At 55.4% G+C, this 70,536-nt stretch overlaps 5 protein-coding genes across 5 annotated transcripts in view; all 5 read right to left on the bottom strand.

Moving 5' to 3' along the window:
• Positions 1–700, bottom strand: part of LOC128679488 (uncharacterized) — a 2,184-nt gene extending 1,484 nt beyond the window's left edge. The window contains exon 1 of the mRNA XM_053761769.1: positions 1–700. This exon is cut by the window's left edge and continues 1,484 nt beyond it. Within this exon, the coding sequence (XP_053617744.1) occupies positions 1–700 (700 nt within the window).
• Positions 701–4,507: 3,807 nt separating this feature from the next.
• LOC135309938 (uncharacterized) lies at positions 4,508–11,021 on the bottom strand. Its single transcript, XM_064436669.1, has 3 exons — positions 10,359–11,021; positions 5,556–6,415; positions 4,508–5,507 (listed from the first exon to the last, which is right to left on the bottom strand). The coding sequence occupies exons 1-3, from the start codon at positions 11,019–11,021 to the stop codon at positions 4,508–4,510; spliced, it is 2,523 nt and encodes an 840-aa protein (XP_064292739.1).
• Positions 11,022–12,313: 1,292 nt separating this feature from the next.
• LOC128679487 (uncharacterized) lies at positions 12,314–14,329 on the bottom strand. Its single transcript, XM_053761767.1, has one exon. It carries the CDS (start codon positions 14,327–14,329, stop codon positions 12,314–12,316), a length of 2,016 nt encoding a protein of 671 aa, XP_053617742.1.
• A 13,683-nt stretch (positions 14,330–28,012) lies between these two features.
• Positions 28,013–30,590, bottom strand: LOC128679485 (uncharacterized). Its single transcript, XM_053761766.2, has 3 exons — positions 29,928–30,590; positions 28,772–29,423; positions 28,013–28,134 (listed from the first exon to the last, which is right to left on the bottom strand). The coding sequence occupies exons 1-3, from the start codon at positions 30,588–30,590 to the stop codon at positions 28,013–28,015; spliced, it is 1,437 nt and encodes a 478-aa protein (XP_053617741.2).
• Positions 30,591–47,509: 16,919 nt separating this feature from the next.
• Positions 47,510–49,105, bottom strand: LOC128679484 (rootletin-like). Its single transcript, XM_053761765.1, has one exon. It carries the CDS (start codon positions 49,103–49,105, stop codon positions 47,510–47,512), a length of 1,596 nt encoding a protein of 531 aa, XP_053617740.1.
• Positions 49,106–70,536: the final 21,431 nt, after the last annotated feature.

The raw sequence follows: 70,536 nt of genomic DNA, 5'->3' as shown, positions 1-70,536 counted from the left end.
TCTTCTGGGCGGTGCCCTTCAGGCCTTTGGACATCTTCCCAACCGCTCTTATTGCCGCAACAGAGTTGTTCAGCCTCTCCTCTATAGACCCGGCAGTTAGGTCTTCCGGCTCGAATTCCGCCTCAGACCGAGTGGAGGCGCGTGACGCTGCCCTCTCACTCCTGACCGCCACCTTTTTGGCGGCTTCAGCCAACTGACGATCCTCCTCACCGATGCGGACCTTCAGAAACTCGGCACGACGAGTAGCCTGAAGAGCCTCCCTTGCCTTCCCGAGGCCAATACATTCGCCGGTTGTCGGCGGTCTTCCTCTACCTCTCTTACCGCGCTGAGCGCGCGCCTGTGGAGGATTATCCTCATCCGTCGCAGAACTCAATTCCGGGCTCTCCGTGTTCCGCCGTTTCCTGAAGAAGCGGGACTGTCCGCAACCACTACTGGCACTCTTAACACTCATTTCAGAGTCCGAAACCTGTGCGACAACATCTCCCGCATTCTTTCCCACCACTTCGTCTCCCACCACTTCGTCTCCCACCACATCGTCTCCTACTACTGCATCAACAATTGCGTCCGAAGGCGCAAGGCGTAAATTGCCCCCCCCAGAATACGAGGGGCAGCCGGTGTCATTAGACACCGGGGTGGATTCTCCGACCGCGGTACGGCCGGTACCACCCTGGGGTAGATTTTCTTTATTCACGACTTGCATTTTTTGAACGTTCCTTTTTTTAATTCAGGTGTGCGGTCACCCTAGCATTGACCTAAGCTCAATTACCCGATCCCACCCCAAACGACTGATTTTTCGAGTGGTTTACTCCACCGGACAGACTGAGGAAGAAAGGAAGGAAAAGGGGGAAAGGATAGAGCGATCCGCATCGCCAGTCGACTCTCATTATGAGAGAAGTACCGGGAGCAGACCGACTCTTTAAGGATGGGATGAGGACAGAGGGAAAGGAGGGAAAGGATTGCAGGACATTGGCCAGCAACCAACAAGACCCCGTAGGGAGTTATTGATTGCCGTTTCCAGGGTGCACCGTCCTGAGCCCTTGTCAGCCCATTAAAGCTTTCAAGGGATCAGGCACTCGGGGAGGTTTCCTGCACTAGCACCCCAACCTAACCTAACCTAACCTAACCTAACCTAACCTAACCTAACCTAACCTAACCTAACCTAACCTAACCTAACCTTTTTTTTTTTTTTTTTTTTTTTTTTTTTTTTGTTTTCGCAGGGGGGAATGCATTTAGGCACCGGCCCCCGGGGACACTGTTCCCGGGGAGTGTGGGACTCCCAGGCCTAGCCCGGACTACCCACTAAACCCCCCTGCGGCGTTTCCGCACCGGCCGTTATTGGGGGCGCCATGGGATCGCGAACATTCTACCACGACGCCCCCCGGCGTTGCCTCACGGCACTATCCTAGCAGACGACGGGCATATTGTGCCCGCCGCCTGCCTCTTCGTCCTCGCCGATGGGGAGGGGCATGCGCTCGTGCCTCGCGCTCCCTTTCAGCAGCCTCCTTCTGCGACATTACCGTTTCGCAGAAGGAGTATACTGCATCCCAGCGTCCCTCGCCGCTCAACATCTTGCTGATGACGTTGTGCAGCGAGAGATCCAGGCCTCCTCCTCCTAGGGCCACTGCTAGGGCCACCCTCTCCTCGGTCCATTTCCCGTAGTCTGCCAGAGTGTGTTGGGCCGTGTCATCCGGCTCCCCACACTCATGACAGACCGGGGTTTCCTCCTTTCCTATTCTGTGCAGGTAATGACCGAAGCACCCGTGTCCGGTCATCACCTGCGTCATCCTGTACGTCAGTTGGCCGTACGTTCTTTCCATCCATTCCTCGAGCGATGGGAGGAGCGCCCCGATGGTTCGAACACCATACGGGGAGTTTTCCAGCTCTACTCGCCATCGCTCTTTCAACCTGTCTACGGCCAACTGACGGACAGTCCTTAATTCTCTTGGGGCGGGCCTTTCCCCCACAGCTCGCCTCCTTGCCCGCTCCCAATATACTTCCGCCTGAACCTTAGCGTCCATATCCCACGGTGGGGTGCCAGCCAGTGCACACGCCGCCGCCCATGCCACCGTTACGTAGGCCCGAGCTATGCGATTGGCCACCACTCTCTGTGGCCTCCGCAGCTGGGCCACGTTGGCTTTGGAGAGCCTATCTGCCCAGATTGGTGCCCCGTACAATGCCATGCTTCGGGTTACACCCGCATATAGCTTGCGGCACGGGGCACTGGGCCCTCCAACATTGGGCAGCAGCCGGCCCATGGCCGACGCAGCACCGACTATCCGGGGAGCCAGTCGTTTGAAGTGCTCCCGGAAGTTCCAGCGTGAGTCCAGGATGATACCTAGGTACTTGATATGCGGTTTCACCTGGACTCGTTCCCCACCGATGGATATGGACGCGCCCTCAGGCGGCTTCCATCCCCTGCTTCCGAAGGCGATGACCTCACACTTGTTGAGGGCCACCCTGAGCCCCAGCAGCCTGACGCGGGTGACCATCAGGTCTGCTGCGACTGCGGCTGCCCTGAGGGTGCTCTCCAGCTTCTCTCCCCAGATGGCCACCATCGTGTCATCTGCATAGCAGATGACAGTCATCCGGGGGAGCAGGGCCCCGCGGATGGCCCAGTCGAAGCCGATGTTCCATAGCAGAGGCCCTAGAACAGACCCCTGGGGAACACCGCAGGTCATCGCCTTGGATTTTACGCCTTCTCTGTCCTCGTAGAGCACCACCCTCTCAGTAAGGTAGTGCCCTACGAGGTTCCTGAGGTAGAGGGGCACCCCATGGTATTTGAGTGCCTCCTCTATTACCTCATATGGGAGGGAGCCGAAGGCATTCGCTATGTCCAGCGAGACACCCACGGCCCCTCCCTTCCGTTCCATTGCGTCCTCCGAGAATATTCGGAGGGCCCCTATCGCGTCAACGGTCGACCGCCCTTTTCTGAATCCGTACTGGCGGTGCGACACGTTGGGCCCGACATTTTCCAGATGCTGGATGATCCGGTTGGCCACAATGCGTTCTAGCATTTTCCCGGTTTCATCCAGCATCAGTAGGGGCCTCCACCCCGAGGGGGAGTCCTCGGGCCGGCTCTCCTTCCTGAGTAGGCAGAGCTTGCCCTCCTTCCACGGTTTGGGGAACCGTCCTGATGACAAACAGTCATCAAAGAGCTGTCTGAGACGGCTCCCCAGGTGTTTTAAGGCCACCGGTAGAACCAGACCAGGGACGCCATCTGGGCCAGGGGCCTTTTTGCAGGCCATTAGGCGCGCTACTCCCTGGTCAAATTCCTCAGTCGTCACCGGTGGCACTTCCGTCGTGATGGACTCCCGCTCAGGGGCCGACATTCTCGGAGGAACGAATGTTTGGGCCGTTGGGAATAGGCCTTCGAGAATCCTATTAAGGAGATCCGGCTCTAAGGAGGCTGTGGGGGGGGCGTGGCGCATCTTGTTGCGCACTACCCTATATGGCCTCCCCCACGGGTCCCTGTCGAGTGTGGCCAGAAACGCCTCGTGGGCTTCCTCCTTAGCCTTAGTGATTGCCATCGACAGGGATTTTTTAGCCTCCTGGAGGGCAGCATGGAGTCGCTCCTCCTCTCCAGCTACCCAGTTCCGTCGCCGCCTGCATCGGGTGTAGTTACGACGGGCGCGGTTACTGAGACGTCGGAGTTCAGCAATGTCCTCCGACCACCAGTGAACCCGCGCCTTTGCAGGCAACGGGCCGGACCTCCTCATGGATGCGTCACACACCTCAGTGAGTGACACGCGAAAGCCTATTGCCCTTTCCTCCACACCAAGGGACCGGCTTGGTGTGGGTTCTCTCCATTCGATAATCATGGCAGCCTCTTCAGCCAGGTCCCTGTCGAGACTTGCCATATTCCACCTGGGGAACCCTTGCCGCCCCCCCTCGTCCCGACCGGGCATTTGGGAACAGGGCATGTTGGAGACCGTCGTCCTTATATATAAATGGTCGGAGAGGGTCTCGACATCCTCCAGGACACGCCAATTCGCCACCCGCGCGGCAATGGCCGGGGTCGCAAACGTCACATCAACTATCGACTCCCCGTTCCGCCGCACGCAGGTAGCGGCGTTGCCCCGGTTTACGGGAGAACCCCATGCCGTGTGTTTCGCGTTGAGGTCTCCCATCAGCATGACAGGTGTCGGCGCTATGCTCCCGATCGTCCCACCCACTCTCTCAAGGAGGTCTTCGAAGTCACGAAGCGGCTCGTTGGGGGAGAAGTATGCAGCAATTATTGCGATAACTCCCCATCTCACCGCCACGTAACCTCTACCACTCACAATTTTCGAGAGAGGTGGGTGGTTTCCGATTTGGGGAGCAGTAACCGCCACCAGCCCCTCAGTGTCGCCAGCCCAGTTGGAAAGCGGGGGGACGTAATAGGGTTCCGACACTATGGCAGCGCCAATGCCCCACTCCGCCACGTGCTGGACTAGGAGGTCTTGGGCACGGGCGCAGTGGTTGACATTGGCCTGCAGAACTTCCAGGTGGTGGGAGGGTCGTGTTGGCATTAATGTTCCATTAGTCGACCCTCCGAGACCTCCCTCGTAGCCAGGGCCGTCTTACCCCTGGTGCGTGGGGGGTTGCAGGCCTTTCCCCCCATTACGTGCCCCGCCGGGAGCTTTGCGGCGTGGCACACGGCACACCATGGCTCCTTGGCGCTACATTCCACCGTCATGTGGCCCGTTTGGCCGCATCGGTGGCACACATTGGATCTGTCCACCGGAGACGGACAGAGGGCCCTAGTGTGGCCCAAGCCCATGCAGCGGAAGCATCGCATGGGCAGGGCCTCGAGCCCCTTGATTTTGGCGGCCGACCATCCGACCAGTAGGCGTCCGGCTTTGATCAAATTGTTGGCGGCTGCTACAGGGCAAGTTAGAATAGACGCCCCGGTCTGGTCAGGTGCCGTGCGAATAGCGCCAACCCTTATCTGTCCCGGTGGACAGTTTCCAGCTTCAGCTGCAGCTTCCTTTAGGGACTCCTGGGTCACTGACTCATCGAAGCCATAAATTTTTATTTGTGCCGTTTTATATGGCCGTGATATTTGGGCTTCATCGCCCACCATCTCCCTTAATTTTTCGGCCAGGGTGTCAGCGGAGACCGCACTGTGAGCTCCGGGGATCTCAATAATGCGAGCCCCGGTAGCAGTTCTCCTTACCGCCACGTGGTCCACCCCAATGGACGGTAGCTTAAGGGTGGTGACCCTGGCCATAACTGATTTGTAATCCATTTTGGATTCCGGCCGTAGGGTTACCACCACCGCCGACGACTTTGGTGGGGTGAACATTTTCTTAGGTGGCGGCTTCGCAGACACCCCGGGGGTTCGGACCTGGGCTTGGGTGGGTTTCAGCTTGTCAGGGGGGGAATTTTTTCCGTGCCCCTTGCCTTTTCCCCTCTTGCCTTTTTTCTTTTTCACCACAGTGGCCCATCCTTCCTTCTCCTGGTTGGTCAGAGGAGCTTCAGTTGTCTGAGAGGGGCCAGGCTGTGGCTCTTCCTCCTGCGGCTGTGGCCTGCGACGGGTTGTATTTCGCGCCGCTGGTCAAGGTCTTGCGGATGACATTAGTGTTGTTGGCCGTTCCTCTTCATGGTTTTGGCGTTCAACCTCATTTGGCCTCTTATCTGTCGTAAGGGGCGGGCGCATAATCGGCTCGGGAGCAAGAATGCCCCTTTTTTCAGCCTCCTTAAGCCGATCCGTAACCATGCCCCCCAATCTCAGAAACAGGTCCCTTTCTAAGGATTCCTTAAAGTCCGCAAGGACTTCTTGGATTTCGGTCCTTGTGATTCCCGTCCCTGAGGTTAAAGGCGCAGCCGCCTTTTCGGAGTAGGCCGTACGGAGCGCCTTTGTTTCCTTCTGTAGAAGTTCTAGCTGTTCCCTCATCCTTTTATTGTCCGCTGTGAGTATTCGAACTGCTTCCGATTCCACCTGTTGGGCCTCGATTTTCTCGGCAGCTTCCAATATTTGTTGGCAGGACTCTTTCATGGCCCGCCACACCGTCCCTTTGAGGTTTCCGGACTTATCGGCTTCTTCGAGCACCCTGTTAGCAGCAGCCCGGACCACCCCCAAGTGCTCGTCCACTACAGTGGCGCGTTTACGGCCTTCAGTTGCGCCTTGTGTGCGCCGCATACCTGGTGTGCGAGGCCGGCCCCTGATGGCGGTGTTGATTTTAGGACCTCGTTCCATAGCTCCTGATACTTCCGGTGCTTTCCTTTTCAGGGGAGCACTACCCCTGCCACTTCTGTTCTCCTCGTTCAGCAAAGCCTCTGGGAGACTAGAGTCGCTGTCGTTGTCAGAGTCCGTCTGGACTGATTGTTGAGAGGGACTTGCGTCCCTCTGGCGGTTGATGCCCCCCCCAGATACGGTGAGGCTGTCCACATCCGAAGATGCAGAGAGGGATTCTCCAGCGAAGCTGGTACCCTCCTGGGGTAAATAGTTTTTGTCACTCGCCATTTCATATTTTCCTTTTTTTGATCAGGGTGAGGTCCCTGACTCCTCCTACTCCTCCTACACTCATGTGAGCGCTCGGGACGGGGTTCCCCCCCCGCCATTCATCCCATCGGCACGCCAGACCTTGGGATTGGGGTTATTTTTGATGAGGTTTTCTTCCTCGCGGCGCTGGCTTTTAATAGCACAGCACCCTCGGCCCCAGTATTTGGGGTAACGAGTTGCCCGACACAGGTCCACGTCCAAGACCTGAACGCCGCGCAAGCCACATCTGCTGCTCACTGTCTGATTGTTCAGACAGGAGAGAGTGGCTGGTTAGCAGGATATTGGCCAACAACCAACAAGACCCCGCATAACGGAGAGTTGTTGGCTGCCGCCCAGGGTGCACCGTCCCAAATCCCTTGTCAGCCACCGCTCTAACCGAATCCAAGAGGATTAAGAGAGAGAGGTAAACGTTCAAGGGAATGGGCACTCGAGGAGGTTTCCCGCACTTAGCACCCCAACCTAACCTAACCTTTTTTTTTTTTTTTTTTTTTTTTTTTTTTTTTTTTTTTTTTTTTTTTTTTTTTTTTTTTTTTTTTTTTTTGTTTTCGCAGGGGAAAACCTAACCTAACCTAACCTAACCTAACCTAACCTTTTTTTTTTTTTTTTTTTTTTTTTTTTGTTTACCCAGGGGAATGCTTGTTACGCACTGAGTGTGGGACTCCTGGGCCGCTAGTCGGCCCAGCCTACCCACTAAACCCCTGGGGCGTTTTCACGCTGCCGTTATGGGGGACGTCACGGGGTCGCTAGGCATTCGACCGCGACGCCCCCCCGGCCGGCCTTTCGGCCCCGACCTGGGCGGGCAGCAAGCACAAGTGCTAACCACCCGCCCCTTACGCCACGCGAGCGTGGCGCGGACCATCAAGCCCACTCCGCACACCAGTCAGAAAGCTGACGGGGGGAGCGGGCATCACCGACCGCTGGTCCTGAAGGGACCAGCGATCACAACACACACAAAATCTTGGGTGCCACAGGGCACCCAAGTCTGCCTCTGTACGGGCGCAAGAGGTGATAGGCAGGTGACACCCACACATTGCACCCGATACAGAGGCAGCCACCCTTCGGCCGCAGAGGACAGGGGGATCGTCGAGAGACATACCGACTCTCCTCTTCCCCTGCGGCCCCACCACACCGTGTTCAGCGCCACGGCCGCGCTGTGGTCGCGGAGGACAAACCCCCGCGACCCCACCTCTGGTCCCCTCTAGTTTCCACATCCAAAGGCTGGTGGCGGGTCACCAGCCAATGGCAGTACTACTGAGGGGACCGTCCACCAGGCCCAGAGCACCCACCAAAGTCTCTGGGCCTTGGGTTCCTCTTGGTTCACCGGGGTGGCTGGTTGTGTCAGACCAGCCCCCCCGGTTACTAAGCCCCACCATCGCGACAAGATGGGAACCCGTCGGGGGGAAACCTAACCTAACCTAACCTAACCTAACCTAACCTAACCTTTTTTTTTTTTTTTGTTTTCGCAGGGGAATGCATTTACGCACTGAGTGTGGGACTCCTGGGCAGCTAATCGGCCCAGACTACCCACTAAACCCCTGCGGATGCCATCGGCCGCTTTACAAAGAGGCGCCTCGGATCTAACTAGCACAAGGCGCCTCAGCGACTGGCCGGTCTCTTTCACCAGAGACCGGACTCTCCACTCTCAGGGGCCCTCCGACATCTGGAGGACCCCTGCCGCCGGGTGGGACCTCTGTCCCACCGATTCAGGGGGGGCGCCCGCAGGCGCGCCCCCAACCACCAAGGCGAGCCGCACGCCATCCAGTCCGGAAGCAGACCGGAGGCAGCGGCTCTCCGTCTTATTCGGCCGCAGAGGATAGGGACAGCGGCGCACCGTAATACCGGCAGTCCTCCTCCTCTGCGGCCCCACCGACCACCATGCCTGCGCCATGGCCGCGCCTCATTCGGCCGCAGAGGATAGGGACAGCGGCGCACCGTAATACCGGCAGTCCTCCTCCTCTGCGGCCCCACCGACCACCATGTTTGCGCCATGGCCGCGCCTGGTCGCGGAGGATGGGGAGAGCGGCGCACCGTAATACCAACCCCTCCTCCTCCCCCGCGACCCCTACCACGGCTGTAAGAGTAGAGGGCTTAGCCCTCTTCTCTCACAGCCACTGAGCCAATTGGCTCTCCAACCTGGGTTACCCGACATGGGTAACCCACCACCAGTTGCCAGGACATTTGCCAACGGCTAACAAGACCCCTAAACGGGGAGTTATTAACCGTCGCCCAGGGTGCACCAGCCCAATAACTTGTCAGCCGCCGCTATCACCGAATCAAAGATCAAGTGACAGAAGCAAACCTTCAAATCATCGAGCCAACGTGGAGGTTTCCTGACAGTAGCACCCCAACCTAACCTAACCTAACCTAACCTAACCTAACCTAACCTAACCTTTTTTTTTTTTTTTTTTGTTTTCGCAGGGGAATGCATTTACGCACTGAGTGTGGGACTCCTGGGCCGCTATCCAGCCCAGACTACCCACTAAACCCCTGCGGGTGCCATCGGCCGCTTTACAGGGAGGCGCCTCGGATCTATCTAACACAAGACGCCTCAGCGACTGGCCGGTCTCTTTCGCCAGAGACCGGACTCACCATTCTCAGGGGCCCACCGACACCTGGTGGACCCCTGCCGTCGGGTGGGACTAGTCCCACCGATTTAGGGGGGCGCCTGCAGGCGCGCAAGGTAGCGCCTGCGTCGCGCCCCCGTCCGCCTTCTGCGGATCGGCTCCGCGAGGGGGTGGTCCTCGCGGTTCCTTTCCTCGGCCTCCCTCTGTGACATAACAGTCTCACAGAAGGAGGCCACTGCCGCCCAGGCTCCGTCACTCCCGAGCATCGCATTGACGACACTCGGGAGCGACAGATCCACTCCACCGAGCACTGCCACCAGATCGTGGCGCTGCCGACTCCACCTGGGACACTGCTCTAGAACATGTTGAGCAGTGTCCCGAGCCTCGCCACAATCGTGGCAGACCGGCTCGGTCTCCCGCTGGGCCACGCGGTGCAAGTACTCACCGAAGCAGCCATGCCCGGTGAGCACCTGCGTCATGCGGAAGGTGAGAGGCTTGCGCCGCCTCAACATCCATCTCTCCAGGACCTGGCGCAGGGCCTCCACTGTGCGTACACCGTACGTTGCCCGCGCCAGGTCTGCCTCCCACCTCCGCATGAGTTCCGCTTGCCCTCGCAAGCGGACCCGCCGGACCATCTCAGGCGAGGGGTGCTCGCCGATTTCCCTCCTGTTCGCCACAAAGTGGTAAACCTCGGCGAGCACCTCCGCCACCAACTCCCACGGCGGGTCGCCCGCGAGGGCTGTGGCCGCAGAGAACGCCACTGTACGGTACCCCCGTATCGCCCTTACCGCGATCACCTTCTGCGCCTGCCGGAGAAGGCGCTTATTCTCCGCGGCAAGGGCGTCCACCCAAACGGGGGCGCCGTACATCGCCATACTCCGGCACACGCCGGAGTACAGCTTCCGTACAGCGTCGCTGGGCCCACCCAGATTGGGCAGGAGTCGGCCCAGCGACGCAGCCGTCCTGACGATCCTTTGCCCCAGCTCTCGGAAGTGGGGGACAAAGGACCATCTCCCGTCGAGGATGAGGCCCAGGTATTTCATCTGGGCACTCACCCTCAACTCCTCATGACCCACCTGGAGGCGCGCCCCTGGGGGAGGTCCTCGCGTCCGGGCCCCGCGGAAGAGGAGGACTTCGGTCTTATCCAGTCGGACCCGAAGCCCCAGCCTCTCTATGCGGCCGACCAAAAGGGCGAGGCCCGTTTCGGCCAGCCGCGCCGCCTCACCGAAGTTCGCACCCCGGGACGTGAAGAGAGTGTCATCCGCATAGCAGATGACACCCGTCCCGGGGGGAAGCCGGCACCGCAGGACCCAATCGTATGCGATGTCCCACAGGATAGGGCCGAGAATCGACCCCTGTGGCACACCGCATCCGACGCTCCGCCGAACCATACGACCCCCCCCGTCCTCGTACAGGACAACACGATCCTCCAGGTACACCCCCAACAGCCGCCGCAGGTACGAGGGCACCCCAAAGTACCGGAGTGCCTCCCGTATTACACTGTGCGGGATGCTGTTGAAGGCGTTGGCGACGTCTAAAGACGTCGCCAGGGTCACATCGCCTTCTCGATCCGCCTCCTCCGTCACCGACCGCAGACGCCTGAGGGCGTCGATGGTGGACCTCTTGGCCCGGAATCCGTACTGCACGTCAGAGAGACGCGGTCCCGGGCCTTCCTCCACATGCCGAACGAGGCGAGAGGCCACAACGCTCTCTAGGGCCTTCCCAGCCTCGCTCAGCAGGACCAGAGGTCGCACCGCCGAAGCCGAGTCCAAGGGCCGGCTCCCCTTCGGAATAAGGCAGAGCCGGCCCTCCTTCCATAATTTCGGGAACTGCCCCTCTCGCAGACAGCGGTTGAGCAGCCCCCGAAACTCCTCCCCGAGGTGCACGAGAATCAGCGCAAGCACTTTCCCGTGCACCCCGTCTGGACCCGGTGCCCTCTTCCTTGTCTGGAGGCGGTCGAGGACCACCTCCATTTCGACGTCGGTGACGGGAGGCGGATCCGCCTCCATCTCTTCTCCCTCCGCGTCAGGCGGCTGTCGGGCCATCCTCGGAGGAGAAAACCCTCGCGGATTGCCGGGGAATAGATCCCCGACAATCTCCCCCAGCAGAGCTGGCTGAAGGGTCTCCGTTAGCGGGGTCGCCTGTGGGCGCAATTTGTCTCGCGCCCACTTATACGGCCGGCCCCATGGGTCTCTTTCGATACCCTCCACCAGCTCCTCGAAGGCTTCCTCCTTGGCCCGACCGATGGCCAGCTGCAGCTCCTTGCGATTTTCCACATACACCGCATACAGCTGACCATCCCTCTCCTCGTCCCGGGGACTGCGCCGCCTGCTTCGACTATAGGCCCTTCGGGCCGCGTTGCAGGCGACGCGAAGGGCGGCAATCTCCGCCGACCACCAATAGACCGCCCGCCTAGGGGGGGCTCGACCTACGCTTGGCATGGCCGCCCGGCACACCACTGTGAAAGCGTCGCCGAGACGGTCAGCCGCATCGTCCACCCCCATTCCGTCTAGAGGCGGGAGGCTCCAGCGGCCGACGATGGCCGCCTCTTCCGCCAGCTCCCGGTCAAGCCGCGTAAGGGCCCAGCGCGGGAACCGGCTGCGCACCCGGGACGATGATGCCGCCTGACATTGGGGGGCGGCCGACACCTCGAACCGAATATACAAGTGGTCCGAGAGTGTCTCCACCCCCCCTTCCACCCTCCAGTCCGACACGGAGCGCGCGGCGGAGGGGGTGGCGAACGTCAGGTCCACCACCGATCCGCCCGTCCGTCGCACGCACGTGTGGGCTGTCCCCCTGTTTAGGAGAGACAGCCCCGCGGCCAGCGCCCACTCTTCCACCTTTCGCCCCTTGGGCTCCGTGGCCGGGTTCCCCCACGCCGTTGATTTGGCGTTGAAGTCACCGGCCACGAAGACCTTTAGGGGCGCTAACCGCCTTATCTCCGGCCCCAGAGCATCCAAGAACCGCTCCAGGGCCGGCAAATCCCGGTTCGGGGAGAAGTAAACACCAATTATGGCGTACTCTCCCCGAACCGCCACCACAAAGCCGTTCCCTCTCTTCTTAATCGCGAGGGGAGGGGCGGCACCAGGCCTAGCCACGATGGCCACGAGGCCATCCAGATCCCCCGCCCAGTGGGGCAGGGAGGGAACCGCGTACGGCTCCGCGACCACCGCGACATCCAGATCCCACTCCGCCATGGATTGCAGGAGGAGGTCCTGCGCCCTAGCGGAGTGGTTGAGGTTGGCCTGGAGGAAGGTAACCCCCATCACTCCTCCATTTGGCCGACTGGCGCCTCCCCTTGCCTTCCCTCGCGCGGAGGAGGGGACGGCCCTTTCCCTCGGATCGGGGGTGGGTTGCAGGCCCTACCCCCCATCACGTGGCCCGCCGGCTTGCCGGCGTCGCGGCATACCGCGCAGCGGGGCTCCGCTGTGCAGGAGGCGGACAAATGCCCTGCCTCCCCGCACCTATAGCAGAGCCGGCTGCGGTCCGTCTGCGAGGGGCACAGCGATGCGGTGTGCCCCTTCCCCATGCACTTGTAGCAGTGCATGGGGCGCGCCTCCAGGTGCCGGAGCTGCACTCGACTCCAGCCTACCGTGAGGCTGCCCGCCTCGATCAGCTTTTTAGCCGTCGTGACCGGGCAGCGCATCAGGGCAGAGCCAGAGCCCCGCCAGTCTGAGCGGATTTCACCCACCCAGACCTGGTCCTCCGTGCAGCTCCCGGCTTGCGCGACCGCAGCCTTTATCCGCTGCGCCGTTGCCGCATCATTCAGGCCCGTCACGCGGAAGTCCGCGGTTTTGACGGGCCTGGAAACGTCCGCGACGCCGGAAAGGGCCGCCTTCAAGGCCGATGCAAGCGCATCTGCCTTGTCTGAGTTGGAAGGGCCAGAGACCTCGATTAGCCTCGCCCCGGTCGCACTCGGGCGAATCCGAAGCGAGCCGATTCCTAGCCCCTCCAGGCTCACCGCCTGCTCGGCCTTGAGGAGGGCGGAGCTGTATGTGGCCCCTTTTTGCGCTGCCTCCGGCTGTAACTTGAGAATTACAGCCGAGGAGCTAGGGGCCGACAGCTTGGCCGCCCTCGCTGGCGCCGCCCTGGGGGGTGCCTTGGGCGCCGTTGCAGTGGCCTTTGTTGGGGCCGCCGCCGGTCGCTCCGCAGGTTTGGGCTGGGACTTCTTTCCCACGCCCTTCCCCTTCCCCCTCCTCCCCCGGACTTCGACCCAGGGGAGCTCCGGGCATTCGTCGACCACAGCTGTTGAGGTCGACGGCCCGAAGGGCCCCCACTCTGTCACTCCCCCAGCACCTACGCCCTTACAACCCCGCCTCTCAGAGGCCGGGCGTGCAGGGGCCCGAACCTCCAACTCCACCACCGGCTGCTCAAGCCGCGGCGCCGGACCCAGACCGGAGGCCTGATCAATGGCCGTCCTTGCAGCCCTCGCCACTTCGGAGTTGTCACCCGCCAGAGGTGGACGAGTGGCACTCCGAGGACACCCAGCCAGTCCTAACGCTGCCAGACGGCCATCAATCAATCTGGCCATCCTCTGCTCCAGCTCATCCTCCACTGGAGCAGCCTGCCGCTGCACCGTCCGCGCAGCCTGAGCAGCCTCACGGCGAGCCTCCTCGAACCCCCGGCGGAGCGCAGCGACCTCAGCCTTCATAATGGCCACCTCCCTTTGGAGGCGACCATTATCGGCCTTAAGGCGTCGAACTTCGTCCGACTCGCTGCGCGCCACCAGGGTGTCCACGATATCCCTGATATCCGAGGAGGCCCGCATAATTTTGGAGTTAAAGCCCCCCTTGAGGGCGGCAGTCTTTCCGACGAGGCTGGTTATTATACCCAGCCTCTCCACCGCAGTGGCCATGAGTCCATCAGCACCCATGGCCCCAAAGTCCCGCGCATCAATGGGGGCCACCACCACATCATCGTCCCCACCACTCGGGGGTCCTCCCCTCCGGAAGGCCCGAGCCCCCAGAGAGGCCGAGAAGGAAGCCTCGGCATCCTCCTCTCGACTCCTCCTCGCCTCAGCCCGGGCCCTCGTCAGGTGCGAGGCACCCCGGGCCTTGCCCCTCTTCGCCACTGACTGTGCCCGTGGCACACCGACCTCAGTGTCGGTGCCGGAACCAGTCGCCACCTCAGAATAGAGGCGCTTGTTGCCCAGCACCGACTCCGACAGCGAGGTGATGGAGCCCGCACTTCCCATCAGGCTCCCCATCCTCTTTTGGCCCACAGCGAGGCCACTCCCGTCCGTTTCCTCCCCAGCGGAATGTTCAGACCCTGAACATTCCATTTCCCCCCTTCCCTTTGTTTGGCCCTGAGAAGGGCCTTTTGGGTGGCCCTGAGAAGGGCCTTTTGGGTGGCCCTGAGAAGGGCCTTTTCCCCAACCTAACCTTTTTTTTTTTTTTTTTTTTGTTTTCGCAGGGGAATGCATTTACGCACTGAGTGTGGGACTCCTGGGCAAACGGCCCAGACTACCCACTAAACCCCTGCGGATGCCATCGGCCGCTTTACAAAGAGGCGCCTCGGATCTAACTAGCACAAGGCGCCTCAGCGACTGGCCGGTCTCTATCACCAGAGACCGGACTCTCCACTCTCAGGGGCCCTCCGACATCTGAAGGACCCCTGCCGCCGGGTGGGACCCTTGTCCCACCGATTCAGGGGGGGCGCCCGCAGGCGCGCCCCCAACCACCAAGGCGAGCCGCACGCCATCCAGTCCGGAAGCAGACCGGAGGCAGGGACAGCGGCGCACCGTAATACCGGCAGTCCTCCTCCTCTGCGGCCCCACCGACCACCATGCCTGCGCCATGGCCGCGCCTCATTCGGCCGCAGAGGATAGGGACAGCGGCGCACCGTAATACCGGCAGTCCTCCTCCTCTGCGGCCCCACCGACCACCATGTTTGCGCCATGGCCGCGCCTGGTCGCGGAGGATAGGGAGAGCGGCGCACCGTAATACCAACCCCTCCTCTTCCCCCGCGACCCCTACCACGGCTGTAAGAGTAGAGGGCTTAGCCCCCTTCTCTCACAGCCACTGAGCCAATTGGCTCTCCAACCTGGGTTACCCGACATGGGTAACCCACCACCAGTTGCCAGGACATTTGCCAACGGCTAACAAGACCCCTAAACGGGGAGTTATTAACCGTCGCCCAGGGTGCACCAGCCCAATAACTTGTCAGCCGCCGCTATCACCGAATCAAAGATCAAGTGACAGAAGCAAACCTTCAAATCATCGAGCCAACGTGGAGGTTTCCTGACAGTAGCACCCCTCCCCAACCTTTTTTTTTTTTTTTTTGTTTTCGCAGGGGAATGCATTTACGCACTGAGTGTGGGACTCCTGGGCAAACGGCCCAGACTACCCACTAAACCCCTGCGGATGCCATCGGCCGCTTTACAAAGAGGCGCCTCGGATCTAACTAGCACAAGGCGCCTCAGCGACTGGCCGGTCTCTATCACCAGAGACCGGACTCTCCACTCTCAGGGGCCCTCCGACATCTGAAGGACCCCTGCCGCCGGGTGGGACCCTTGTCCCACCGATTCAGGGGGGGCGCCCGCAAGCGCGCCCCCAACCACCAAGGCGAGCCGCACGCCATCCAGTCCGGAAGCAGACCGGAGGCAGCGGCTCTCCGTCTTATTCGGCCGCAGAGGATAGGGACAGCGGCGCACCGTACCCCTCCCCAACCTAACCTAACCTAACCTTTTTTTTTTTTTTTTTTTTTTTTTGTTTTCGCAGGGGAATGCATTTACGCACTGAGTGTGGGACTCCTGGGCAGATAATCGGCCCAGACTACCCACTAAACCCCTGCGGATGCCATCGGCCGCTTTACAAAGAGGCGCCTCGGATCTAACTAGCACAAGGCGCCTCAGCGACTGGCCGGTCTCTTTCACCAGAGACCGGACTCTCCACTCTCAGGGGCCCTCCGACATCTGGAGGACCCCTGCCGCCGGGTGGGACCTCTGTCCCACCGATTCAGGGGGGGCGCCCGCAGGCGCGCCCCCAACCACCAAGGCGAGCCGCACGCCATCCAGTCCGGAAGCAGACCGGAGGCAGCGGCTCTCCGTCTTATTCGGCCGCAGAGGATAGGGACAGCGGCGCACCGTAATACCGGCAGTCCTCCTCCTCTGCGGCCCCACCGACCACCATGCCTGCGCCATGGCCGCGCCTCATTCGGCCGCAGAGGATAGGGACAGCGGCGCACCGTAATACCGGCAGTCCTCCTCCTCTGCGGCCCCACCGACCACCATGTTTGCGCCATGGCCGCGCCTGGTCGCGGAGGATAGGGAGAGCGGCGCACCGTAATACCAACCCCTCCTCCTCCCCCGCGACCCCTACCACGGCTGTAAGAGTAGAGGGCTTAGCCCCCTTCTCTCACAGCCACTGAGCCAATTGGCTCTCCAACCTGGGTTACCCGACATGGGTAACCCACCACCAGTTGCCAGGACATTTGCCAACGGCTAACAAGACCCCTAAACGGGGAGTTATTAACCGTCGCCCAGGGTGCACCAGCCCAATAACTTGTCAGCCGCCGCTATCACCGAATCAAAGATCAAGTGACAGAAGCAAACCTTCAAATCATCGAGCCAACGTGGAGGTTTCCTGACAGTAGCACCCCAACCTAACCTAACCTAACCTAACCTAACCTAACCTTTTTTTTTTTTTTTTTTTTTTTCTCGTGTGGAAAACGCCTCCGCGTGCCCGGCGCCGGGGCATAGCGCCGGGGTATGTCCGACTTGCACGGACTAAAAACCACACGGTGTCCTTCTCGGCTTTCGGGCCGAGGCTGCGGGATCGCTCGCGCATGCACAACGCGGCCTCGGCAAAGCTTTGGTCCACCATCGCAGACCTCTTCAATTTAGGAGCTTTACTCCTCATCCGTCTCGTTGGGCGGTCGCACCGGACACCAGTGCTCCCGCGCCTTCTTGGCCTGTGGCTGATCAGGCGTCGGACTGCCCCGTCCGGCGCCCGCAGGCCGGACCTTATGGTGGTCTAAGGTCCATATTTGCACGCCTCCTACGGCGCACATTGCGTGCTCGGCGAGATGGTACAGTACTCGTCGCCTCTCTCACTCTTTCCGCTTCCTCCTTGGTCTCCATGACAGCCTCACAAAACTCTGCGACGGCCTGCCAAGCAGCTTCACTTTCGACCATTTTATCGAGCACCGTTGACAGCTCGAGGTCTTGTACGCCCAGTGTTGCGACGGTGTTTTGCCGCTCTTCTTCCCACGCCGGACAAACGGCCAAAGTATGGGCAGCTGTGAACCTAACCTAACCTAACCTAACCTAACCTAACCTAACCTAACCTTTTTTTTTTTTTTTTTTTTTTTTTTTTTTCGAGTGGAAAAAGACCTTCGTCTTGCCGTCTAGCCGCGGGAAGCCAGACGGGTATGTGGGGCATGAACCCACTAAAAAACCACCCGGTGTTCATACTCGGCCGCTTTTGTCGGAGTTATGGGAACAACAAACCTCCACGACTCCGACGCGGCTATAATGGTGTTCCTCTCTCATTCGCCCTTCCAAAACGGAAGGGGAATGGAGCGAACCCTTACGGGGGGAGCTTCACCGAGCTCGCACTCTCCGTCCAAAAGGGGGAGGCGCACGGAACACATCGTGCGCCTTCAACCCGGAGGGTCGTATGCCGGGCAGCGGAAAACCCGCTACCGCCACCCGACCGACCCTCGTTATGGGGGTAGCAAGTACCGAGCAAAAGCCCGGCGCCTGCGCCCCGGGCGCCGGCGACGGATGGCCAGGTCGGCAGTTACCTCCCGGTCTCTTTCCGCCGCCTCTTTGCGGAGCATTACTGACTCCGCAAAGACCTGCATCGCCGCCCACGACGTCTCGCTGCCGACCATAGATCGAACCACAGAAGGCAGCGAGAGGTCGTCTCCAATGGCAGCACGCAATATGGAGCGCTCTTCAGCCCACGCCGAACAACTGTCCAGCGTGTGCTGGGCGTCCTCATCGGGACAGTCGTCGCAGTGGTGGCACCGGGCAGTCGGTTCCCGACCCGCTATCCGACACAGATATCCTCCGAAACAACCATGTCCGGAGAGTATCTGCGTCAGGCGGAACGACAGGACTCCGTGCTGCCTGGCCAACCACTGTAGCAGAACCGGACGGACTGCCCCGATGGTTCTGCTGCCCGCACTGGGCTCCTCCAGCCTTCCGACCCACTCTAATGCTGTGCGCTGCCGCAACTCCTCGCGAAGCGCAGTAACTTCACGAGGTGCCAACCGGACGTCCTGAGACCGCGCCTCCTTGCGTTGAAAATAAAGTGACGCAAGGGCCCTCGCGTCAATGTCCCAGGGCACACATCCGGCTAGCACACACGCCGCCTCATGGGAGATTGTGCGATACCCTCTTATGGCCCTGATCGCCATCACCCTCTGCGGTTTACGCAGAAGGGCGATATTCCGGCTATTCAGGGCGTCGGCCCAAACAGGAGAACCGTATAAGGCCATCGATCGCACAACCCCCAAGTATAGGCTCCTGCAATGCGCCTCAGGACCGCCCAAATTAGGCAAGAGTCGCGACAGCGCACCAGCCGCAGCCACTAACCTCGGCCCGAGTCGCTCAAAGTGGGCGCCGAAGCTCCATTTGCCATCGAGGACAATGCCCAAATAGCGCATTGCCGGCTCGATGGACAGCTTGACTCCGCACACCGTCAAGCTAAGGCCGGGAGGGGGCGCCCTCCGAGGACCGTGAAAACACAAAACCTCGGTCTTATTGAGCGCCACCTCCAAGCCCAGCAAGCGGATGCATCGCACCACCTGAGCGACTCCAGCCGTCGCCAGCGCAACCGCCTCCCCGATTGTCGTGCCGCGGGCGGTCACCAGGGTGTCATCGGCATAGCATATGACGTCAACACCCCGGAGATTCGCCCCCCGCAGCACCCAATCGTACCCGATGTTCCACAGGAGCGGGCCAAGGACCGACCCCTGTGGAACACCGCGACTCACCGCCGCCTCCTGCCATCCATCCCTTCCAGGGTAGATGATACGCCGCTCCGAGAGATAGTCTCCTATTATGCTACGCAGGTAGAGAGGCACGCCATGATACCGCAGTGCCTCTCCAATGCAGGCCCAGGGGATGGTGTTAAAAGCGTTGGAGATGTCCAAAGACACCCCCAAAACAACCTCACCCCGGGCAACTGCATCCTGCGTCAGAGATCTGACTCTCAGAACGGCGTCAATCGTCGACCGGCCCCGGCGGAACCCAAACTGCTGGTCGGACAAGTCCGGACCAACTTCCTCGAGATGCTTGACGAGCCGAGCAGAAACTACTCTTTCGAATAGCTTCACCAGCTCGTCAAGCAACACGAGGGGCCGAAACGCCGACGGTGAATCCGCCGGGCGCCCCTCCTTCTTGAGGAGCACCAGCCTACCGACCTTCCACGAGGCCGGAACTGAGCCTCGAGCGAGGCAAGCACTAAAAAGGCTCCGCACTCGCTGCTCCAGCACATCCTCTTCGAGGGCGAGGACGATAACCCGGCCGGGTATTCCATCGGGACCAGGAGCCGTGTTTTTCTCGCGCAGCCTAAGTACCGCTGCGCCCAGCTCGTCACTGGTCACCTCTGGAACCCGACCGACCTCCCCGCCCCCCTCGGCCAGAGACGCGGACATGCTGGGAGGCTCAAAATCCTCCTGGGGCGGGAATAGGGCGGCCACAACCCTGTCCAGAAACTCCGGCTGGAGACTCTGCGTCAGTGGGGGGGCATACGGGCGGAGTTTATCTCTCACTGCCTTGTATGGCCTTCCCCACGGGTCGCGATTGAGGGTCTCCAGCAACTCTTTCCTGGCCAGAGCCTTAGCCTCCGCTATTCCCACCCTCAAAGCCTCCGCGGCCTGTCGGTAGGCTGAGTGCAGCTCATCTTCCAAGGCCTGGTTTCGACGCCTCCTCCTCCGCTGCCGAGTGTATCGACGCCTGGCAGCCACACAGGTTGCACGCAACTGTGTGAGCTCGCCAGTCCACCAGTACACCCAGCGACGAGGAGGACGCGAGCTGACTCTGGGCATGGAGGCATCGCAGATGCTGACCATAGATTCCCTGAACCAGCTCGCCTCACCCTCGACGTCAGCCTCTTCCGGCGTACAAAACCAGGACTGGATGGCTGCAGCTTCCCGCAGCAGCTCCTTATCGAGCTTCTTGAGCTGCCACCTTGGACCGCACCGGTCCGGGGGGCGGCTTGGACCAACATGTGCAGCTGACGATGCGGAGACATCAAACCGGATATACCGATGATCTGATAAAGTCTCCGCATCCTCAACCACATGCCAACCCTGGACACGGTTCGCCAGGATGGGGCTCGCAAACGTCACATCGACTATGGAGCCCCCCCGCAACCGCACACACGTGTCTGCCGCACCCCGGTTAACCACGCTCAGGCCGACCGCAATAAGCCACTCCTCTAAAACCTCACCACGCCCACACGTCGCCGGAGACCCCCACGCCGTGGACTTGGCGTTGAGATCCCCCGCAACCAGGACGAGGCGAGGGTGACTCCTGCGCACCACGACCTCTACTTCAGCAAGGAACGCCTCGAACTCGCCAAGTGTGCGGTTAGGAGAGAAGTAGACTCCCATCACAACCACATCACCCAGTCGAGCCGAGACGAACCCGCTGCCGCAGACTACACCCTCAAAGGGCGTCGACCCTGCCCGCGATACAATGGCCACATGACCCTCGTGGTCACCGGCCCAACTGTCACTCCTCGGAATGAAGTAGGGTTCGGTGACCACGGCATAATTAACCGACCACTGCGCCATGCTCTGGTAGAAAAGATCCTGAGCCCTGGCGCAGTGGTTGAGGTTACACTGCAACCACTTGTTGGCCATCAGCGGTTTGCCATTGTCTCCTCCCGCTCAGCAGTGTGTGGCTGCACAGCCAACTGCGACTGCCCGATGGCAGCCGCCCGCGGCCTCCTTCCTCTCTGCCGTTGTGGACGGGCAACACACGCCTTACCGCCCACCCTGTGATCAGCACGCCTGCCAGCCTCTGCACATACTGTGCAGCGGGGCGCACTGTCACAATCCCGGGCCAAGTGTCCAGTGGAGCCACACCTATAGCACAGTCCACTGCGGTCGACCTCTGCGGTGCATTCCTCCCTCACATGACCTGTTTCCAGGCATCGGAAGCACCGCAGGGGCTTCGGCGGAAGCACTATGACTTTCGTCGAAACCCAACCAACCACAAGTGGGCCGGCCATCACCTTCCTGGCCACCTCCACTGGACACCTGACCCAGGCCGTGCCCTTCCCGGAGCGACCAAGCCGGATTTCACCGACCCGAACAGCATCCACAGCACATCCACCAACGCCAGCGACTGCTGCCTGCACTTCCTCCTGCGAGGCAGAGTCGTCCAAACCCAGGACTCGAAGCTCAGCACACTTGACCGGACGAGATACCTTGACCGTGGCTGCGTCCAAGACTTCTCCAAGCCTCTTGGCAAGGGCGTCCGCTTTGGCACCACGGTCGAGGCCCGGAATCTCAAGTAGCCGAGCTCCAGTCCTGGCCGCCCTAATGGAGATCCCTCCAATGCCCAGCTCACTCATCCGAAGCTTGCTTTTGGCATCGGAGAGAACCTCTTTATAAGTCACCCCTCGCTTTTGCGCATCTGGCTGCAGTTGTATCAAAACTGCAGCCGAGCGGGGGGGACGCATTTTGGGCTGCAACTGCGCCTGTCGTCCTTTGGGCCTCTGGGACACCTGGCTTGCCGCTTCAGCACGGCCCTGCACAGGTTTCGGCACCTTTCTGGACCTCCTGGTCACCTTTACCCAGCCTTCATCCTGTTGGGTCTCTGGGTGGGAGCCGGCAGCCAGAGAGGCCAATCGTTCCGCGTGTGCAGAGGCAGCTGGCGCTTCCTTTCCTGCCTTCTTTTTCTTCCTCTTTTTCTTCTTCTCCACTTTCTGAGGAGGCTGCGGTGCCAGCACCATCACCCTTGCACCCGGAGCTGCAGATTCACTGGGCACCATCGGCTCATCAGACTGAGTGCAGGACCGTCGGCGCTCCTCCGCCACAGCTTTGCGGGCAACCTCCGCGACAATCCGCTCTAAGTCGCCGCGCATGACCGGTGCATCTACGGACGCTACCTTCTCCGGAGCATTTCAACCTAACCTAACCTAACCTTTTTTTTTTTTTTTTTTTTTTTTTTTTTTCGTATGGAAAATGGCCAACCCACTGACACCACTTTCACTGCGGGGACAGGAAAGCAGTAGTGTGGGGCTCGAACCCACTAAAAACCATACGGTGTACCTCTTATCGCAATTGGTGCCGTTAGCAGGGTCACCTGACCGAAGTCTGGCATTCTACTGCTGTCGGCTGCGATTACCTGCTTCCAGGTTCCTCTTGTTTTTGTTGCCTCTTGGGTTGCGCGCAGGCACACGCGCACGCATCCTCAAGTTGGGTCGACAGACTTATCCCCGAGTCCGCCACCCAGATTTGCCAGTCAGGGGGGTTGTTGGCGGTTAAAGTCCCGCCTTCTTCGTCCTTTTGTTCTACGTCGCATGGGGTCTGAGGTCGTAGCTTCACGTTCACGCTCCGCTTCCTCCTTTACTCCCATTACAACTTCGCAGAATCTTTTTACAGCATTCCATTCTCTTCTGGACGAGACCATCGCAATCAGAATGGCCCGCAGAGAGAGATCTAGCCCAATTGCGGCTGTAAGCTCAGCACGCTCCGTACTAAATGCCGTACACACTGTTAAGGTGTGCTCGGCCGTATCCTCAAAGCCGCCATCACAGTGGTGGCACTCGGTTGTCGGCTCCCTTCCAGCCACCTGACACAGATATTTGCCAAAGCAACCATGCCCGGTCAAAATCTGCGTCAGTCGGAAGGTAAGGGACCCATGACTCCGGTCCACCCACTGCAGTAATATAGGACGGACGGCTTCTACCGTCTGACGACCAGCACTTGTGTTTTCTAGCCTGTCCTGCCATAATTGTAGGGCTTCCATTCGCTTTTGGGAGCGACACCCCGCCACCTCTCTAGGAGCAGGTCGATTACCACGAGCCACCGCTTCTTCACGCCAGTTATAGACCGACGCGAGAATTCTTGCCTCTAGGTCCCATGGCAACGACCCTGCTAGTACACATGCCGCACTGTGGGAAACCGTGCGATATCCTCTTATGACTCTGATTGCCATCACTCTCTGAGAGGAATTAAGGAGAGCGACATTCTGGTTTTTCAGAGTCTCCGCCCATATAGGCGCTCCATATAAAGCCATCGATCTCACAATACCCTCATAAAGGCGACGGCAAGATGAGTTCGGACCTCCCACATTCGGCAGCAGACCTCCCAGGGCTAGTGCCGCTGTTTTAAGTTTGGGCACCAACGTCACAAAGTGGGTGGTGAAGTCCCACCTACTATCAAGTATCAGCCCAAGATACTTCATTGACCTCTTTATGACGATGGTGATTCCTCCCACCGTTATTTTACTTCCTGCAGGGGGCGCACTCCGAGGTCCGTGGAAGATTATGGCTTCAGATTTCTCAAGCGCAACCTCCAGCCCAAGAAGTCTAATGCGTCGTACCACATGTGCAACTGCGATAGTGGCCCGCATACAGACATCGCGGAGTGACTTCCCTCTAATCGTTACCAGAGTGTCGTCTGCGTAGCAGGTGAGATAGACACCTCCAATATTCGCACCCCGCAACACCCAATCATAACCGATGTTCCACAGGAGGGGACCGAGGACCGACCCCTGTGGAACACCGCACGACATTGGCCAATGTCCCCAACCGTCTTTTCCCGGAAATGAGACTTGCCGACTCGAAAGGTATGAATCCACCATTTTTTGCAAGTACTCTGGCACCCGGTGATACTGCAAAGCTGCCTTGATGCAGTCCCAAGGGAGGGTATTGAAGGCATTCCGTATATCAAGTGAGCAAGCCAACACCATCCCACCCCGAGACAATGCATCGTCCACCAGGGCTTTCACACGCAAAACCGCATGGACAGTGGATTTTCCTCTTCTAAACCCAAACTGGTTTTCTGCTAGGTCAGGACCAACAGTCTCGAGATGTTTTTTGAGACGGGTTGAGATCACTACCTCGAAGACTTTAGTCAGCTCACTCTCCAGAACAATCGGTCTAAATGCCGAAGGTGAGTCCATGGGACGACCCTCTTTCCTCAACAAAATTAACTTTCCGGTTCTCCACTCTTCAGGAAATTCACCCCTTTCCAAGCACTTTGAGAGCAGCGCTCGCAATCTGGGCTCTAGGTGTTTTAGAGCCATTGCTAGTACACGTCCTGGAACGCCATCTAGGCCAGGCGCTTTGCTCTTTGCTCTCAGGCGTTCAATCGCTAATCCCGTTTCCTCTTGCGTCACTGTATAATTATTATCTTCTAGCGCATGCAGACTTCCTGGAGGACAGGCCATCGGAGGAGGTGCATATTGGCCTCTGGTAGGAAATAGTGTCAACAAGACATTATTTAGGAACTGCGGTTGCAAAGTCTCCGTTATAGGGGGGGCCCAAGGTCGTAACTTCTGCCGCACCATTCTATAAGGTCGTCCCCATGGGTCATTGTCCAGTATCCTCAGAAACTCTTCCCTTGCACTCTCTTTAGCGATGGCTATTGCCTTTCGGAGAGACTTCTTGGCCTCTTTATAAACGGCGTGTAGCTGTACCTCTATATCTTCGTTTCTGGGACGTCTTCTTCTTTGGCGTGTGTACTGGCGTCGTGCCGCATTGCAGGTAGAGCGCAGTTTGGCAATTTCAGCGGACCACCAGTACACTTGACGTTTTCGGGTTGGGGGGCCAGCCCGGGGCATTGAGGCATCGCATATACTCTGCAAGGCCTTCCGGAACCAAACCACTTCTTCATTAATGTTCCAGAGAGGAGACGATGGCAGCCAACTCTGAACTATTGCCGCTTCTTCTAGAATTTCTTTCCTTAGTTTTTTAAGAACCCATCTTGGACTATCTCCTAGGCTATTGTTAGTTGGACCAGGGGATGGGACATCAATTTCTGGTGATATGTCAAATCGGATATATTCATGGTCCGATAGTGTCTCTACCTGAACTACCTCCCAATTTTTAACTCGGCATGCGATTGCAGAGGACGCAAAGGTGACATCCACTCGTGAACTTCCTTGCGGACGGACACAAGTAGGAGTAGTTCCTCTGTTTAAAATTGAAAGTCCCATAGTTATAAGCCACTCATGAATTGCCACACCCCGGCTGCACGTCTGGTGGGATCCCCAAGCCGTAGAGTGAGCGTTGAAGTCTCCAGCTATTAGAATAGGGTGAGGGTGGTTTTGACGAATGATAGCACCCACCTGGTCCAAGAACACCTCGAATTCCGATAAGGGCCTTTTCGGAGTTGTGGACTATTACAGCAGCTGTACTATCATTGTCTCCCAACCAAGTATCCCGCAAAGGAACGAAGTAGGGCTCCGAAACCAACGCTACATCTACTGACCACTGGGCCAAGCTTTGCACAAGCAGGTTTTGTGATGCACCACAGTGATTTATGTTCGCCTGGAGAAAACTGATTGGGGCCATATTATTGGCTGTTGACTTCCGTCGCCACTTCAACCCTGGTCACGTCTGTGTCCATCGGGCTTGTAGTTTGCAGGGACTGTTGCGTGTCCTTGGCCACTACGCCGCCTCTTCTATTGTCGCGTTTGACAACAGGTGCTTTGCATGTTTTGCTACCTAGCCTATGGTCGGCAGGTCTCTTTGCTTCCTCGCATATAGAACAGTGTGCTGGCGCCGTGCAATGTTCTGCTTTGTGTTCAGGGTTTCCGCAGCGATAGCAGTTGCTGCTTCTGTCTGTGGCCGCAGTACACTGAGCCCTGACGTGGCCACTCTGAAGGCAGCGGTAGCATCGCCTAGGTTGGGACTGTAACAGTCTAACCGACGCAGTTACCCAGCCAATACGAAGACCTTTTGCAGCCACTATTATTTTCGCAGCGACTGTGGGACATCTAACGAACACCCTACCCTTTCCTGTGGGATCTATGCGTATTTCACCCGCTTTTATTGATGCTCTTGGACACTGACCTTCTCGAGCGATTGCATCTTCAACCTCTCCTTTAGTGACTGCATCATCTAGCCCACCAATCACCAGATCAGCACAAATTTCAGGCCTAGATACTTTGACTACATTTTCACTTAGTGCCCCTCGTAATTTTTCAGCCAGTGCATCCGCTTTCTCACGGGTGGTAGCTCCTGGCAGCTCAAACACAGCAGCTCCTGTTGCGGCCCTGCGAAACCGGAGACCTGTTATATTAAGGTCGTCGAGTCCTACCTTAGACTTGGCCTCAAGGAGAATTTCTTTGTAGGAAACACCTCTCTTTTCTGCCTCAGGCTGCAGTGTAAGAACGACTGCTGAGGATTTTGGAGTCCGGAGCTTCGCAGCACGGGGGTTCGTCTTCTTTGGCCCTTTGCCTTTAGGCTGAGCTTGAGCACCCTGCGGTTGACTACCTTGTGTTTGACTGCTCTGTGGTTGCGTCACACTAGGTGCATTCTTCTTTTTCTTCTTCTTATTTTTCTTCTTCCTCCCACCTTTTCCAATTTCTGTCCATTCCGATGGGTTTATTACCTCAGGCTCCACATTAGTTTGAGGAGGAACATTTGCCTCTACCCGGTTCTCTTGTACCTTAGTTTTCTTTCCTATCCCTTTACCTTTTCCTATGTATTCAGCAGGCGCAGGGGGAGGCACTGGGGCAGTCGCTGGCTGACTATCAACAATAGTGGGGCCAGAGCAAGATGGAATACAGCTGTCCATCAATACCTCACTCCATGTTCTGTGTACAGACGGTGGAGGACGGTCCGAAGCAAGTGGAGGGCGTAGCCGTTTTTCTGGCAGAAGTCGATCTCTGATGCCGTCCAACTTGGCGTCCACCATAAATCCAGTCTTTTTCAGAAGGTCCGCCATAAAGTTCTCCAGGTCAGCTCTAGTGATAGGAGCACCGTCGCCAGCAGTGGGGCCGGCGCCAGCACTCTGCCCAACGCACAAGCTGTTTGCCCTTTGAGCCTTTGAGACTTCCGCTCGCAGCTCCGCCATTTCTTTGCGGAGTTCTGTCATTTCCATGTTCAGGCGATGATTCTCAGCCTGTAATTTCACGGTCTCCTCCGACATGGTCCGTTCCTTTAATACATCTACAGCTTCCGTTATGGACATAGAAGACTCCTTCAGACATTTAATAAAACCACCCTTCAGACTTTTGGACTTTTTGGCAACGTCCAGAATTATTTCCACCGAGTCTTGGACCTGCTTTGCCAACGCTTCAGTCGGCAAATTATGCAGGTTGTCACCGCCAACGCTTTTCGCCGTGTTTTTTCTGAGACGTTTCGCCTTTTCTGATACCTCTTGTTCTGCAGCAATACGCAGCGCCTCACGCTTAGCCGCTGCAAGTTCGGCTCTCGTTTGTGTCATCCCGACATGTTTTCCGGAAGACGCCACTCCACTACTGATAATCGGCTCCTCAGTCTGTATGTATTTTTTAGCCGGCGCATCCGAATCAGTATCCTCTTCAGTGGTTTTTGTTTGGCGCCTCTTCCGGCGCCACAAACCTCTAGACCCGTCAGAGTCAAAGTCAAGAGACATCGACGACCTCCTTGACCCGAGATCTGACTGCTCATCATAGTCCCGAAGGACTACCTCTTGCTGACCTTCTCGGTCGCTCCTACTCAACAACAAAGGTTTTTTAAATTTTTCTTTAATATTCTCCATACAATTCCCACGAGTATGGGGGAAATAAGTGGTCCACCCGAGCAGTGCCCCCTGTACCCGGGTAAGCCTAAGGGGTAACCCACCAGAGTGTCGGCCGGTACTCTGACGGGAGGGACACTAACGACTGGTCTATCCCCCAGCCATGCATCCCCTCACGGCGTCCCCACCGCTTGGGATTGGGAGTAATTTTTTCAGAGGTTGTCTTCCTCGCAGGCCGGGCGGTAAAGCCAAGCCCCTCGGTCCCGAAGGGATCCTCCGGGATTACGAGATCGACGGTGATTTGGACATGGTATAACGCCCAAGTCTAGCCCAGATGCCAACTTGGCAATCCGAGCCCGCCGACTTCCACCGCCAACTGGCGATGATGGCCGTTGCCGGCCCCCAAAATGAGCAGAGGCCCATTACTGGACCCTGCTATTTCCCCCCCTATGCCAGGACATTTGCCAACGGCTAACAAGACCCCTCATAACGGGGAGTTATTAACCGTTGCCCAGGGTGCACCAGCCCAATAGCTTGTCAGCCGCCGCTATCACCGGATCAAGAGATCAAGTGACAGAAGCAAACCTTCAAACCATCGAGCCAACGTGGAGGTTTCCTGACTGTAGCACCCCAACCTAACCTAACCTAACCTAACCTAACCTAACCTAACCTAACCTAACCTAACCTAACCTAACCTAACCTAACCTAACCTAACCTTTTTTTTTTTTTTTTTTTTTTTTTTTTTTTTTTTTTTTTTTTTTTTTTTTTTTTTTTGTTTTCGCAGGGGAATGCATTTACGCACTGAGTGTGGGACTCCTGGGCCGCTATCCAGCCCAGACTACCCACTAAACCCCTGCGGGTGCCATCGGCCGCTTTACAGGGAGGCGCCTCGGATCTATCTAACACAAGACGCCTCAGCGACTGGCCGGTCTCTTTCGCCAGAGACCGGACTCACCATTCTCAGGGGCCCACCGACACCTGGTGGACCCCTGCCGTCGGGTGGGACTAGTCCCACCGATTTAGGGGGGCGCCTGCAGGCGCGCAAGGTAGCGCCTGCGTCGCGCCCCCGTCCGCCTTCTGCGGATCGGCTCCGCGAGGGGGTGGTCCTCGCGGTTCCTTTCCTCGGCCTCCCTCTGTGACATAACAGTCTCACAGAAGGAGGCCACTGCCGCCCAGGCTCCGTCACTCCCGAGCATCGCATTGACGACACTCGGGAGCGACAGATCCACTCCACCGAGCACTGCCACCAGATCGTGGCGCTGCCGACTCCACCTGGGACACTGCTCTAGAACATGTTGAGCAGTGTCCCGAGCCTCGCCACAATCGTGGCAGACCGGCTCGGTCTCCCGCTGGGCCACGCGGTGCAAGTACTCACCGAAGCAGCCATGCCCGGTGAGCACCTGCGTCATGCGGAAGGTGAGAGGCTTGCGCCGCCTCAACATCCATCTCTCCAGGACCTGGCGCAGGGCCTCCACTGTGCGTACACCGTACGTTGCCCGCGCCAGGTCTGCCTCCCACCTCCGCATGAGTTCCGCTTGCCCTCGCAAGCGGACCCGCCGGACTATCTCAGGCGAGGGGTGCTCGCCGATTTCCCTCCTGTTCGCCACAAAGTGGTAAACCTCGGCGAGCACCTCCGCCACCAACTCCCACGGCGGGTCGCCCGCGAGGGCTGTGGCCGCAGCGTACGCCACGGTACGGTACCCCCGTATCGCCCTTACCGCGATCACCTTCTGCGCCTGCCGGAGAAGGCGCTTATTCTCCGCGGCAAGGGCGTCCACCCAAACGGGGGCGCCGTACATCGCCATACTCCGGCACACGCCGGAGTACAGCTTCCGTACAGCGTCGCTGGGCCCACCCAGATTGGGCAGGAGTCGGCCCAGCGACGCAGCCGTCCTGACGATCCTTTGCCCCAGCTCTCGGAAGTGGGGGACAAAGGACCATCTCCCGTCGAGGATGAGGCCCAGGTATTTCATCTGGGCACTCACCCTCAACTCCTCATGACCCACCTGGAGGCGCGCCCCTGGGGGAGGTCCTCGCGTCCGGGCCCCGCGGAAGAGGAGGACTTCGGTCTTATCCAGTCGGACCCGAAGCCCCAGCCTCTCTATGCGGCCGACCAAAAGGGCGAGGCCCGTTTCGGCCAGCCGCGCCGCCTCACCGAAGTTCGCACCCCGGGACGTGAAGAGAGTGTCATCCGCATAGCAGATGACACCCGTCCCGGGGGGAAGCCGGCACCGCAGGACCCAATCGTATGCGATGTCCCACAGGATAGGGCCGAGAATCGACCCCTGTGGCACACCGCATCCGACGCTCCGCCGAACCATACGACCCCCCCCGTCCTCGTACAGGACAACACGATCCTCCAGGTACACCCCCAACAGCCGCCGCAGGTACGAGGGCACCCCAAAGTACCGGAGTGCCTCCCGTATTACACTGTGCGGGATGCTGTTGAAGGCGTTGGCGACGTCTAAAGACGTCGCCAGGGTCACATCGCCTTCTCGATCCGCCTCCTCCGTCACCGACCGCAGACGCCTGAGGGCGTCGATGGTGGACCTCTTGGCCCGGAATCCGTACTGCACGTCAGAGAGACGCGGTCCCGGGCCTTCCTCCACATGCCGAACGAGGCGAGAGGCCACAACGCTCTCTAGGGCCTTCCCAGCCTCGCTCAGCAGGACCAGAGGTCGCACCGCCGAAGCCGAGTCCAAGGGCCGGCTCCCCTTCGGAATAAGGCAGAGCCGGCCCTCCTTCCATAATTTCGGGAACTGCCCCTCTCGCAGACAGCGGTTGAGCAGCCCCCGAAACTCCTCCCCGAGGTGCACGAGAATCAGCGCAAGCACTTTCCCGTGCACCCCGTCTGGACCCGGTGCCCTCTTCCTTGTCTGGAGGCGGTCGAGGACCACCTCCATTTCGACGTCGGTGACGGGAGGCGGATCCGCCTCCATCTCTTCTCCCTCCGCGTCAGGCGGCTGTCGGGCCATCCTCGGAGGAGAAAACCCTCGCGGATTGCCGGGGAATAGATCCCCGACAATCTCCCCCAGCAGAGCTGGCTGAAGGGTCTCCGTTAGCGGGGTCGCCTGTGGGCGCAATTTGTCTCGCGCCCACTTATACGGCCGGCCCCATGGGTCTCTTTCGATACCCTCCACCAGCTCCTCGAAGGCTTCCTCCTTGGCCCGACCGATGGCCAGCTGCAGCTCCTTGCGATTTTCCACATACACCGCATACAGCTGACCATCCCTCTCCTCGTCCCGGGGACTGCGCCGCCTGCTTCGACTATAGGCCCTTCGGGCCGCGTTGCAGGCGACGCGAAGGGCGGCAATCTCCGCCGACCACCAATAGACCGCCCGCCTAGGGGGGGCTCGACCTACGCTTAGCATGGCCGCCCGGCACACCACTGTGAAAGCGTCGCCGAGACGGTCAGCCGCATCGTCCACCCCCATTCCGTCTAGAGGCGGGAGGCTCCAGCGGCCGACGATGGCCGCCTCTTCCGCCAGCTCCCGGTCAAGCCGCGTAAGGGCCCAGCGCGGGAACCGGCTGCGCACCCGGGACGATGATGCCGCCTGACATTGGGGGGCGGCCGACACCTCGAACCGAATATACAAGTGGTCCGAGAGTGTCTCCACCCCCCCTTCCACCCTCCAGTCCGACACGGAGCGCGCGGCGGAGGGGGTGGCGAACGTCAGGTCCACCACCGATCCGCCCGTCCGTCGCACGCACGTGTGGGCTGTCCCCCTGTTTAGGAGAGACAGCCCCGCGGCCAGCGCCCACTCTTCCACCTTTCGCCCCTTGGGCTCCGTGGCCGGGTTCCCCCACGCCGTTGATTTGGCGTTGAAGTCACCGGCCACGAAGACCTTTAGGGGCGCTAACCGCCTTATCTCCGGCCCCAGAGCATCCAAGAACCGCTCCAGGGCCGGCAAATCCCGGTTCGGGGAGAAGTAAACACCAATTATGGCGTACTCTCCCCGAACCGCCACCACAAAGCCGTTCCCTCTCTTCTTAATCGCGAGGGGAGGGGCGGCACCAGGCCTAGCCACGATGGCCACCGCGACATCCAGATCCCACTCCGCCATGGATTGCAGGAGGAGGTCCTGCGCCCTAGCGGAGTGGTTGAGGTTGGCCTGGAGGAAGGTAACCCCCATCACTCCTCCATTTGGCCGACTGGCGCCTCCCCTTGCCTTCCCTCGCGCGGAGGAGGGGACGGCCCTTTCCCTCGGATCGGGGGTGGGTTGCAGGCCCTACCCCCCATCACGTGGCCCGCCGGCTTGCCGGCGTCGCGGCATACCGCGCAGCGGGGCTCCGCTGTGCAGGAGGCGGACAAATGCCCTGCCTCCCCGCACCTATAGCAGAGCCGGCTGCGGTCCGTCTGCGAGGGGCACAGCGATGCGGTGTGCCCCTTCCCCATGCACTTGTAGCAGTGCATGGGGCGCGCCTCCAGGTGCCGGAGCTGCACTCGACTCCAGCCTACCGTGAGGCTGCCCGCCTCGATCAGCTTTTTAGCCGTCGTGACCGGGCAGCGCATCAGGGCAGAGCCAGAGCCCCGCCAGTCTGAGCGGATTTCACCCACCCAGACCTGGTCCTCCGTGCAGCTCCCGGCTTGCGCGACCGCAGCCTTTATCCGCTGCGCCGTTGCCGCATCATTCAGGCCCGTCACGCGGAAGTCCGCGGTTTTGACGGGCCTGGAAACGTCCGCGACGCCGGAAAGGGCCGCCTTCAAGGCCGATGCAAGCGCATCTGCCTTGTCTGAGTTGGAAGGGCCAGAGACCTCGATTAGCCTCGCCCCGGTCGCACTCGGGCGAATCCGAAGCGAGCCGATTCCTAGCCCCTCCAGGCTCACCGCCTGCTCGGCCTTGAGGAGGGCGGAGCTGTATGTGGCCCCTTTTTGCGCTGCCTCCGGCTGTAACTTGAGAATTACAGCCGAGGAGCTAGGGGCCGACAGCTTGGCCGCCCTCGCTGGCGCCGCCCTGGGGGGTGCCTTGGGCGCCGTTGCAGTGGCCTTTGTTGGGGCCGCCGCCGGTCGCTCCGCAGGTTTGGGCTGGGACTTCTTTCCCACGCCCTTCCCCTTCCCCCTCCTCCCCCGGACTTCGACCCAGGGGAGCTCCGGGCATTCGTCGACCACAGCTGTTGAGGTCGACGGCCCGAAGGGCCCCCACTCTGTCACTCCCCCAGCACCTACGCCCTTACAACCCCGCCTCTCAGAGGCCGGGCGTGCAGGGGCCCGAACCTCCAACTCCACCACCGGCTGCTCAAGCCGCGGCGCCGGACCCAGACCGGAGGCCTGATCAATGGCCGTCCTTGCAGCCCTCGCCACTTCGGAGTTGTCACCCGCCAGAGGTGGACGAGTGGCACTCCGAGGACACCCAGCCAGTCCTAACGCTGCCAGACGGCCATCAATCAATCTGGCCATCCTCTGCTCCAGCTCATCCTCCACTGGAGCAGCCTGCCGCTGCACCGTCCGCGCAGCCTGAGCAGCCTCACGGCGAGCCTCCTCGAACCCCCGGCGGAGCGCAGCGACCTCAGCCTTCATAATGGCCACCTCCCTTTGGAGGCGACCATTATCGGCCTTAAGGCGTCGAACTTCGTCCGACTCGCTGCGCGCCACCAGGGTGTCCACGATATCCCTGATATCCGAGGAGGCCCGCATAATTTTGGAGTTAAAGCCCCCCTTGAGGGCGGCAGTCTTTCCGACGAGGCTGGTTATTATACCCAGCCTCTCCACCGCAGTGGCCATGAGTCCATCAGCACCCATGGCCCCAAAGTCCCGCGCATCAATGGGGGCCACCACCACATCATCGTCCCCACCACTCGGGGGTCCTCCCCTCCGGAAGGCCCGAGCCCCCAGAGAGGCCGAGAAGGAAGCCTCGGCATCCTCCTCTCGACTCCTCCTCGCCTCAGCCCGGGCCCTCGTCAGGTGCGAGGCACCCCGGGCCTTGCCCCTCTTCGCCACTGACTGTGCCCGTGGCACACCGACCTCAGTGTCGGTGCCGGAACCAGTCGCCACCTCAGAATAGAGGCGCTTGTTGCCCAGCACCGACTCCGACAGCGAGGTGATGGAGCCCGCACTTCCCATCAGGCTCCCCATCCTCTTTTGGCCCACAGCGAGGCCACTCCCGTCCGTTTCCTCCCCAGCGGAATGTTCAGACCCTGAACATTCCATTTCCCCCCTTCCCTTTGTTTGGCCCTGAGAAGGGCCTTTTGGGTGGCCCTGAGAAGGGCCTTTTGGGTGGCCCTGAGAAGGGCCTTTTGGGTGGCCCTGAGAAGGGCCTTTTGGGTGGCCCTGAGAAGGGCCTTTTTTCAGGAAACGCCCGCGGGCGTCCCTCAAGGTTTGGTCATTAGATGACATTCTTCACAATTGCAAATTGCTCCTTCTGCACAGTGCACTTTAGCCGTCGGCCTAACCACTCCGTTACGGTGGTTAGGACGCGACGTTGCCCGGGGAACGCGACGTGGACGCAAGCACTGTGGGGTGGTTCCCCAGGACAACCTAACCTAACCTTTTTTTTTTTTTTTTTTGTTTTTTTTTTTTTTTGTTTTCGCAGGGGAATGCATTTACGCACTGAGTGTGGGACTCCTGGGCAAACGGCCCAGACTACCCACTAAACCCCTGCGGATGCCATCGGCCGCTTTACAAAGAGGCGCCTCGGATCTAACTAGCACAAGGCGCCTCAGCGACTGGCCGGTCTCTATCACCAGAGACCGGACTCTCCACTCTCAGGGGCCCTCCGACATCTGAAGGACCCCTGCCGCCGGGTGGGACCCTTGTCCCACCGATTCAGGGGGGGCGCCCGCAGGCGCGCCCCCAACCACCAAGGCGAGCCGCACGCCATCCAGTCCGGAAGCAGACCGGAGGCAGCGGCTCTCCGTCTTATTCGGCCGCAGAGGATAGGGACAGCGGCGCACCGTAATACCGGCAGTCCTCCTCCTCTGCGGCCCCACCGACCACCATGCCTGCGCCATGGCCGCGCCTCATTCGGCCGCAGAGGATAGGGACAGCGGCGCACCGTAATACCGGCAGTCCTCCTCCTCTGCGGCCCCACCGACCACCATGTTTGCGCCATGGCCGCGCCTGGTCGCGGAGGATAGGGAGAGCGGCGCACCGTAATACCAACCCCTCCTCCTCCCCCGCGACCCCTACCACGGCTGTAAGAGTAGAGGGCTTAGCCCCCTTCTCTCACAGCCACTGAGCCAATTGGCTCTCCAACCTGGGTTACCCGACATGGGTAACCCACCACCAGTTGCCAGGACATTTGCCAACGGCTAACAAGACCCCTAAACGGGGAGTTATTAACCGTCGCCCAGGGTGCACCAGCCCAATAACTTGTCAGCCGCCGCTATCACCGAATCAAAGATCAAGTGACAGAAGCAAACCTTCAAATCATCGAGCCAACGTGGAGGTTTCCTGACAGTAGCACCCCAACCTTTTTTTTTTTTTTTGTTTTCGCAGGGGAATGCATTTACGCACTGAGTGTGGGACTCCTGGGCAGATAATCGGCCCAGACTACCCACTAAACCCCTGCGGATGCCATCGGCCGCTTTACAAAGAGGCGCCTCGGATCTAACTAGCACAAGGCGCCTCAGCGACTGGCCGGTCTCTTTCACCAGAGACCGGACTCTCCACTCTCAGGGGCCCTCCGACATCTGGAGGACCCCTGCCGCCGGGTGGGACCTCTGTCCCACCGATTCAGGGGGGGCGCCCGCAGGCGCGCCCCCAACCACCAAGGCGAGCCGCACGCCATCCAGTCCGGAAGCAGACCGGAGGCAGCGGCTCTCCGTCTTATTCGGCCGCAGAGGATAGGGACAGCGGCGCACCGTAATACCGGCAGTCCTCCTCCTCTGCGGCCCCACCGACCACCATGCCTGCGCCATGGCCGCGCCTCATTCGGCCGCAGAGGATAGGGACAGCGGCGCACCGTAATACCGGCAGTCCTCCTCCTCTGCGGCCCCACCGACCACCATGTTTGCGCCATGGCCGCGCCTGGTCGCGGAGGATGGGGAGAGCGGCGCACCGTAATACCAACCCCTCCTCCTCCCCCGCGACCCCTACCACGGCTGTAAGAGTAGGGGGCTTAGCCCCCTTCTCTCACAGCCACTGAGCCAATTGGCTCTCCAACCTGGGTTACCCGACATGGGTAACCCACCACCAGTTGCCAGGACATTTGCCAACGGCTAACAAGACCCCTAAACGGGGAGTTATTAACCGTCGCCCAGGGTGCACCAGCCCAATAACTTGTCAGCCGCCGCTATCACCGAATCAAAGATCAAGTGACAGAAGCAAACCTTCAAATCATCGAGCCAACGTGGAGGTTTCCTGACAGTAGCACCCCAACCTAACCTAACCTTTTTTTTTTTTTTTTTTGTTTTCGCAGGGGAATGCATTTACGCACTGAGTGTGGGACTCCTGGGCCGCTATCCAGCCCAGACTACCCACTAAACCCCTGCGGGTGCCATCGGCCGCTTTACAGGGAGGCGCCTCGGATCTATCTAACACAAGACGCCTCAGCGACTGGCCGGTCTCTTTCGCCAGAGACCGGACTCACCATTCTCAGGGGCCCACCGACACCTGGTGGACCCCTGCCGTCGGGTGGGACTAGTCCCACCGATTTAGGGGGGCGCCTGCAGGCGCGCAAGGTAGCGCCTGCGTCGCGCCCCCGTCCGCCTTCTGCGGATCGGCTCCGCGAGGGGGTGGTCCTCGCGGTTCCTTTCCTCGGCCTCCCTCTGTGACATAACAGTCTCACAGAAGGAGGCCACTGCCGCCCAGGCTCCGTCACTCCCGAGCATCGCATTGACGACACTCGGGAGCGACAGATCCACTCCACCGAGCACTGCCACCAGATCGTGGCGCTGCCGACTCCACCTGGGACACTGCTCTAGAACATGTTGAGCAGTGTCCCGAGCCTCGCCACAATCGTGGCAGACCGGCTCGGTCTCCCGCTGGGCCACGCGGTGCAAGTACTCACCGAAGCAGCCATGCCCGGTGAGCACCTGCGTCATGCGGAAGGTGAGAGGCTTGCGCCGCCTCAACATCCATCTCTCCAGGACCTGGCGCAGGGCCTCCACTGTGCGTACACCGTACGTTGCCCGCGCCAGGTCTGCCTCCCACCTCCGCATGAGTTCCGCTTGCCCTCGCAAGCGGACCCGCCGGACTATCTCAGGCGAGGGGTGCTCGCCGATTTCCCTCCTGTTCGCCACAAAGTGGTAAACCTCGGCGAGCACCTCCGCCACCAACTCCCACGGCGGGTCGCCCGCGAGGGCTGTGGCCGCAGCGTACGCCACGGTACGGTACCCCCGTATCGCCCTTACCGCGATCACCTTCTGCGCCTGCCGGAGAAGGCGCTTATTCTCCGCGGCAAGGGCGTCCACCCAAACGGGGGCGCCGTACATCGCCATACTCCGGCACACGCCGGAGTACAGCTTCCGTACAGCGTCGCTGGGCCCACCCAGATTGGGCAGGAGTCGGCCCAGCGACGCAGCCGTCCTGACGATCCTTTGCCCCAGCTCTCGGAAGTGGGGGACAAAGGACCATCTCCCGTCGAGGATGAGGCCCAGGTATTTCATCTGGGCACTCACCCTCAACTCCTCATGACCCACCTGGAGGCGCGCCCCTGGGGGAGGTCCTCGCGTCCGGGCCCCGCGGAAGAGGAGGACTTCGGTCTTATCCAGTCGGACCCGAAGCCCCAGCCTCTCTATGCGGCCGACCAAAAGGGCGAGGCCCGTTTCGGCCAGCCGCGCCGCCTCACCGAAGTTCGCACCCCGGGACGTGAAGAGAGTGTCATCCGCATAGCAGATGACACCCGTCCCGGGGGGAAGCCGGCACCGCAGGACCCAATCGTATGCGATGTCCCACAGGATAGGGCCGAGAATCGACCCCTGTGGCACACCGCATCCGACGCTCCGCCGAACCATACGACCCCCCCCGTCCTCGTACAGGACAACACGATCCTCCAGGTACACCCCCAACAGCCGCCGCAGGTACGAGGGCACCCCAAAGTACCGGAGTGCCTCCCGTATTACACTGTGCGGGATGCTGTTGAAGGCGTTGGCGACGTCTAAAGACGTCGCCAGGGTCACATCGCCTTCTCGATCCGCCTCCTCCGTCACCGACCGCAGACGCCTGAGGGCGTCGATGGTGGACCTCTTGGCCCGGAATCCGTACTGCACGTCAGAGAGACGCGGTCCCGGGCCTTCCTCCACATGCCGAACGAGGCGAGAGGCCACAACGCTCTCTAGGGCCTTCCCAGCCTCGCTCAGCAGGACCAGAGGTCGCACCGCCGAAGCCGAGTCCAAGGGCCGGCTCCCCTTCGGAATAAGGCAGAGCCGGCCCTCCTTCCATAATTTCGGGAACTGCCCCTCTCGCAGACAGCGGTTGAGCAGCCCCCGAAACTCCTCCCCGAGGTGCACGAGAATCAGCGCAAGCACTTTCCCGTGCACCCCGTCTGGACCCGGTGCCCTCTTCCTTGTCTGGAGGCGGTCGAGGACCACCTCCATTTCGACGTCGGTGACGGGAGGCGGATCCGCCTCCATCTCTTCTCCCTCCGCGTCAGGCGGCTGTCGGGCCATCCTCGGAGGAGAAAACCCTCGCGGATTGCCGGGGAATAGATCCCCGACAATCTCCCCCAGCAGAGCTGGCTGAAGGGTCTCCGTTAGCGGGGTCGCCTGTGGGCGCAATTTGTCTCGCGCCCACTTATACGGCCGGCCCCATGGGTCTCTTTCGATACCCTCCACCAGCTCCTCGAAGGCTTCCTCCTTGGCCCGACCGATGGCCAGCTGCAGCTCCTTGCGATTTTCCACATACACCGCATACAGCTGACCATCCCTCTCCTCGTCCCGGGGACTGCGCCGCCTGCTTCGACTATAGGCCCTTCGGGCCGCGTTGCAGGCGACGCGAAGGGCGGCAATCTCCGCCGACCACCAATAGACCGCCCGCCTAGGGGGGGCTCGACCTACGCTTGGCATGGCCGCCCGGCACACCACTGTGAAAGCGTCGCCGAGACGGTCAGCCGCATCGTCCACCCCCATTCCGTCTAGAGGCGGGAGGCTCCAGCGGCCGACGATGGCCGCCTCTTCCGCCAGCTCCCGGTCAAGCCGCGTAAGGGCCCAGCGCGGGAACCGGCTGCGCACCCGGGACGATGATGCCGCCTGACATTGGGGGGCGGCCGACACCTCGAACCGAATATACAAGTGGTCCGAGAGTGTCTCCACCCCCCCTTCCACCCTCCAGTCCGACACGGAGCGCGCGGCGGAGGGGGTGGCGAACGTCAGGTCCACCACCGATCCGCCCGTCCGTCGCACGCACGTGTGGGCTGTCCCCCTGTTTAGGAGAGACAGCCCCGCGGCCAGCGCCCACTCTTCCACCTTTCGCCCCTTGGGCTCCGTGGCCGGGTTCCCCCACGCCGTTGATTTGGCGTTGAAGTCACCGGCCACGAAGACCTTTAGGGGCGCTAACCGCCTTATCTCCGGCCCCAGAGCATCCAAGAACCGCTCCAGGGCCGGCAAATCCCGGTTCGGGGAGAAGTAAACACCAATTATGGCGTACTCTCCCCGAACCGCCACCACAAAGCCGTTCCCTCTCTTCTTAATCGCGAGGGGAGGGGCGGCACCAGGCCTAGCCACGATGGCCACGAGGCCATCCAGATCCCCCGCCCAGTGGGGCAGGGAGGGAACCGCGTACGGCTCCGCGACCACCGCGACATCCAGATCCCACTCCGCCATGGATTGCAGGAGGAGGTCCTGCGCCCTAGCGGAGTGGTTGAGGTTGGCCTGGAGGAAGGTAACCCCCATCACTCCTCCATTTGGCCGACTGGCGCCTCCCCTTGCCTTCCCTCGCGCGGAGGAGGGGACGGCCCTTTCCCTCGGATCGGGGGTGGGTTGCAGGCCCTACCCCCCATCACGTGGCCCGCCGGCTTGCCGGCGTCGCGGCATACCGCGCAGCGGGGCTCCGCTGTGCAGGAGGCGGACAAATGCCCTGCCTCCCCGCACCTATAGCAGAGCCGGCTGCGGTCCGTCTGCGAGGGGCACAGCGATGCGGTGTGCCCCTTCCCCATGCACTTGTAGCAGTGCATGGGGCGCGCCTCCAGGTGCCGGAGCTGCACTCGACTCCAGCCTACCGTGAGGCTGCCCGCCTCGATCAGCTTTTTAGCCGTCGTGACCGGGCAGCGCATCAGGGCAGAGCCAGAGCCCCGCCAGTCTGAGCGGATTTCACCCACCCAGACCTGGTCCTCCGTGCAGCTCCCGGCTTGCGCGACCGCAGCCTTTATCCGCTGCGCCGTTGCCGCATCATTCAGGCCCGTCACGCGGAAGTCCGCGGTTTTGACGGGCCTGGAAACGTCCGCGACGCCGGAAAGGGCCGCCTTCAAGGCCGATGCAAGCGCATCTGCCTTGTCTGAGTTGGAAGGGCCAGAGACCTCGATTAGCCTCGCCCCGGTCGCACTCGGGCGAATCCGAAGCGAGCCGATTCCTAGCCCCTCCAGGCTCACCGCCTGCTCGGCCTTGAGGAGGGCGGAGCTGTATGTGGCCCCTTTTTGCGCTGCCTCCGGCTGTAACTTGAGAATTACAGCCGAGGAGCTAGGGGCCGACAGCTTGGCCGCCCTCGCTGGCGCCGCCCTGGGGGGTGCCTTGGGCGCCGTTGCAGTGGCCTTTGTTGGGGCCGCCGCCGGTCGCTCCGCAGGTTTGGGCTGGGACTTCTTTCCCACGCCCTTCCCCTTCCCCCTCCTCCCCCGGACTTCGACCCAGGGGAGCTCCGGGCATTCGTCGACCACAGCTGTTGAGGTCGACGGCCCGAAGGGCCCCCACTCTGTCACTCCCCCAGCACCTACGCCCTTACAACCCCGCCTCTCAGAGGCCGGGCGTGCAGGGGCCCGAACCTCCAACTCCACCACCGGCTGCTCAAGCCGCGGCGCCGGACCCAGACCGGAGGCCTGATCAATGGCCGTCCTTGCAGCCCTCGCCACTTCGGAGTTGTCACCCGCCAGAGGTGGACGAGTGGCACTCCGAGGACACCCAGCCAGTCCTAACGCTGCCAGACGGCCATCAATCAATCTGGCCATCCTCTGCTCCAGCTCATCCTCCACTGGAGCAGCCTGCCGCTGCACCGTCCGCGCAGCCTGAGCAGCCTCACGGCGAGCCTCCTCGAACCCCCGGCGGAGCGCAGCGACCTCAGCCTTCATAATGGCCACCTCCCTTTGGAGGCGACCATTATCGGCCTTAAGGCGTCGAACTTCGTCCGACTCGCTGCGCGCCACCAGGGTGTCCACGATATCCCTGATATCCGAGGAGGCCCGCATAATTTTGGAGTTAAAGCCCCCCTTGAGGGCGGCAGTCTTTCCGACGAGGCTGGTTATTATACCCAGCCTCTCCACCGCAGTGGCCATGAGTCCATCAGCACCCATGGCCCCAAAGTCCCGCGCATCAATGGGGGCCACCACCACATCATCGTCCCCACCACTCGGGGGTCCTCCCCTCCGGAAGGCCCGAGCCCCCAGAGAGGCCGAGAAGGAAGCCTCGGCATCCTCCTCTCGACTCCTCCTCGCCTCAGCCCGGGCCCTCGTCAGGTGCGAGGCACCCCGGGCCTTGCCCCTCTTCGCCACTGACTGTGCCCGTGGCACACCGACCTCAGTGTCGGTGCCGGAACCAGTCGCCACCTCAGAATAGAGGCGCTTGTTGCCCAGCACCGACTCCGACAGCGAGGTGATGGAGCCCGCACTTCCCATCAGGCTCCCCATCCTCTTTTGGCCCACAGCGAGGCCACTCCCGTCCGTTTCCTCCCCAGCGGAATGTTCAGACCCTGAACATTCCATTTCCCCCCTTCCCTTTGTTTGGCCCTGAGAAGGGCCTTTTGGGTGGCCCTGAGAAGGGCCTTTTGGGTGGCCCTGAGAAGGGCCTTTTGGGTGGCCCTGAGAAGGGCCTTTTGGGTGGCCCTGAGAAGGGCCTTTTTTCAGGAAACGCCCGCGGGCGTCCCTCAAGGTTTGGTCATTAGATGACATTCTTCACAATTGCAAATTGCTCCTTCTGCACAGTGCACTTTAGCCGTCGGCCTAACCACTCCGTTACGGTGGTTAGGACGCGACGTTGCCCGGGGAACGCGACGTGGACGCAAGCACTGTGGGGTGGTTCCCCAGGACAACCTAACCTAACCTTTTTTTTTTTTTTTGTTTTTTTTTTTTTTTGTTTTCGCAGGGGAATGCATTTACGCACTGAGTGTGGGACTCCTGGGCAAACGGCCCAGACTACCCACTAAACCCCTGCGGATGCCATCGGCCGCTTTACAAAGAGGCGCCTCGGATTTAACTAGCACAAGGCGCCTCAGCGACTGGCCGGTCTCTATCACCAGAGACCGGACTCTCCACTCTCAGGGGCCCTCCGACATCTGAAGGACCCCTGCCGCCGGGTGGGACCCTTGTCCCACCGATTCAGGGGGGGCGCCCGCAGGCGCGCCCCCAACCACCAAGGCGAGCCGCACGCCATCCAGTCCGGAAGCAGACCGGAGGCAGCGGCTCTCCGTCTTATTCGGCCGCAGAGGATAGGGACAGCGGCGCACCGTAATACCGGCAGTCCTCCTCCTCTGCGGCCCCACCGACCACCATGCCTGCGCCATGGCCGCGCCTCATTCGGCCGCAGAGGATAGGGACAGCGGCGCACCGTAATACCGGCAGTCCTCCTCCTCTGCGGCCCCACCGACCACCATGTTTGCGCCATGGCCGCGCCTGGTCGCGGAGGATAGGGAGAGCGGCGCACCGTAATACCAACCCCTCCTCCTCCCCCGCGACCCCTACCACGGCTGTAAGAGTAGAGGGCTTAGCCCCCTTCTCTCACAGCCACTGAGCCAATTGGCTCTCCAACCTGGGTTACCCGACATGGGTAACCCACCACCAGTTGCCAGGACATTTGCCAACGGCTAACAAGACCCCTAAACGGGGAGTTATTAACCGTCGCCCAGGGTGCACCAGCCCAATAACTTGTCAGCCGCCGCTATCACCGAATCAAAGATCAAGTGACAGAAGCAAACCTTCAAATCATCGAGCCAACGTGGAGGTTTCCTGACAGTAGCACCCCAACCTTTTTTTTTTTTTTTTTTGTTTTCGCAGGGGAATGCATTTACGCACTGAGTGTGGGACTCCTGGGCAGATAATCGGCCCAGACTACCCACTAAACCCCTGCGGATGCCATCGGCCGCTTTACAAAGAGGCGCCTCGGATCTAACTAGCACAAGGCGCCTCAGCGACTGGCCGGTCTCTTTCACCAGAGACCGGACTCTCCACTCTCAGGGGCCCTCCGACATCTGGAGGACCCCTGCCGCCGGGTGGGACCTCTGTCCCACCGATTCAGGGGGGGCGCCCGCAGGCGCGCCCCCAACCACCAAGGCGAGCCGCACGCCATCCAGTCCGGAAGCAGACCGGAGGCAGCGGCTCTCCGTCTTATTCGGCCGCAGAGGATAGGGACAGCGGCGCACCGTAATACCGGCAGTCCTCCTCCTCTGCGGCCCCACCGACCACCATGCCTGCGCCATGGCCGCGCCTCATTCGGCCGCAGAGGATAGGGACAGCGGCGCACCGTAATACCGGCAGTCCTCCTCCTCTGCGGCCCCACCGACCACCATGTTTGCGCCATGGCCGCGCCTGGTCGCGGAGGATGGGGAGAGCGGCGCACCGTAATACCAACCCCTCCTCCTCCCCCGCGACCCCTACCACGGCTGTAAGAGTAGGGGGCTTAGCCCCCTTCTCTCACAGCCACTGAGCCAATTGGCTCTCCAACCTGGGTTACCCGACATGGGTAACCCACCACCAGTTGCCAGGACATTTGCCAACGGCTAACAAGACCCCTAAACGGGGAGTTATTAACCGTCGCCCAGGGTGCACCAGCCCAATAACTTGTCAGCCGCCGCTATCACCGAATCAAAGATCAAGTGACAGAAGCAAACCTTCAAATCATCGAGCCAACGTGGAGGTTTCCTGACAGTAGCACCCCAACCTAACCTAACCTTTTTTTTTTTTTTTTTTGTTTTCGCAGGGGAATGCATTTACGCACTGAGTGTGGGACTCCTGGGCCGCTATCCAGCCCAGACTACCCACTAAACCCCTGCGGGTGCCATCGGCCGCTTTACAGGGAGGCGCCTCGGATCTATCTAACACAAGACGCCTCAGCGACTGGCCGGTCTCTTTCGCCAGAGACCGGACTCACCATTCTCAGGGGCCCACCGACACCTGGTGGACCCCTGCCGTCGGGTGGGACTAGTCCCACCGATTTAGGGGGGCGCCTGCAGGCGCGCAAGGTAGCGCCTGCGTCGCGCCCCCGTCCGCCTTCTGCGGATCGGCTCCGCGAGGGGGTGGTCCTCGCGGTTCCTTTCCTCGGCCTCCCTCTGTGACATAACAGTCTCACAGAAGGAGGCCACTGCCGCCCAGGCTCCGTCACTCCCGAGCATCGCATTGACGACACTCGGGAGCGACAGATCCACTCCACCGAGCACTGCCACCAGATCGTGGCGCTGCCGACTCCACCTGGGACACTGCTCTAGAACATGTTGAGCAGTGTCCCGAGCCTCGCCACAATCGTGGCAGACCGGCTCGGTCTCCCGCTGGGCCACGCGGTGCAAGTACTCACCGAAGCAGCCATGCCCGGTGAGCACCTGCGTCATGCGGAAGGTGAGAGGCTTGCGCCGCCTCAACATCCATCTCTCCAGGACCTGGCGCAGGGCCTCCACTGTGCGTACACCGTACGTTGCCCGCGCCAGGTCTGCCTCCCACCTCCGCATGAGTTCCGCTTGCCCTCGCAAGCGGACCCGCCGGACTATCTCAGGCGAGGGGTGCTCGCCGATTTCCCTCCTGTTCGCCACAAAGTGGTAAACCTCGGCGAGCACCTCCGCCACCAACTCCCACGGCGGGTCGCCCGCGAGGGCTGTGGCCGCAGCGTACGCCACGGTACGGTACCCCCGTATCGCCCTTACCGCGATCACCTTCTGCGCCTGCCGGAGAAGGCGCTTATTCTCCGCGGCAAGGGCGTCCACCCAAACGGGGGCGCCGTACATCGCCATACTCCGGCACACGCCGGAGTACAGCTTCCGTACAGCGTCGCTGGGCCCACCCAGATTGGGCAGGAGTCGGCCCAGCGACGCAGCCGTCCTGACGATCCTTTGCCCCAGCTCTCGGAAGTGGGGGACAAAGGACCATCTCCCGTCGAGGATGAGGCCCAGGTATTTCATCTGGGCACTCACCCTCAACTCCTCATGACCCACCTGGAGGCGCGCCCCTGGGGGAGGTCCTCGCGTCCGGGCCCCGCGGAAGAGGAGGACTTCGGTCTTATCCAGTCGGACCCGAAGCCCCAGCCTCTCTATGCGGCCGACCAAAAGGGCGAGGCCCGTTTCGGCCAGCCGCGCCGCCTCACCGAAGTTCGCACCCCGGGACGTGAAGAGAGTGTCATCCGCATAGCAGATGACACCCGTCCCGGGGGGAAGCCGGCACCGCAGGACCCAATCGTATGCGATGTCCCACAGGATAGGGCCGAGAATCGACCCCTGTGGCACACCGCATCCGACGCTCCGCCGAACCATACGACCCCCCCCGTCCTCGTACAGGACAACACGATCCTCCAGGTACACCCCCAACAGCCGCCGCAGGTACGAGGGCACCCCAAAGTACCGGAGTGCCTCCCGTATTACACTGTGCGGGATGCTGTTGAAGGCGTTGGCGACGTCTAAAGACGTCGCCAGGGTCACATCGCCTTCTCGATCCGCCTCCTCCGTCACCGACCGCAGACGCCTGAGGGCGTCGATGGTGGACCTCTTGGCCCGGAATCCGTACTGCACGTCAGAGAGACGCGGTCCCGGGCCTTCCTCCACATGCCGAACGAGGCGAGAGGCCACAACGCTCTCTAGGGCCTTCCCAGCCTCGCTCAGCAGGACCAGAGGTCGCACCGCCGAAGCCGAGTCCAAGGGCCGGCTCCCCTTCGGAATAAGGCAGAGCCGGCCCTCCTTCCATAATTTCGGGAACTGCCCCTCTCGCAGACAGCGGTTGAGCAGCCCCCGAAACTCCTCCCCGAGGTGCACGAGAATCAGCGCAAGCACTTTCCCGTGCACCCCGTCTGGACCCGGTGCCCTCTTCCTTGTCTGGAGGCGGTCGAGGACCACCTCCATTTCGACGTCGGTGACGGGAGGCGGATCCGCCTCCATCTCTTCTCCCTCCGCGTCAGGCGGCTGTCGGGCCATCCTCGGAGGAGAAAACCCTCGCGGATTGCCGGGGAATAGATCCCCGACAATCTCCCCCAGCAGAGCTGGCTGAAGGGTCTCCGTTAGCGGGGTCGCCTGTGGGCGCAATTTGTCTCGCGCCCACTTATACGGCCGGCCCCATGGGTCTCTTTCGATACCCTCCACCAGCTCCTCGAAGGCTTCCTCCTTGGCCCGACCGATGGCCAGCTGCAGCTCCTTGCGATTTTCCACATACACCGCATACAGCTGACCATCCCTCTCCTCGTCCCGGGGACTGCGCCGCCTGCTTCGACTATAGGCCCTTCGGGCCGCGTTGCAGGCGACGCGAAGGGCGGCAATCTCCGCCGACCACCAATAGACCGCCCGCCTAGGGGGGGCTCGACCTACGCTTGGCATGGCCGCCCGGCACACCACTGTGAAAGCGTCGCCGAGACGGTCAGCCGCATCGTCCACCCCCATTCCGTCTAGAGGCGGGAGGCTCCAGCGGCCGACGATGGCCGCCTCTTCCGCCAGCTCCCGGTCAAGCCGCGTAAGGGCCCAGCGCGGGAACCGGCTGCGCACCCGGGACGATGATGCCGCCTGACATTGGGGGGCGGCCGACACCTCGAACCGAATATACAAGTGGTCCGAGAGTGTCTCCACCCCCCCTTCCACCCTCCAGTCCGACACGGAGCGCGCGGCGGAGGGGGTGGCGAACGTCAGGTCCACCACCGATCCGCCCGTCCGTCGCACGCACGTGTGGGCTGTCCCCCTGTTTAGGAGAGACAGCCCCGCGGCCAGCGCCCACTCTTCCACCTTTCGCCCCTTGGGCTCCGTGGCCGGGTTCCCCCACGCCGTTGATTTGGCGTTGAAGTCACCGGCCACGAAGACCTTTAGGGGCGCTAACCGCCTTATCTCCGGCCCCAGAGCATCCAAGAACCGCTCCAGGGCCGGCAAATCCCGGTTCGGGGAGAAGTAAACACCAATTATGGCGTACTCTCCCCGAACCGCCACCACAAAGCCGTTCCCTCTCTTCTTAATCGCGAGGGGAGGGGCGGCACCAGGCCTAGCCACGATGGCCACGAGGCCATCCAGATCCCCCGCCCAGTGGGGCAGGGAGGGAACCGCGTACGGCTCCGCGACCACCGCGACATCCAGATCCCACTCCGCCATGGATTGCAGGAGGAGGTCCTGCGCCCTAGCGGAGTGGTTGAGGTTGGCCTGGAGGAAGGTAACCCCCATCACTCCTCCATTTGGCCGACTGGCGCCTCCCCTTGCCTTCCCTCGCGCGGAGGAGGGGACGGCCCTTTCCCTCGGATCGGGGGTGGGTTGCAGGCCCTACCCCCCATCACGTGGCCCGCCGGCTTGCCGGCGTCGCGGCATACCGCGCAGCGGGGCTCCGCTGTGCAGGAGGCGGACAAATGCCCTGCCTCCCCGCACCTATAGCAGAGCCGGCTGCGGTCCGTCTGCGAGGGGCACAGCGATGCGGTGTGCCCCTTCCCCATGCACTTGTAGCAGTGCATGGGGCGCGCCTCCAGGTGCCGGAGCTGCACTCGACTCCAGCCTACCGTGAGGCTGCCCGCCTCGATCAGCTTTTTAGCCGTCGTGACCGGGCAGCGCATCAGGGCAGAGCCAGAGCCCCGCCAGTCTGAGCGGATTTCACCCACCCAGACCTGGTCCTCCGTGCAGCTCCCGGCTTGCGCGACCGCAGCCTTTAACCGATGCCGTTGCCGCATCATTCAGGCCCGTCACGCGGAAGTCCGCGGTTTTGACGGGCCTGGAAACGTCCGCGACGCCGGAAAGGGCCGCCTTCAAGGCCGATGCAAGCGCATCTGCCTTGTCTGAGTTGGAAGGGCCAGAGACCTCGATTAGCCTCGCCCCGGTCGCACTCGGGCGAATCCGAAGCGAGCCGATTCCTAGCCCCTCCAGGCTCACCGCCTGCTCGGCCTTGAGGAGGGCGGAGCTGTATGTGGCCCCTTTTTGCGCTGCCTCCGGCTGTAACTTGAGAATTACAGCCGAGGAGCTAGGGGCCGACAGCTTGGCCGCCCTCGCTGGCGCCGCCCTGGGGGGTGCCTTGGGCGCCGTTGCAGTGGCCTTTGTTGGGGCCGCCGCCGGTCGCTCCGCAGGTTTGGGCTGGGACTTCTTTCCCACGCCCTTCCCCTTCCCCCTCCTCCCCCGGACTTCGACCCAGGGGAGCTCCGGGCATTCGTCGACCACAGCTGTTGAGGTCGACGGCCCGAAGGGCCCCCACTCTGTCACTCCCCCAGCACCTACGCCCTTACAACCCCGCCTCTCAGAGGCCGGGCGTGCAGGGGCCCGAACCTCCAACTCCACCACCGGCTGCTCAAGCCGCGGCGCCGGACCCAGACCGGAGGCCTGATCAATGGCCGTCCTTGCAGCCCTCGCCACTTCGGAGTTGTCACCCGCCAGAGGTGGACGAGTGGCACTCCGAGGACACCCAGCCAGTCCTAACGCTGCCAGACGGCCATCAATCAATCTGGCCATCCTCTGCTCCAGCTCATCCTCCACTGGAGCAGCCTGCCGCTGCACCGTCCGCGCAGCCTGAGCAGCCTCACGGCGAGCCTCCTCGAACCCCCGGCGGAGCGCAGCGACCTCAGCCTTCATAATGGCCACCTCCCTTTGGAGGCGACCATTATCGGCCTTAAGGCGTCGAACTTCGTCCGACTCGCTGCGCGCCACCAGGGTGTCCACGATATCCCTGATATCCGAGGAGGCCCGCATAATTTTGGAGTTAAAGCCCCCCTTGAGGGCGGCAGTCTTTCCGACGAGGCTGGTTATTATACCCAGCCTCTCCACCGCAGTGGCCATGAGTCCATCAGCACCCATGGCCCCAAAGTCCCGCGCATCAATGGGGGCCACCACCACATCATCGTCCCCACCACTCGGGGGTCCTCCCCTCCGGAAGGCCCGAGCCCCCAGAGAGGCCGAGAAGGAAGCCTCGGCATCCTCCTCTCGACTCCTCCTCGCCTCAGCCCGGGCCCTCGTCAGGTGCGAGGCACCCCGGGCCTTGCCCCTCTTCGCCACTGACTGTGCCCGTGGCACACCGACCTCAGTGTCGGTGCCGGAACCAGTCGCCACCTCAGAATAGAGGCGCTTGTTGCCCAGCACCGACTCCGACAGCGAGGTGATGGAGCCCGCACTTCCCATCAGGCTCCCCATCCTCTTTTGGCCCACAGCGAGGCCACTCCCGTCCGTTTCCTCCCCAGCGGAATGTTCAGACCCTGAACATTCCATTTCCCCCCTTCCCTTTGTTTGGCCCTGAGAAGGGCCTTTTGGGTGGCCCTGAGAAGGGCCTTTTGGGTGGCCCTGAGAAGGGCCTTTTGGGTGGCCCTGAGAAGGGCCTTTTGGGTGGCCCTGAGAAGGGCCTTTTTTCAGGAAACGCCCGCGGGCGTCCCTCAAGGTTTGGTCATTAGATGACATTCTTCACAATTGCAAATTGCTCCTTCTGCACAGTGCACTTTAGCCGTCGGCCTAACCACTCCGTTACGGTGGTTAGGACGCGACGTTGCCCGGGGAACGCGACGTGGACGCAAGCACTGTGGGGTGGTTCCCCAACCTAACCTTTTTTTTTTTTTTTTTGTTTTCGCAGGGGAATGCATTTACGCACTGAGTGTGGGACTCCTGGGCAAACGGCCCAGACTACCCACTAAACCCCTGCGGATGCCATCGGCCGCTTTACAAAGAGGCGCCTCGGATCTAACTAGCACAAGGCGCCTCAGCGACTGGCCGGTCTCTTTCACCAGAGACCGGACTCTCCACTCTCAGGGGCCCTCCGACATCTGGAGGACCCCTGCCGCCGGGTGGGACCTCTGTCCCACCGATTCAGGGGGGGCGCCCGCAGGCGCGCCCCCAACCACCAAGGCGAGCCGCACGCCATCCAGTCCGGAAGCAGACCGGAGGCAGCGGCTCTCCGTCTTATTCGGCCGCAGAGGATAGGGACAGCGGCGCACCGTAATACCGGCAGTCCTCCTCCTCTGCGGCCCCACCGACCACCATGCCTGCGCCATGGCCGCGCCTCATTCGGCCGCAGAGGATAGGGACAGCGGCGCACCGTAATACCGGCAGTCCTCCTCCTCTGCGGCCCCACCAACCACCATGTTTGCGCCATGGCCGCGCCTGGTCGCGGAGGATGGGGAGAGCGGCGCACCGTAATACCAACCCCTCCTCCTCCCCCGCGACCCCTACCACGGCTGTAAGAGTAGAGGGCTTAGCCCCCTTCTCTCACAGCCACTGAGCCAATTGGCTCTCCAACCTGGGTTACCCGACATGGGTAACCCACCACCAGTTGCCAGGACATTTGCCAACGGCTAACAAGACCCCTAAACGGGGAGTTATTAACCGTCGCCCAGGGTGCACCAGCCCAATAACTTGTCAGCCGCCGCTATCACCGAATCAAAGATCAAGTGACAGAAGCAAACCTTCAAATCATCGAGCCAACGTGGAGGTTTCCTGACAGTAGCACCCCTCCCCAACCTAACCTAACCTTTTTTTTTTTTTTTGTTTTCGCAGGGGAATGCATTTACGCACTGAGTGTGGGACTCCTGGGCAAACGGCCCAGACTACCCACTAAACCCCTGCGGATGCCATCGGCCGCTTTACAAAGAGGCGCCTCGGATCTAACTAGCACAAGGCGCCTCAGCGACTGGCCGGTCTCTTTTACCAGAGACCGGACTCTCCACTCTCAGGGGCCCTCCGACATCTGGAGGACCCCTGCCGCCGGGTGGGACCTCTGTCCCACCGATTCAGGGGGGGCGCCCGCAGGCGCGCCCCCAACCACCAAGGCGAGCCGCACGCCATCCAGTCCGGAAGCAGACCGGAGGCAGCGGCTCTCCGTCTTATTCGGCCGCAGAGGATAGGGACAGCGGCGCACCGTAATACCGGCAGTCCTCCTCCTCTGCGGCCCCACCGACCACCATGCCTGCGCCATGGCCGCGCCTCATTCGGCCGCAGAGGATAGGGACAGCGGCGCACCGTAATACCGGCAGTCCTCCTCCTCTGCGGCCCCACCAACCACCATGTTTGCGCCATGGCCGCGCCTGGTCGCGGAGGATGGGGAGAGCGGCGCACCGTAATACCAACCCCTCCTCCTCCCCCGCGACCCCTACCACGGCTGTAAGAGTAGAGGGCTTAGCCCCCTTCTCTCACAGCCACTGAGCCAATTGGCTCTCCAACCTGGGTTACCCGACATGGGTAACCCACCACCAGTTGCCAGGACATTTGCCAACGGCTAACAAGACCCCTAAACGGGGAGTTATTAACCGTCGCCCAGGGTGCACCAGCCCAATAACTTGTCAGCCGCCGCTATCACCGAATCAAAGATCAAGTGACAGAAGCAAACCTTCAAATCATCGAGCCAACGTGGAGGTTTCCTGACAGTAGCACCCCAACCTAACCTAACCTAACCTAACCTTTTTTTTTTTTTTTTGTTTTCGCAGGGGAATGCATTTACGCACTGAGTGTGGGACTCCTGGGCAGCTAATCGGCCCAGACTACCCACTAAACCCCTGCGGATGCCATCGGCCGCTTTACAAAGAGGCGCCTCGGATCTAACTAGCACAAGGCGAACCTAACCTTTTTTTTTTTTTTTTTGTTTTCGCAGGGGAATGCATTTACGCACTGAGTGTGGGACTCCTGGGCAGATAATCGGCCCAGACTACCCACTAAACCCCTGCGGATGCCATCGGCCGCTTTACAAAGAGGCGCCTCGGATCTAACTAGCACAAGGCGCCTCAGCGACTGGCCGGTCTCTTTCACCAGAGACCGGACTCTCCACTCTCAGGGGCCCTCCGACATCTGGAGGACCCCTGCCGCCGGGTGGGACCTCTGTCCCACCGATTCAGGGGGGGCGCCCGCAGGCGCGCCCCCAACCACCAAGGTGAGCCGCACGCCATCCAGTCCGGAAGCAGACCGAAGGCAGCGGCTCTCCGTCTTATTCGGCCGCAGAGGATAGGGACAGCGGCGCACCGTAATACCGGCAGTCCTCCTCCTCTGCGGCCCCACCGACCACCATGCCTGCGCCATGGCCGCGCCTCATTCGGCCGCAGAGGATAGGGACAGCGGCGCACCGTAATACCGGCAGTCCTCCTCCTCTGCGGCCCCACCGATCACCATGTTTGCGCCATGGCCGCGCCTGGTCGCGGAGGATAGGGAGAGCGGCGCACCGTAATACCAACCCCTCCTCTTCCCCCGCGACCCCTACCACGGCTGTAAGAGTAGAGGGCTTAGCCCCCTTCTCTCACAGCCACTGAGCCAATTGGCTCTCCAACCTGGGTTACCCGACATGGGTAACCCACCACCAGTTGCCAGGACATTTGCCAACGGCTAACAAGACCCCTAAACGGGGAGTTATTAACCGTCGCCCAGGGTGCACCAGCCCAATAACTTGTCAGCCGCCGCTATCACCGAATCAAAGATCAAGTGACAGAAGCAAACCTTCAAATCATCGAGCCAACGTGGAGGTTTCCTGACAGTAGCACCCCAGGCGAACCTAACCTAACCTAACCTAACCTAACCAACCGACCGACCGACCGACCGACCGACCGACCGACCGACCGACCGACCGACCGACCGACCGACCGACCGACCGACCGACCGACCGACCGACCGACCGACCGACCGACCGACCGACCGACCGACCGACCGACCGACCGACCGACCGACCGACCGACCGACCGACCGACCGACCGACCGACCGACCGACCGACCGACCGACCGACCGACCGACCGACCGACCGACCGACCGACCGACCGACCGACCGACCGACCGACCGACCGACCGACCGACCGACCGACCGACCGACCGACCGACCGACCGACCGACCGACCGACCGACCGACCGACCGACCGACCGACCGACCGACCGACCGACCGACCGACCGACCGACCGACCGACCGACCGACCGACCGACCGACCGACCGACCGACCGACCGACCGACCGACCGACCGACCGACCGACCGACCGACCGACCGACCGACCGACCGACCGACCGACCGACCGACCGACCGACCGACCGACCGACCGACCGACCGACCGACCGACCGACCGACCGACCGACCGACCGACCGACCGACCGACCGACCGACCGACCGACCGACCGACCGACCGACCGACCGACCGACCGACCGACCGACCGACCGACCGACCGACCGACCGACCGACCGACCGACCGACCGACCGACCGACCGACCGACCGACCGACCGACCGACCGACCGACCGACCGACCGACCGACCGACCGACCGACCGACCGACCGACCGACCGACCGACCGACCGACCGACCGACCGACCGACCGACCGACCGACCGACCGACCGACCGACCGACCGACCGACCGACCGACCGACCGACCGACCGACCGACCGACCGACCGACCGACCGACCGACCGACCGACCGACCGACCGACCGACCGACCGACCGACCGACCGACCGACCGACCGACCGACCGACCGACCGACCGACCGACCGACCGACCGACCGACCGACCGACCGACCGACCGACCGACCGACCGACCGACCGACCGACCGACCGACCGACCGACCGACCGACCGACCGACCGACCGACCGACCGACCGACCGACCGACCGACCGACCGACCGACCGACCGACCGACCGACCGACCGACCGACCGACCGACCGACCGACCGACCGACCGACCGACCGACCGACCGACCGACCGACCGACCGACCGACCGACCGACCGACCGACCGACCGACCGACCGACCGACCGACCGACCGACCGACCGACCGACCGACCGACCGACCGACCGACCGACCGACCGACCGACCGACCGACCGACCGACCGACCGACCGACCGACCGACCGACCGACCGACCGACCGACCGACCGACCGACCGACCGACCGACCGACCGACCGACCGACCGACCGACCGACCGACCGACCGACCGACCGACCGACCGACCGACCGACCGACCGACCGACCGACCGACCGACCGACCGACCGACCGACCGACCGACCGACCGACCGACCGACCGACCGACCGACCGACCGACCGACCGACCGACCGACCGACCGACCGACCGACCGACCGACCGACCGACCGACAGACAAAGCAGATATAGTATGTAGTTTTACATATATTAACTAACATGTACGTTAATGTCAAAATCTATGGCAAACAAGGGCGTGCTGTGGTGACGCCATGTATCAATGGAGCATTGCTCTAAGTTCTGTAACTGGGTTTCAAAGATTCATATAAATTTTCTTGTGAATGCTCATAGTAAACAATGTTCTGTAATAGTACTAACCGAAATTTCCACTGGTGTGTAAAGCTCGCGCCGCGAGTTATGAAGTGGTTGCTGACATTAAGTATTATTCACGCGCTACGACGAGTGGCTTAGGCTTATTACAGCCGAGTCGAAAGCTGCCAAACGAATCTGTACTTTATGAATGTAGAATTAGTGCACATTATAAGTATCGTGGGTAGGTAATGAGAGGAGCGCGGGTTAGCTGGCGCGTCGCCATGTTACCGACCTCGTCACTTCACCCGACGTTATTGAAAAGCGGGTGGATGCTTCAAGTTCCTCTCGTGTGTGCCCCGGCGTTTTACTGTATTAACAAAATACGCGCACTGGATCAACTGACATGAGAAAATACTTAGGACTTTGAAAAATTTGATTAGCCATTTACTACCTTCCGTTGTGCTCTGTTTCTGCTGCTCTTATTTTCTATAGGTTTTGATTATTGATATTAAAAGGAACTTCTCTCATATTAATTCACATAACTAACTTTTCCACACCATAATGAAAAATAGTCAAATTAGTCGCTAGTCTAGTAAAAAAAAAACTTGACTTGTGACTAGAGTAACTCTCATTGTTCTACGTCGCCGTCGCATGTATTGTCTGAACCAAAATGTTTATGACGATGAATATAATTTCATAATTTTAAATAACAAATCCCAATGCTTCAGGATGATTAAAAGCGAAATGCACCTCGCCTCCTGCTTGTGGCATGTTACTATCACTGAGGCGTGTGGTGTATGTGTATCTGTGGTGTATATGTAACAAGCCCCATAGCTTTGTGCGGCGCCGCCCGAGCGCGTAATGTACTTCAAATACGTTATTGAACATCGCTGCCTGGATAATGGCATCGCAGGAAGCTATCGCGGAAAATGTCGTGTACTTCAACATTATCGATATCTAAACGTAGCGTTAAGTGTCTGTGAACTCGTCAAAATATTTTACGAACCTTTACATTTGCAATGTACGGAACGAACAATGGCAGCCACTAGACTAGCCACTAGAACACACTCTATTAGTGCTCTGCCGGCTGGCTTCCGCGTTAATATTGCTTGCGTGGCTAACACCAACTCGAGACTGGACCTGAGGATAGAAATGTCAAGATTTTATTATGTTTTGGACAAAGTAATTATATAAAGTACGAATCCATCGGAGAATGGAAGCAAAATCATGACTGAACGAATTTAGGTGCAGTCATTTTGCTTGCTTTGATTTTGACTCTATTTAACTCTACTCTAACCATAGGTCCCAACTCAGATCTTTTAAAACTTATTAAAAACGATAACAATAAATGTTGACAGTAGCATAAGTAAATAAAAGTTGTATAACATAAACTGAGTGTAAAATCTACATATTAATATCCTGAATCAAGTTGGAAATTGGTTCCTGTTGTAACAATCAAACCGAAGAAGGCGAGTTTCCGAGAGTAGACTATGAATGCGAGTGGCGCTCCGTCCGCCGCACGAGTTGCGGAGTTCGGACGGCGGCGGCGGTTGCGCGTGACAATGACAACCCAGACTATCACAACTTCGTGTTCTGGCTGCTGTTGTGGTTTGAAATAAGCAAAAATACTTTTGCTTAATTTTACAACATTTATAAAATAAGTTAGTAGTTTGGACAGGAATAAAGATCTGACCATGCGTATGAGTACTGTATGATTAATACCAATAGGAATTGAATTTGTTAGCAGACAGCCCAAAAAATGCTTCTAATATATATTGTAAATGAATGAATCAGAAATTTTAACACCGAAATACAATAAATTGTTATGCACATTAGTGCTCGGACCAAACATTGTTGTCGGTTCGATAATCATCAGTGTTATAATATGCCTTTTCTACAAAGTACTTCTTTAATATAAATTCTGATTTTTTTTTGTTTATTTTCAAATATAAATAGACTAAAGTTAAAATCCTTACATATTATAAACAAAGTCCTCTGCCGCATCTGTCTGTTTGTCTGTTCGCGATAAACTCAAAAACTACTGCACGGATTTTCATACGGTTTTCACCAATAGATAGTGTGATTCCTGAGGAAGGTTTAGGTGTATATTTTACCTGAGCGAAGCCTGACGGGGCGCTAGTATTGATATATTTGAAAAATTATCTTCCCTTCTTTTCAAAACATTATAGCAAGGATTGCTCTGTTTTTGCAGAATGAAAATGGTATTGATGGTGCTAGCACCCAAGTATTATGCCATAAGACGTTAATCTATGAAAGATTATTGAAGAAGATCATCTACCTACAGGCTGGAAGAACGAGTCACATGGAAGCTCACGTAGCGCGCGACAAATTATACAATTGATTACGCGCGGCGTGACGCCGTGTCTCCGCTACAGTCGCTCCTGCAGTACCCAGGTTGTCGGGAAAACTATTTTAAGTATACTATTGAAATGTTATATTATCTTTTATAATTTTACTAGCGGCCGCTTCGGCTCTGCACGGATATATAACTTACGCAATATTATGCATGTTTTACACATATAAACCTTTCTCTTGAATGACGTTTCGTAGTTTTATAGATTTAAGCATAAATAAAATAAAGTCTGTCGACAGACAGCGGGAAGCGACTTTATTTATACTATGTCATCATAATGATGCTAGGAAGTTCAATACTAAGAGATACTTTATTAAATCATTATCAATTAGTTTAAGAACTTTGTTCTTGTCGATGGAGCATTTTCCATCTAATTCTGTCCTCGGCCATTGATCACCTCCCTACGACACGACACCTGCTTTATCTTTTACTACATCTAGGAATGCCCTTCTTGACTTTATTAAATAACTGCTATTTATAATTAATCCAAACAAACTCTCACATTAATAACATTCGTATGGAAGTAGGATCTAAAACTTTTAATTAGCAGCTGCCGCCCGGGCTTTGCTTCCGTACCCTGAGGATTTCCGTATGAAAGGTGTCATTCTTGGTATCAAATAACAAAATTTGATTTGAATGAATATCCAACGCCCTCATGCACGTACGTGTGTATTAGTATGATAAATGTTATTTCATAATTTATTGAACTCAATTATGAAATTAAACTGTGAATCTATTCGCGAGAAACTCAAAAACTACTGGGAATTGTAAATTTATAAATATATAGTTTGTAACAGTACAATAGGCGGACTTAATGCGCAAAGCATTATGTCTCAACTCAGCCTTTGGATCAAAAAGAGAATGTTATGTGGGTGTAAAATGTAAGCTTACTTATACATCTAAATATAAATAATGCGGTACATATTACTCCATAAATTTACTAGACAGATTTAATAATTGCTTTATTTTATGTAACTTTTGTTTATTACATTATCATCATGAGCAGCCGTCCGCGACCCACTGCTGCGTAGTCCAGGTTCTACGCCAGTGACCACGTGGGACATCCTTACCCAGTTCTTATTTATTTTGTAGTATTTAATTATTTAAATTTGATTGTTGTACACGATAAAGTTTACATCGCTGTTATTATGTGCGATTAAGTTCCCACAACGGAAAGTTCCCAAAAGAAAAGTTAAACTTTTCATATTTTAATTTTCTTTCACGAAAGATATAATATAACGTAGTTACTTCTATTCGTAAAAAAATGAATGCATGAAGTTATCAATGGTCGTGTTGCCGTTGTCTTCAGAAGCGCCGCGTCGACGCGCGCCGTGTCGTCCGCGTCACGCCGAGCCTGCTCCTTTGTGAGCCACGCGAATGGAATATAAATCAACGCCCGAATGGCTGCTGTCGGACGTCACAACGCTTCCATACAATAACTGCAAGTCACCCACAATCCGACAGGTTTCGGATTTCTTGGGAACCAGTTTTCAATACATCAGGGTTACGAAGTAATATTAACTAGGTATTTTGTATTAATTTTATTTGAAGTTGTTTAAGAGTTTAGTTTTATTTTAAGGATTCCGTAATCAAAAGGCCAAAATGGAACCCTTATAGGATTACTCTAAATATCAAAATTCAAATTCAAATCATTTATTCAGAAATTAGACCTTCACAGGCACTTTTTCTCGTCATTTTTATATTTATAGTTATTTCTCACAAGCTACAAACTACTAACTATCCGGGTCGATAGTCCCTTGAGGCTGTGAAAAATAAAACTTGTTAGTCAACGCGTTCAATTATTATATGACCATTTATGTTGAAAATTAAAAACTACAGAGTACTTCCCGTTGAACTAGAATCGTGAAATTTGGAATTAACAATGCAAATAAAAGGAAAGATCCGAAATTATGTAATTTATAGCTCGTTTAAAAAAATACCATTAAATGTTACAAATTTTATGACTATATAGGAAACTCAAAACCTATATGGCACTTCCCGTGAACCTTCCCGTGAAATGCAGGTAGAGGATTACATACAATAGTTAGTAATTTATAGCATCGTAAAAAATTATGGCTATTCTGAAAATTTTCTGACTTTACTTTAAATTCGAAATCTACAGGGTACTTGCCATTTTGACTTCGAATGAAGGAAATTGTCTAGAAGATAGCAGTACACATAGAAACAATATTTTTTGTGGTAATTCCTCAAAGTACCTAAAGTAATGATTACTACATACGGGCCGTTGTGTAGTGTTAAAATTTTTGAAGCACATTGATCCATACATACAGTGAAACTATGGAGACATAACAAGATTTGACAGCACACGTGACTGCCTGACGCGTGTTACGTTCCGTCGCGAGTGTTTGGGTCGGAACTGCTAACATCTCAGTGCAAGGAGCAATTTGGATTGTGCCAACATTGTTCACAGCTCCAATGCACTTGCTATGCATGTTTTGAGATACAAGTATTCTTGCAACTAAGTGGTGTAATACAGTGACGCAATGTTTGAGAATAACTGAATTTCTTTATATTAACTCGGTAGGTAACGCTTAATATTGTTTTTGAAAATAATGAAATATGCATATAGCCTAGAGAAGGGGAAAAATAATAACTCATTTTATTGGTTTCTCAAACATTATGGTACAAAATCTTGAAATTGATTTTGATCCACAAACACTCTACTGTCGTATTTCTCAGAATATTTCTTACTCTGTTTTTGACGCTCGCTTTAATTAAAAATAAACAATATTTTGCGACGAAACGAGAAAATAATTAACACCAAGCTAAGTGAATCTAATTGTCTTCGGAGACCGAGTTTGCCAGGAGAGTTGGTCGATCCGCGGACGACAGAGCCGCGCCGAGCTGAGCTGGCCGGTCACTTCACGACACATTATTATAGTAGTAAAATCAAGACGGATTACGAAAATCAAAGACTTTTACCAAGATGCTGAATAAGGGGAAAAGTTCCAATTTTTTTGGGGATTTTTAATGAGGCCCATTCATGCTGCGAAAGTAAGTCAAAAACGAGGCTGCGAATTAATAACTTATGTTATCGTGTTTAACTCCTCGATGACCTAGGATGGTGTCAGGAAAATGAAATATAATTTGTTGATTATAATTTGTACTGAAATAAATCGAAATGTGGTACGAAGCTACAAGCTCCACGGCAGTCTACGACATTCTAATGCTAGATAAACTTTCTTATCTTTTTTTTTGGCACTGCTCGATAATAAATGCTGTTTTTAGAGTAAACAAATATTTTCTTTAGTTCAGAAAACTCGAATATAAAACGTATTAATACAAAATACATTTAGCTTTATTGTTACAGAAACAGAAATGTTAACAGTAATCTAGGATTTTGGTACTCTTTAGATGCTTTTGAGCTGGGTTTTGTTAAAACAGTCCACGTGTAACTAAAATGAAATATATAATAGAACTGTCCACAAACAAACAGTTCTAGTTACGGGTGGTAGCTTCTTTGTTTCAAGAGGATCGTGCGATCACCTCGGGCTCTGAGGCTAACGAGTGTAAAATTAATAAAGACTTGTTGAGAGTGAGAGCAGGTCGCGAGGTCGCGTGTCGGCAACTCCGAGAGCTAATAGAGTGTAATGGAACGAGGCGCAACTTCATGAGGCTCTCAGCGATGGAAAGTGAACACTTCGGAACTAGCAGGACTCTAAGCATAGCTTAGCGTTTTACAGCGTTGGTTCATATAGAGTAAATTAAGTATGTAAAATTGTGTAAAAAAAATATTATCAGCAGAGTTACAAACTGCTATAGGATTTCTTTTTCTATTCAATAAGGTGTTCAAAACAGGTTACAGCCAACACATTACCCACACAAAATAGATTGCTACGACAATGTTACGAAAACTAAGTATAATACACACACGTGCTGTATACAACACTACTCAAAATCAAAATCGAATCATTCAGAAATTAGGCACTTTTTCACGTCATATTCTAAATGAAATAACATTTACCAAAGCTACGAACTACTGGCATTTCGGAACACAACTGCAGAGAAGAAATGCTGAAAGAAACTCGTTTATACAGTGTTGGTCCCTATCATGCCAGAAGGGCTTACCATTTTTTAAATATACATTTATATATAATTTTATCTCAGTAATATATCAATGTAAGTACATGATAAAAAGGTTTGGATTGAATCATATTATGATTGTGATCGAGTGCTGATGAAAAAATAATAATTAACCAAACGTAATATTTTTAATAAGAGATCAAGACCATCTATAACACGTTGGCTAGCTCATCTAGAAATAATGAAGGAGGATTGTTTGCGTCCAGCCTATAGCGGAAAAGTGCCAAGTCTCGGCCCAATCGGGCGCCCTAGACCGCTGAAGCGACACCGTGAATGCTGATCTGTGGGAGCTGCCAACTGGCCAACTATAGCGCAGAACAGAAGACTCTGGTGCTCTCTCGTCTCGGAGGCCAAGATCCACATTGAGGCCACTGAGCCAGTGGAAGTATCCACAACCAAAGAATACTAAGGCATACTTACATAATAATAGAAGTCTCTTAATTATGTCTCTACATATGCTTTTAATATTTCATTATACAATTGAGTTTTTCGAGACAAAAATATATAAAGTATCATATCTAAGGCTTACTAGTTACTTGCTTAGTAGTTGTTTATGGCCTGTTTCTTGTATTATAATACTATTGCCTGTTTTGATATCGGCTTATCATTTGTCTGTCGGAGTGGAGCCCTGAGTAACAATGCTGGGTGACCGTCTGGCACTCGACCGAAGTTAATTGGCGCCATAAATTGCGAATCTCGTTATCTCAATCATTGCTTCGCACAGACAATACATCAATGAAATATTGTTCTATAAACTAGAATATTATTTGCTAATGTCTCGTCTGAACTGGCAAGGGTGCACAAGGTTAACCCGTATGAAGATAAATTTATTTGGAGAGCTCAGCTCAACTCAGAACGTACGAATACAAATTATTTATTTATTTTCAACCTTTGTCGTCAAATAGGAAAATATTATTTAGGTAATATGAAAAAAATTATAACATTTAAAATACAATCTCTTATACTCGTAACTCCAATTATGACCAAATATTTGATGATGTGTAAGACTCCATTAGGTTCGAGATTTTATAAATTGGACCTGTATAACTGTACACTGAAACTAACATCCACTCAAACATGCAGCAGTGACGTTTGCTGTATAATTGAATCCACACAATGTAACGTAACCCAGAGCCGGTGCTCAATAAATCAGTCAGCGCCGCCGCCGCTGATATCACCATGATTTAGCGCTACACCAACACAAACCGTTATATTAAAATGCTTCTACCTCTATGTTATTTCCATGTTGATATTAAGCGATGTCATAAAATGTTATTATTATGAATGTATAATAATAAGATACTATAAATTTGAATTTTATTATTCCTGAGAATCGCTTCGTTTCGGAAAAAGCTTAAGGAAATTATTTAGAAATTCACGTGGTTTTTTCTAACAGAGTTTTTAGTACAGAGTTCAAGTAATTGTTAAATTTATCTTCTTTCGTTAAATTTAATATTACTTTATAGAATTTGTCGATGTAGGTATCAAGTTCCAATTTAAAAGCGCACTATTAATTTGTTTTTTTTATTAATGTGCGGTACTGTAAGGTACATTTTTATCATGAATGATTTGAGAGCTCTTGTTGATATTACCAAGCAATTTGAATAATATCGCTCAGTCCAGTGCTCTCCTAAATCTGCCAGCCGGTGATGGACGGACGACGAGCCAATACGCTGCGAAATATGATTTAGTTCTCCGCTTCAAACAAAAGGCCGAAGTGACAGGAGACTTTAATGAAACGTTTCGTTTTAAAGAGCTCGGCTCTTCTTATATGATATAATAATGTGAATAGAACATACACACCCAAATGATACAAAATACCTCACCTGTAATTCACTAGGCTTAAACGCAGAAGGACTAGAGTTGGCAGTTGCAGGCTGATTGAAAGAACAAGCTCATAGTAAAAAGGTGACGCTAACATATCCACATTTCACGGAATTACATTCAGGTGCCATCCACCATGGATCCACCAACTAACAGAAAGGTTAAATATTTCCAGAATAGTGAATGTAAACTCTGCTTACCACGACATGTTAACAGATAGACGACGCGTCATCTCCATTCGCTTCACAAATTGTATGACAACATCATAATTTTGACTAATTTAAACCGTGACATTATTTAGTGGTGTGTAGACCCGCCCTAGAATAGTACCACTCCATATCATCCCGTGGATGTTGTACAAGGCGACTAAGGGATACATAGCCTTAACAGTTGATAGGCAACAACCCAAAGAGGGTTGACGTCAGGCCGGCCATAAAATAGTAGATAGAACTTCAAAATTGATTGAATAAACAAACAAATTTACTTTTGCATATAATATTAGTTGGGATCGTTGGGATTACTTAATATATATTGAGTATAATTGTGGGAATACTTAATCGTCGTTGGGAATACTTAATATATATTGAGCGTGAGTATAATTGTGACCAATTATGATGAATGAATAAATCATGAGTTATACAAAATATAAATGTCTAGGAAGTAGTCGGTCAACTCAGCCTTTAGAGAATAATTCGCGGCGCGCGATCCTGCCGTCCCGGCGCGCACCGTGCTCCGGCAACATGCAGTGTTATTGCTTCCTCAAACTGAATCTCTCTAACTTCAAAATTGGAATTACCGCATAAAGTTAATTGTGAACATTTTTAGTTCGGCCATTTGAGCTGCATTCAAAACAATTCATATTATTATGCAAACGTACATATTTTATTTTTAAGAACGATTAATAATTAGTTATCTGATATTCAGTCAAATTACGTTCGATATCTAATAAACTTCAATTGTTTGGTTTAGTCATATTTCGAAATAGCACCTATAATCTCCCAAAATAGCTGTAATAACATCAATAAAGCTACCCTAATCACGAGGAACAAAGAGCGAGCAAACAATAACACGCGGAATGTTCAGTTGGCTCCAGCGGCGCGGGGCTCGGGGAACTAGTTCGCACACACGGAGCTGGTTTTCCTTCAATTAATTGCGGCCCGACAAGTAGATTAACGTTCTTCGACCTATTTCAGCTCGTGTCGCTCCCACACTCAGGCTATTGACTACTTTGGCGGGAAATGTTTGTTATTCGGAGGCAATAAGAATACGAGTACACTATTTTAGCAAGCTCGTATTATATTTGCTAGCGGCACGTCCCGGCTTCGCTCGGGATTTCAAGAATCACAATATGTGTTGGTGAAAACCATACAACAACAGCAGCGTAGCTTTTGAGTTTATCTTTTATTTTTTTCCTTTCACCAGCACTTGATCACAATCATAATATGTTTCAGTATAACTTTTGACCATGTACTTTATTGTGTATTTACATTGTTAATTAGTAATAAAAAATTATACATAAATTTATATTTAAAAAATGGTCTCCTTCTGGCATAATAGAGACCAACACTGTTTGAATGAGTTTCTTCTCAGCAGTGGTCGTTCCGAAATGCTAGTAGTTTGTAGCTTTGGTAAATATCATTTAACTTAGAATATGACGTGAAAAAGTGCCTGTGAAGGCCTAATTTCTGCATAAATGATTTAATTTTAATTTTGATTTTTTATTTTATCGCGAACAGACATGATGATAGGGGCGCGGGTTCAATTCCCGCTCGATTCTAGATTTTTTTCATCTCATTATTATTTTCAAAAATAAGTTAAAACGCACGTGTGAAACGTGTAACAAATACATTTTAAATATACTTGTTTATTTAAAACCAAAAAAGAGGACAACAACGTTACCGCACTTCATCAAAAGTGTATTTTATTTATTTTTTGCGATTGATTGGTTTAGAATGGCGGAGACAAGTTGTGAAAATACAGTTCTCCACTATCAAAGATAAAGGATCAAAATCTCTTGCGAACAAATTGTGATATGTAGTTAGATGTGTCTGGTTTGCATTCTCTCAGAAAACATTTCACGAGATGTCTCGGCGGCGCTAACAAAATTGCGCAAACCGACAATGGCGGCCATTTCAAAAGGTTTAAGTGGAAGGATTCGTTTCCAAGGGAAATCCACACAAAACCCTAAATTTCTTCACACAATAGAATATACATGAGCAAATATTTGTCCCTCGCGGGGCGAATAGAAAAACAAATACCCTGGTGACTTGGCGGGCGCGCCTAGCCCGGGAGCTGGGGATTGAGGACCGGGAAAATGTTTGGTCTGTCTGATATAACAGTAATTAATGATTTATTACTTTTCTAAAAATGTATTTATTAGCAATATCATAATTACTCATAAGCACCTATAAGTATTTTGGTAGAAAAGGACAATATGAAGCTATCCATTCTAGAGCTTTTGTCTCTATCTCGTTTGCGCATGAATTCAATACCATTGAGTTTTGCGTCTGCTGGCTGAAAAATATTTTAAAGATATTGAACACGCAGGGCGTTATCTTCCTTCTGAACATAGGATGGGCAAAATGCCTTAAATCTTAAAGTTGATACTACTCGTAAATCTACATTTTATCCGAATGGGCCATGCCGGCGCCCTGCATTCCCGTCAATGACATGAAAATGTTTTGATATTTAGGGCTGAGGCATTTAACAAAGACAAAATGAATCAAGTATGCGCAAGCTGGATACTTGCCCCAAGATTTCTTTCAATCTACCCTTTCTAATTCTTATTATAGAAAGTGTACATTGTAAACATTATGTAGAGCATTGCAAACTTTATATCAGTCTTGGTTTAAAAACACTATACCTTAATATTCTTTGAACGTACTATATAAAAAAAAGGAAATCAATATCTTCAAGCTCTCGGACTAATTGTGCTGAGTAGCAGCGCGAACCGATCGGCGATGAGGAAAACTGAGGCTCGGGCCGCGCCGTCACTCAGCCGCGACTGATTCCGAACGAACCCACGCTCTCTTATATCTACCAGACATCGTTCCGGTTTGTTGTAAAAATATATTTGTTTCCACAAGCTTAGTCAGAGACAATAGAGGCCACAGAGAATATAATAATTTTTCTTTGATATTTTTTTGTGGCGTTTTGTCTCCGTATATCATTATGTTAATCCGATCTGGACTATATATAATAAATTAAATGATATTAAACTAAAGCTGAAATGCGTAATTATATATTTGTATTGCTAACGTTGTACGGAAAATGCTTGAAGTAAATTATTTTTATATATTTTTAAAACCATTATGTGGTAAAATTTACTGTTCCACTGCTTGGTTAATGTCTCTACCATATTTTTCAACCTATCAGATTCCTTCAAGTCTAATTTGTAGACTAGGTAGTGTAGTGATACCTACCACACCATACATACATTGCTGTACTCGTGATTCTGAGTTATGTGTGATATCTGAGTTTTTCAAGCTGCAACGAAGTGAAATGTTTGATTGGACAAGAGGCCGGCTCCGAGACACAATAACTTTGATTGGATTCGAGCTGAAAGAAACCTCGACATAAATGTATGACACCAAAAAACATGAAATGTTCTTAGTTGTGAGTTTAAACCGAATCTTTCATGTAGATACGCTTAAGAGTCCACCACTACTGTACAATGAGACATGAAGAATAACCCACTCCATTGCTCACCTGGATCATTAAAATTCATTTTAGATCTTTGTAAAAGACATTGCGTAAGATAAATATAAAACGATATTCCTCGATTATTGTTTGCGAATCTGGCAGAAAAAGTTTTGTGTCGACTCCTCCGTCCTTCGAGAAATATATTTGAAAGGATTTCAGACGTTTGTGACTAGGAGATAACATTTAATAAAATTGTTTTGTATCGAAGCTCTGCTTAACTAAATACTCTTATAATATGGTTGTTACAGTCTGTATGGAATGAGCCAACATCAGTACCGACATCGTTATTTGAAAATAATAACTAAAAGAGAATTTAAGAAAAATAAGTCTCTTTGTCGTATCTCATTCGTTATATTCACCTCCCTTGATGCTGAGTCGAAGACTGGACTTCTGACACATAGGTACCTATTTGAAATTTCGAGCGATGATCATTTTCATGGTCAAGGGTAAGTTGGCTACTATGAAACTGTATGAACTGTATGTGTCTATTCCATAAGGAAAACATGTTTTGATTCATTACATCATTTGACTGGTGCCTGTCTATCCGTGATTGCGAATATTGAATACTAACTTTTCAAGAAATATTTTTTAAGTTTAGTCTCAGCAAATGTCTCAAATCTCTGAATTGTGAATAATATTAGACACAGCATGTTGTCTGCTACTACTTATACTGTAGCACCATAAACTAAATATGATTGACTGTGTGTCCCCATGCTCAATCACATTTGTGAGTCCAAACGGCTTAATCGATTTTTTGTGGTTTGAAGATCTCAACTGAAGAGAATCTAAATTAAAAAATATCCCAATTGCTGAATAATTCTCTGGGAGCGAGAGTAATAACTGGGATTCTTTGCAACAGCGAATTTAAAAATATTCTATTTCCGCGGAGTTGGAATGGAGGAAACAATAAATTTGTTATTCATGGAAGACCCGCTCGAGAGAAGATGGAGAGAATGTAGTCATAAACACAGATGACTAGTCGATATTGAAATTACTGAGAGCCATAGACTTAAGAAAAATTGTTGTTGATTGGTTTATATTTTGACGTGGCGTCGATCCTTTATAGGTGCTACTAAAAGGTATTGTCAGCTAGTAGGTTTGGCTAGGCGGTTACATAATCTTAATAGATTATGTAGCTACAGGAATTTGTATTTATAAATCTTCAGTCTGTAGATATCCAGCTACACAATTAATAAACATTTTCTCATTGTTACACCATTAAGGTTTATAGCTACTAACATATGGTATTTTTTCTGTATTTTGAGGTCAATGTATAATATACAACTATTGTTTAATAAAACTTAAAGGTAAAGGTTGATAAGATTAGTAATCAGGTAATTATATCATAAAGATAAATTATATAAACAAGTAAAACCTAATTCGTCTGAAATCTAAAAATAAGATTTGCGATTGAATACGTGGCATAGTTGGGGGCATCCATTCAATTTCACCCGCCCTTATAACCAACTCGTCAAAGATTAATATCGTCCGGAGCAAAAAGCGTCCGGAAAAAATGTCCGGTGTCACGCCGCTGAAAAACCAATTAATTTTGCTTCAGAAATGAAAACGTTTTGAGGCGAGTTCGCGCCGAGTCACCGCCGCGGCGGAACTGAGTGAGTACTCGAATAATGCACTTTTATATGTTTTATATAAATGCTGTAGGTAAGTATGATGTTGATTTTACACGTAATGCAAGCAGGTTCTCTATTTGAAGTATTAATAGTTTATATAATCAGAATACGAACCTAAATAATGGGAAGACGCATGGAATGAAGATGAATATTCAGAACAAAAATATACAACCTATGAATTTGCCTAGTCTTATTTAATCAAAAGTTTTTGCAAAACAATATAGATCTTTTCAATCAGATTGTTGGCCCTATAAGACAACAATCTGATTGAAAAGATCTAAACTTCGCAAGATGTCGTTAAATTCAATTATCTTATTATATTACCAGCAACTCTGCTAGTATCCAACCGCAGTGCACCCCAGAGTGACTCGCCAAATCTTAAACAATAAGCTTTTGTGAGGTCGCGGCTGAAAAATTTAAATATGTTTTTGTAATCAAATTGTAATCAAATATTATTCACAGGCATTAGTGCGGGGACATGGAGGGGAGATTAGTGATGACTTTTTATTCGAACAGGATTCTTAAGAATTTCAGTCAACTTCTTTTTCAGAGTTTCTGTTTTTTTCTTAGTTTAGGTTTTCTATGATTCTATTATTTAAACATGCATAAAGAAAAAGAAACAAGGTCAAAATATTTGAGGTCTCTTGGAATCGAAGCGACCCATTAATACAAAGGCAGGATTCATTATGAAGTTGTCTGCAAATACGTAATCCACGTTCATTCAATCAATCACAGACACGGTGAATTAAAGTTCCATAAAAATATAATTTTCAGGCTGATGCGTCGGCGCTTTCCGCTGCATGCCGCAACAGCGTCCCGCCAAGCATCATTGTAGTGATCAGTCGAGATGGTTTGTGGAGATTGCTGTGTTTCCGATGGACATCGCGGAGATCCTGCACAGCACAGGCAAACTGTGAAGTTATTAACGATTGCGACTACTTGCCACGAGATAGCGATGGTCGCGATTACGATTTTAAATTGACTTTGGATTTTGTACTTTTTAACAAGATATTTGAATGCTTGATTATTAATTGAAGACTCATTACTCTAGTTCCAAAAATAATGTCATTGGAACGTTGCAACGCTTACAAAATGATGTCGTAGTAAACATATATAGGTACATAACAAACTATCGGCAATTATAATATTGTAGATAATCTGATAGGTATGTGATATACATAAAGAATTGGAGGTTAACAAAATTTTACGAATATATCGCAGGCAAAACATCAGCAATTCGCAATTCGTACAGGAATAAGGAATATGAACCTACAGATACTTAATCCTTGGAGTGCATTCCTGAAAGAAAATATGTATCGCTTCAACATTTTAAAATATCCTTTTCTATCCGAGAGCACTCAGACCTTTGATCGCAAACGCCGAGGCTCTCCTCTAACCTCGTTTCCCGCCGCGGCTGCGCTCGCTACCAATCGAGTTATGCCACAATGTACCTACTCTGTAAATTTAAAAATGTTTTATTTTAATAAAAAGCAAGCTTCTTTTTAAATTACTTTATGGTTCGGGCACAGATAAAAACATGGTTCAAACATTCATTAAAAAAGGAAAACGTTTTTGTAGATCTCAGTCAAGTTAATTATATACCTATCAAACGAATTGAGAGACTATGAAATAGCATAGTTTTTGGCCCAATATTTTAAGAATAGATACCAAATTGTCATGTGACTCGTTCGATTAATTGTAGGCCCTCTTACGAGATTTTGAGATCACAAGTAGGTAGTTTTAAATCTTTTAAAATAAATATCATAATTATAATTGTAATCCATGAAGCCTCTACGAAAATGTGATTAATAAAATGCTTTAGCTAAGTTAATTATCTGCAAAAATTATATTTTCAGTGAAGTGAAGTAATTGCTCGTTTAAGTTTTGAAATTGCATTGTTTCTAAACTCGTCATCTAAGCGGGGTCAGTGACCTGCGAGACCTGAAGAACGATTCGCGGATATAACTCTTGCAGCGAGGATTAGTGTGGCCTCAGCGCTGGAGGTTGGCATTGTCTAACACACTTCATAGCTGATTTCAATGCCTCTAACGTTATTGGCAGCAGCTGATCTGTTGTTGTGGTATTTTTGTTTGTGTTCATCATGATGTGATGTGATGTGATGTGATGTGATGTGATGTGATAAAAATAATTATGAATATTATTATTTTTCTAATGTTATGTTACAATAAATTGTTTAACTGGCGCATACTTTATTTTTCAATTCAATTCAATTAAAATTATTTATTGCATCCTTAATGTACAGTATACAGGTCATAATTTACAAAATAAAGGAACAATTAAGGACCCTGTCGGGCGCTGCAATGGGAGAAGGGCTATATATTTGTTTTGCTATCTATTTTATGAAAAACAAGATAGAGAATAATGTGTATTTCGTTCATTCATCGTATTTATTTTTTAAATTAATAATATTGAGAATAAGTATTGTATTTAATTATGTGTATTATTGTACTATTTATTTCATTATAATTATATCTCTTTATTGTTTATCATTAAAATATATGAATAGTTAATTATAATAATAGTTATATGTCAATTGTTATTTTTTTATAAGTTAGTTATGTAGTTATTTTAGTTAATAGGCATCCCTTATGTATGTAATTCTTCAGTTATAATTCAGAATTTGGTAACGCAGTCGCCATTTGTAAGGTACAAATGGCGACTGCTGCGATTTATGTTATTTTTTTAATTTACGGACCGCTGCTAGCGCCATTGATTTTATCCGGCATGCATTAGGATTCTGCTGGAATTTGACAGATGTCGCTTTTCGCGGTAAAAATTCGATGCGTGGGAGAACGCCCGCCATA

The sequence above is a fragment of the Plodia interpunctella genome, chromosome 21, assembly GCF_027563975.2.
Source record: "Plodia interpunctella isolate USDA-ARS_2022_Savannah chromosome 21, ilPloInte3.2, whole genome shotgun sequence".
Taxonomy (NCBI): Eukaryota; Metazoa; Arthropoda; class Insecta; order Lepidoptera; family Pyralidae; genus Plodia; species Plodia interpunctella.
Note: the sequence above shows the minus strand (reverse complement) of the source record. Positions and strands in the feature narration are given on the sequence as shown.

Bases quoted from the DNA above. Each gene is read 5' to 3' on its own strand.
- LOC135309938 (XM_064436669.1), bottom strand. From the start codon at position 11,021: ATGGAGGTGGTCCTCGACCGCCTCCAGACAAGGAAGAGGGCACCGGGT. The intron at 6,416-10,358 runs GTCCTGCGGTGC...TATTTACCCCAG, and splicing joins GGGACATCGCATACGATTGG to GAGGGTACCAGCTTCGCTGG. The intron at 5,508-5,555 runs GTCATCCGCAAG...AACCCGTCGCAG, and splicing joins GAACGGCCAACAACACTAAT to GCCACAGCCGCAGGAGGAAG.
- LOC128679487 (XM_053761767.1), bottom strand. From the start codon at position 14,329: ATGGAATGTTCAGGGTCTGAACATTCCGCTGGGGAGGAAACGGACGGG.
- LOC128679485 (XM_053761766.2), bottom strand. From the start codon at position 30,590: ATGGAGGTGGTCCTCGACCGCCTCCAGACAAGGAAGAGGGCACCGGGT. The intron at 29,424-29,927 runs GTCCTGCGGTGC...CTTCTCCGGCAG, and splicing joins GGGACATCGCATACGATTGG to GCGCAGAAGGTGATCGCGGT. The intron at 28,135-28,771 runs TCCGCAGAAGGC...GTCCTGGCATAG, and splicing joins CCACCCCCTCGCGGAGCCGA to GGGGGGAAATAGCAGGGTCC.
- LOC128679484 (XM_053761765.1), bottom strand. From the start codon at position 49,105: ATGGAATGTTCAGGGTCTGAACATTCCGCTGGGGAGGAAACGGACGGG.